Source organism: Pongo pygmaeus, chromosome 21 (genome assembly GCF_028885625.2).
Source record: "Pongo pygmaeus isolate AG05252 chromosome 21, NHGRI_mPonPyg2-v2.0_pri, whole genome shotgun sequence".
Lineage (NCBI taxonomy): Eukaryota > Metazoa > Chordata > Mammalia > Primates > Hominidae > Pongo > Pongo pygmaeus.
In genome coordinates, this window is record NC_072394.2 from 59,761,420 (window position 1) to 59,833,508 (window position 72,089).

Consider the following 72,089-nt stretch of genomic DNA (forward strand, 5'->3'; position numbering starts at 1 on the left):
TTGGAGAAAAAGGTTTCAGAATTTCAATGTTGGTTATGGTGTTAGCTGTGGGCTTTTTAGCCATAGCCTTTATTGTGTTGAAGTAGTTTTCTTCTATTCCTAATTTATTAAGTGTCTTTATCATGAAAGGATGTTGAATTTGTCAAACGCTTTTCTGCATCATTTGAGATGAGTAGGGTTTTTTTTCCCCTTCATTCTGTTAATATGGTGTATCACACTGATTTATTTTCATATGTTGAACCATCCTTTCATTCCAGGAACAAATTCCATTTGTTCATGATGTATAATCATTTTACTATACTGTTGAATTCAGTTTGCTGGTATTTTGTTGAGGATAATTACTTCAATATTCATCAGCGACATGAATCTCTAGTTTTCTTTCCTTGTAGTGTCTTTGTCCGGCTTGGTATCAGAGTAATGTTGACCTTATAGAATGAGTTTGGAAGTGTACTCTCCTATTCAATTTTTTGGAGGAGTTTAAAAAGGATTGGCAGTAATTCTTCAAGTGTTTGCCAGAATGCTCCAGTGAAGTCATCTGGACTTGGGCATTTTTGTTGCTGGGAGGTTTTTTATTACTGATCCAAAATCCTTACTAATATTAGTCTGTTCAGGTTTTCTATTCCTTCATGATTCAATCTATGTAGCTTGTGTGTTTCTAGGAATTTATTTATGAAAATCACAGGAAGTAGCAGATTATTCATTTCTGCTAAGTTATCCAACTCGTTGGCATAGAATGCATATTTTAAACAACTAGCAAACTTGTTGAAAATGCACATTCTTGAGTTCCCCCAAGAATATTGACTCATAGGTGTCCACTGGGGTCTGGTGGGGGGATGGTGCATTTTGAAGCTCTCCATCTAGGGGATTCTGACTTTCCCTGAGCAGCAGAGAATATCTCCCTGGCCCCCTAAGAATAGAAATCATGCTGTGCCTGCCTCCCCATTCCTTCCCTGCTTAGTCATACCTCTTCCACCTTAGATCTGAGTCCTCAGACCCCTGGAAGCCCACAGCCACAAAGTCATGTTTCTGTTACTTTGTCCCAATTTTCCCCTCTGGCTTAGACTTAAAATATCTGAATTATCCAGAACTCCAACTATCCTAGGGCTCGAATAACCTGGAATGTTCTTTCACACTCCTTTCCCATTGATCTGGAAAGTCTGAGGGTTTCCTCTGTACCTTGGGGATTCTCAAGAGGGAGGGATGCTTAGTGTCACCCCAGTATGGTGTGTGTGGATTTTTACCCTGCCAACTTTTAATCCTGTGGAATCAAGCATGGGTTCCTGGCACAGTGGCAATTTAGGAAATTTGTGTATCCATTTAATCAGAGCACTGTGTGCAGAGAAAGGCCAAATTCAGGGCCAAGTTGAGAATAAGAGGAATAAGTTTGCTTTCTGAGTTTTTCTCACTAGTCTCTCCAGAGAGACTCTCCTCTGTCCCCTCCTGCTTTACAATGCAATGTCCGCCCATTGGCACCCATCACTTCCTGAATTCTTAGTTCTTCATTTTCTCATTACCTGTTTCCCACACTGGAGTGTACACCTCCATGGAGGCAGGGAACACACCTGTCTTTTTCACCAGTGTATTCTCAGCACTATCCCGGGGCCTGGTGCATAGTATATGCTCAATAAATGTGTGTTGAATGAGAATACAGTGAGCAAATGCGCAGCTTTTGGTTTTTGTTCCCCTTCACTGAGCTTCCCATTGAAGCTGGCAGGGCACCTTTGGCAAAAGCCATCCTAGTGCTCTAGAGAGACAGCAGTGTCTTCATCTGGCTTAGCCTCCATTTTCTCAACTAAAAAATGGAGGCAATAAAATATACCTTGTAGGGCTCTTGTGAGGGTCAAAGGAGATCTCATCAGTAAAAAGTCCAAAAACTGACAGATACTGGAAGCTGTTGTCAAAGTGAATGAATGAATAAATAAATAAATCTGAAAGACAAAAGCCTCATTTTAAGCAGTCAGTCACTCTGGACAGTCTAATGCTCTCAGCCCCACCTTCTGGCTGCTCCAAGGAATAGAAGGATCATGGATGTTCCAGCATTCTGGCCTCTTGGAGGTCATCTGCCCCAAGTTGTTCCATGAAATGGGCCAGGTCAGATATGAGTCACCTGCCAAGGATGCCAAGTCCAGTGGATACCTCTCCAGCAACCAAACATCTACATGATCCAAGAGGCTAGCTCAGAGGCTGGGGGATGCTGCTTGAGACATTTTGCAGAGCATCTTCAGGAAAATGTCCAGCTGCTGTGCCCTCAGAGTGCTCTCTGCTCCCAGGTGAAATATTACAGCGTGGGCCAGTGTTGTCGTTAGCTCTCCAATCAAGCCATGAGTACACTCACCTCGGAGCCTTTGCATGTGACATTTTTCCTGCCTGGGACACACTTCCCATGACCTCAGCTTAAATGTAGCCTCCTCTAGGAAGCATTCATTGATCCCTCCAGCCCCAGGCTGAATCAGGGCCCCTGTGCATCCCATACCACAGATTTCTAACTGCCTGGGGACCTGAAGAACCGAGCCTCCCGTCAGTTATGAGAACTGCTGGTGCCATCATGAAGGTCACTGTGAGATCCAGGCTCTGGGGTCAGGCAGCCCTGAGAGTGAATCCCTGCCCATCACTTCCTACCTGGGAGATGCTGGGTACCACCGTGACCTCTCCAAGCCTCAGTCTCCTCTCAAATGGGGCAGGTGATTTCTACCTGGGATGTACACAGGATGCCACCAAGCATCGAAGCCTCAGCAGCACCTGGCACACGTGTGTCCTGTTTGTCCTGTAGGCAGGATCACAGACAGCAAGGTACCCGTCACCCACTCCTGCCCTGGAACTTCAGCTTCATGAAATCTAGATTCTTGGGGCTAACACTGGTGAATTTTTAAAAGATGCAACAAGCCTGGATTTACTAAATGTGAAGTTCCAGGGTGGGATCTGGAGTGTGTGCACATTTGAGGGGAGTTCCCACCAGGAGCCCAAGACTGGATGTCCTATGGCCAGGCTCCTGTCTGGTCTGCGTGGTCCTTAATCTCAGTTTTCTGTGCTGAGAACACCAGGATGTCCACCCGCCTGCCAAGGGCTCTCTGCCAGCAGTTGCCAGGAGGGCTCTGAAGTCATACCTGTGGACATGTCCAGGTGCCCTCTGCTGCTCACTTCAGTGAAGCCTAAATGTGGCTTCGTGAGCATCCACAGACGCTAGGCAGCCAAGAGCTTCCAGAAACAGACATGGGTGTGGGAGGGCAGGGCAGGGACCTGGTTCTGCACACAGACACACAGGTGGGGTCCTGTGCATGCAGAATTTTCCCCTTCCGTGACTCCCAGACTTGGGGGACCCTGAAGACTTGGGGGTTGAAGTGGCACTAGGGGACACTGACAGAAGGTAGTGGTTTTGCAAGAGACAGCTGTCCCTCCGAGACAGGTGGGCTGTCATGCGGCCAGCAGGATCCCATCCCCTTTTCTCCCAGGTCACCCCAGCACTCTGTATGGGCCCGTGAGATGCTGAGTGACGTTGATTTCTTGAGCACCCACCTAGCCCAGGCACTGGGGCTAGAGCAGTGAACACAGCTGACAAGATCCCTCCCTTTAGGGGGACAGATGAAAAGTCATCAAGAAAGCTATGTGAAGCGTGAGGAGCACCAGGTGGCAGTGAGGGCCACGGAGGCGGATGGAGCGAGGGGAGGAAACAGAAGTGCAGGTGCTGCTCCAAACAGAGCGGCTGGGGTGGGGAGGCCAGGAGGGGAGCTGGTGAGCATGTGGCGGATGCAGGGCAAGGGGCTCTGGCTGGCCCAAGGGGATGGCACGTGCAAGGCCCTTAGGCAGGCAGGGCCAGGGATCTGGGGGCAGGGAGGGGCCACTGTGGCTGGAACAGAGCAGGCGAGGGGATCACGGAGGAGGTGAAGTCAGGCTGGGGGAGGGGAAGGATTTGGCAGACAGAGCGGGGACCTTGGGGTTCACTCTGAAAGGAGGGCATCCCCTCTAAGGCCGAGGTTGCTGGGGATGCGTCTGTCCCTCACAGTCTCAAAAGTGTTCCCGATGTCCCTGAGGGTCTGAGTGGTCACGAGACTCTCAGGGAGACCTCCTGCTGAGTAGGTCTGAGTGTGAGATGCGTGCATGTGCACACAGCGTGTAACACGAGTGAGTGTGAATGTATGTGAGTGTGCGTGTGTATGGGTATACATGTTAGTGTGTGTACACACCTATATGTACATGTACACGTGTAAGCATACGTGAGGGCATGTGTGAGTGTGTGCATGTGAGTATTTGAGTGCACATGCATGTGTACATATGAGTATGTGAGGGTGTGTACCTGTATGTGAGTGTAAATGTGTGTGCATCCATGTGTGCATGTGTGTGTGCATGTGAGTGCGTGTGTGCAGATGTGAATGTGTGTAGGTGCGTGTGTGTGTGCATGTGTGCATGCGTGTGCTTGTGTGCATGTGTGTACACGTGCATGTGTATGCGTGTGTGTGCGTGTGTGTGCACACACGTGTGTGTACATGTGTGCGTGTACGTGTGTGCGTGTACGTGCGCACGTGTGTGCGTGTGTGCATGCGTGTGCATGTGTGTACACGTGTGTGTACACGTGTGTGTATGCGTGTGTGTGCACACGCGTGTGTGTACGTGTGTGCGTGTACGTGTGTGCGTGTACATGCGCACATGTGTGTGCGTGTGTGCGTGTGTGTGCAGAGAGGCACTGGGGAGTCTGGGTAAAGGGGCTGCAGGAGTTCTGCAATCACACCCGTCACCCTAATACCTCAGTGCAGATTTTCTAAGATCAAAGACATTCCCCTAAATAGAACTACCCAAATCAGAAAACCCTGCCTTGATATAACTCTGTAGCCTCCAGGCCCTGTCCAAGTTCCACCAGCTGCCCCATGAGTAACTTTTATAGCAGTTTCTTCCCATCCAGGATCAGATGCAGGCTCAGGCATCGCCTTACTTGCCACATCCCTTGGCCTCCTGTCATCTGAGCGACGCCCCGGCCTTCCTTTGTTGTTGGTGACACTGGCCCCTTTGCCAAGGGCAGGCAGGGCATCTGGCCCCGTCCTCACTGTGGCTGCTCTGCTGCATGTCCCACTGTATCCAGGCTGTCTGCCTGGATTCATTTGCAGTGTGTTAATTACATCCCCACAGTGGCTTGAATGGTGGCCTCCAAAAAGATGTGTCCATGCCCTAACCCAGAAGCCTGTGACTGTCACCTGATTGGGAAAAGGGTCTTTGCGGAAGTAATCAGGTTAAGGATCTTGAGATGAAACTATCCTGGGTATCTGGATGGGCCCCAAGTCCAGCACCAAGCGTCTTTGTAAGACACAGAGCAGAGACAGAGAGGAGGCGACAGCCGTGTGAGGACAGGCAGAGACCTGAGTGAGGCCACCACAGCCAAGGAACGCTGGCAGCCACCAGAGGCTGGGAGAGGCAAGAAAAGAGCCTCTCTCGGGCCTCCAGAGGGAGCGCGGCCCCACTCAACCTCGGGCTTCTGGCCTCCAGAACTGAGAGTCTCCCTTGCTGGAGCCCAGCATATGTTGTCAGCGGTAGGGGAGCTGACCTCTCCTACCCAAGGCCACCCAAATGCTAGTAGCTTCTCCCACCCACCCCCGGCCAAGGCCAGAAACATTGGATGCCTCAAGATGTCTTGACATATCCTAGGCTGTGGCGGCCACCCCAAAATGGGAAGTTGTTTTAAGCCCCTCTGTGGATGGTGACTTGTCGCACAGCCCTGGGATATCCGTACAACCTCTACTTTCTCTCAGGTCGGTTCTACGGCCACTCTTCCTATAATGCCATTCACAAAGGTGACAATTCAGTCCTTGACTGTCAGCAAACAGTCCCGCTCCCACAGTCTGAGGCCACGTGTCTTTGGATGAGGGGGTGTCTTCTCCATCCAGAGGAGTGACCGGGGGAGGAGACCATGATGGTAGAGCTGCTGGGTGACAGAATGGACAACTGGCCTGGGAAAGACTCCGTTTCCTATTTTGGGGTGGCCGTCACAGCCTGGGATATGTCAAGACACCTTGAGCCATTCAATGTTTCTGGCCTCCACCACGGGTGGGTGGGAGAAGCCACTAGCATTTGGGTGGCCCTTGGGTGAGGAGAGGCCAGCTCTCCTACCACTGACAACATGTGCTGAGTTTTAGGCCAGGCTGGGCCCCAGCAGGGCTCAGAACAGGAGGTGGGGGGTGGGGGCAGCTTCCCCAATTCACGCACATCCTGCCACCTGACAGTCACAAGGCGGGGTGGCGACTTCCTGCTGGCAGTGCCAAGGTGCGGACACTGGGGCCTCACAGCAGGCTTCTCCACTGTATCAGGAGGAAGCGGGTTCAGCTGGGAGCAAGGAGATTTGCAGACCCTCAGGGGCTGGATTTCCCAAGGCTCTGTACCCAGGTAGGGGGCACACAGGGACACCATCCTTGGCCTTGCAAAGCCTGGATTCATCTTGCACGTCACCCTTGGATCCCCAGGAAGATCCTGCCTGGGGGTGGGGTGTGGGGTTCAATCTGTTGTGGGGCTGACCTCAGCTGCACTGGGACAACCATGTGGCTTCAGGCAGGGGCTCTTTCTTCTCTGCCTTCTTTTACTCATTTTGTTTTTAATTTTAATTAAAAAAAACATAAAAAGCTTTAATGAACTATGGGAAGTGTTTCTTTTGTACCATAAAGAAGAGCTGGTAGAGTCCCTGGGGCGGGGGACGGGGTGGCCTCCACTTTGGGGCAGGGGATGGGGTGGCCTCCATTTTATGGGAAATTCCCAGATTTATTGTGAGCATCAAAGCCAGGGAGGTGCCTCTGTTCCAGGGCCCATCTCCATCCAGATGCCCGTGGCCCGTAGCATTGTCATCGGGTCATCATTTAACTTGTCCACTCACTTTGTCCCCACCCCAACCTCAAGATGAGACCCCACTGTGCAGGAGCCTGTGCTGAGTGATAGCAGTCAGTGGTCCTGACAGAAGCAGCTTGAGGGACAAGTGGGTCGTGTGATGCTTTCAAATACCATCTCAAAGAATGGTGTGTGTGCATTGAACATCTACTACATGCACCCTTGCACAGCCTTCCTGAGAAGTCTGATACCAGGATGCTTTCAGTGGCAAAAACCAGAAACTGCCATGCCCATCATCTTAAATCCTCAAGAAGTGTGTTACCTCCCTCCCCAGAGGCCTCAGGGCAGCCCCAAGCTGGTGAATGCAGCAGCCCAAGCAGCCTGGAGGAGCCAGGTGCTTTTCACTTTTCCACTCTGCCACCCCAGACTGGCTCCCTCATGGTTTCAGGACGGCTGTTTTGATTTCAGGGGGTGGAAAAAGAGGATCCTGGCCTTTTGGGGCCTTTTGATCAGCGAGGACACCTCTCCCAGGAGCTCCCATCAGATCTTTCCTCACCCTTCATTGGCCAGAACTGGGTCACATGCCCATCCCGAAACCAATCACCATCAATAGGACCCGGAGTACCACGATTGACTCACAGGAACCGGGACTGGCACCTGTGCTCCGAGGGGCTCATGGGCCTGACAGCTGGACCTGGAGCTACATCAGGGGCCGTTAGAACACAGGAAGGCAACCAAGGGTGCCTGCCGCCATGACCTTGTTCCATCCTTGAGTAGCAAGCACATCTGTGAGCATGTGTTAGGTCCACAGGCTCAATAGTAACATACAACGGGAGCAACCCCTCGGGTGGGCGGCAGCACTTCCGAATCCCCACTCCTCACCAGCTGTTCATCACCAGAAATATAGCTGAGTCTTCCAGCGCAGGACGCTCTGCCCACCCAGGCCATTCTCTAGTGGACAGACCTGCCTCCTTTTAGTCTAGCCCTGGGATCTTAACTGGGGATGATTTTGCCCCCCCGGGGACAGTAACTGATGTCTGGGGACATTTTTGGTTTTGCTGACTGGGAGGGAAGATTGCTAGTGACATCTCGTGGGTGGAGTCCAGGGATGCTGCAGATGCCCCACAATGCACTGGCCGCCCCCACCGTGAGTTACCCAGCCCCGAAGGCTGATGGTGCCGTGGCTGAGAAAACTGCTCTAGCCCAGGGTTTTGCCATTACAAAGTCATGCTCACGAATGCATGAATGCTGTTACTTATGGACATTTCAGGAGATTTTCAAAAATCGTGTTAACAGAATGCAAATTTTAGCATCAGAACGTAAGATCCAGCTTTACGGCAACTTTGCTGTCTCAGGGGCTCCCTGAAGAAATCCTGCACTGTCTCACTTCTCACATAGCCCGTGCAAAGCTGCCGTCTAGGTGGAAAGCTCTCCCCACCCCAACCCCGGCCCCTTTGCCATTCCCTTCTATCTGCCCACACCTTTCAGGGCTTGGCTGAGAGGCCTCTTCCTTCAGGAAGGCATCCCTGACCTCTAGACCTCAGTGGTCCTAGTGCCACCTGTGCGTGCTCCCTGGTCACGTGTCTGCTGTTGAACAGCCACGCCCGCCGTAGCCTCCCTGTGGCCTTGCTCCTGCCCTTCCTTCAAGGGAGTCTGTGCGCATGCTGGGCTGTCTTTGCAAGCTCCCACGCCACCTACCTGCCAACCAGGTGACTTGAGAGGGCTGATGAGAGCTCACCCTGCTGCACCTCTCTCTATGATCAGACACACACCTGCTCCACATTGAGACTCAAAAGCACAGGCTCTAGAATTGTTTTTTTTATAATGATTTATAAAAATAACATAAATCAAAAATTACTGCTGGGAAGCTGTCCATTTCCACACACATCTGTACCTGTGGCTTTGTGCATATAAGGCTGACTCACAGGCTGCCACTGAAATCCTCTGGAATAAAATCAGGTTGGCATTTCTTCTATTCAGCACTGTACAAAATAAACCCAGGCAAGACAGGAATCAGGAGGCTTTTAGCTACAAAGGAACACACTTCTACCAGAGATGCTTTTAATAAAACAACTCTTTATCATTTTCATCACGAATCCAGAGGAGGGTGGCAGTGCCAGGTTGCTCGCTGATGGACTCAGTGACATTATCAGAGACCCAGGATCCTTCTGCCCTCCACATATCAAGTTTGGTCCTAAGGCTCATCCTCCTCATGGTGCATGAGGGTTTCACCAGCTCCAGCCATCACCTCCTCACTAGCTATGTCCAGATGTAGAGAAGAAACATTTCCTTCTACAGTCTCCTTTAAGACTAAGGAAACCGCTTCCCAAATTCCTTCTGTGGACGTCCCCTCTGGACTTATGAACTTCAGCCTGTGTCTCTTCCTAACGACACTTAGCAAAAGGGATTGATTGCTCTGATTGGCTAAGACCAGGAGTGGCAAACAATGGCCCGGGGCCAACTCCATCCGCCATCTGCTCTTGTAATAGCCACATCCTTGTGCTCGCTTGTAGTCTATGGCTGCATTCACACTACAGTATCAGAGATTATATGCCTAAAGTATTTACTAGTTGGTCTTTTACAGAAAAAGTTTGCCAGCCCTGGTTTGGACTCAGATGGATGACCAGGACAGGACAGGGCCATCCGTGAGCACATAGAGAAAGGGGTTTGGGTCGGGGGTGGAAGCATTCGGGTGGGAACACAGAGGTATCTGGTTCAAATCTGGCTTTGCCTCTGACAAGCCATGTGTCCCTGGGGACCCCCTAATCTCTCTGAGGCTTAGTTCCTCTGTCTGTAAAAAGTCAAACCTTTCACCGTTTCTGTGTGGATTAAACAAGGTAATAGACACAAAGCACCTGGCACAGAATAGACCCTAAGCGTTATGTTCCTTTTAAGCCTTGCCTAATGGATTCTATGCTGTTAGACTCACCCCAAAAGAGAGACTGCCACAGGGATTTGCGGTTTGCTAATTGGAATCCAAACATTGCTTCTGCTGTTACAAAAGCCAAGTTACCCAAAGCAGAATTGGTTTTAGGAGCTTTTTTGAAATTAGAAAGAGCTGTCAATAAAAACTCCAAAGGAGACTTGTGCAACTGGTGATCGTGGGTGGGAAGGGGTGGACGGGATGTCTTTTCTCGAGGGTTTTAGGATCCAGGAGTGTTTTGCTCCCAGAGATCTTTGTTGTTCGCTGCATGTTAAGGCAGGGGGCTGAGCAGGAAGTATCGCTGAAGATGCCCTGGTGACACGCATTGAAGGCTGGGGTCCCCAACTCCATGCCCTGAGAACCTCCTGTAATATCCCGGCCACCCCCTATTTTGGAAGAAAATGGCTACCAAACAAAATGTTTTCATTAAGTCATTAATTTTATTTGTTTTTTTTTTTTAAACCGATCAAAAACATATGTATTAGCCAATCTGGACTTCTGTTGAGACCAGAAAGCAAGAGACACAGGGTAAAAAGAAGAGGCTGTGGGTCTAGACAGACCTGAGTTTGCATCCTGGTTTTCCACTTTGACTGTGTACACCTGGGGCAGGAGACCTCAGGTCTCCAGACTCACTTTCCCCTTCGGTAAAATGGGGATCAGAACAGCACCTCCTTGCTAAGGTTCTTGAAAAGATTTGATAAGCCCAGTTAAGAGGTAATATGATGATGCAGGAAGAGCGTCAGGACCTGGTGTAGATGCTCAACAAATGTCAGAGACTATGTTTTCTAGTATATATACGGCTCCAGCACTGCAAGGCAAATACTAATGCCATTTTTCAAAAGAGGATACCAAGACTCAGAGAGGTAAAGTAATCGGTTCTACATCACACAGCCAGGAAGTGACAGAGCACAAGTCTGGGTGGCTCCAGGACACCAGTGAGTAGATAGCAGGCTACTTGACCACTGGACAGTGACCAGGAGACCCACTGAGTGGCCATGATTCCTGCCTGAAGCAGAGCCAGGGGTTGAGTCAGGGCTGCCTCACTCTAGGAGGTGGCCTTCTATTAATAGCAGTGTTGACAACAGCCTCTAGGTGCACATGCCTGAGCCCACCCCAAAGTGGGGACCAGGAAGATCCCCAACCCCAGGGGAACCAGGAAGAGGCTGCCCCAAGCAGCCACAGGGCACCCTGGAGGACCCCCCCCGCCCCCGGCAGCCAGCAGAGGGCAGCAGCCACCTGTAAGGGAGGAGGCCCTTGGGTTGACAAGCAGGAGAGGGGCTGCCCGGCGCCAGGTGTCCCTGCCTGTGTCCTGACAAAGTAACAACAGTGGGGACCCTCACTGTTCTGACGAGGTGCCGGGACAGTCCCTTTGGAGCAGGCACTGCTGCTATGACCAGGCCTTTCACAGAAGGTGTCTAAGTGGTGCGGCACCGGTAGGGGGCAGGACCCACGCCCTGACAACCTCCCCACCCCCGGGGCTCCTTGCACTTCCAGCAGATCGAGGCAGGAACCGTGCAGGTGCGCACAGCCCGGGAGCGGGGATCCTCCGAGGCCAGCACAGCTCATACCTGTTTTAGAGACGCAGGAGCTGAGATTCAGAGTGGGAAGTTATCTACCCAGTGTTATTCACGGAATAATGTCCAGAGCCTGTGAATATGTCACTTTACATGGCAAAGGGGACTTTGTAGGTGTGATTCAATTAAGGATCTTGGGGTGGGGAGATATTCCCAGGTTAGCTGGGTGGGCACACTGTGATCCCTTATAAGAAGGAGGTAGGAGGGTCAGAGTCACACCGAGGCCATGTGACAGGGCAGCGGAGGTTGAAGTGATGCAGGGAGAGACTCCACCGGCCACCACTGGATTTGGGGAGGGCGGAAGGGGCCACAGGCCAAAGAGTGTGGTGGCTTCTAGAAACTAAAAAGGCCAGGAAATTGGTTCCCCCCAAAGCCTCAGGAAGGGATGCAGTCTGCCACTCCTTGATTTTAGCACAGTGAGGCCCACTTCAGACTTCTGATCGCCAGACTATGAGATGAAGTGTTGTTTTAAGCCACCAAGTTTGGGACAATTTGCCACAGCAGCAAGAGGAAACGAATGCACTCAGGTGCTCCTGCCGCACACACTCACAGTTTCACAAGCTCATGCAGCTCCAGACCCACACACCTCCACCACCACACACACCGCCATGCATACACACCTCCACAGACACCTCCACCCACACACACCTCCACCCACACACAGCTCCACCACCACACACACATCTACCCAAGCACAGCTCCACCCACACACAGCTCCACCTGCACACACCTCCACCCGCACACAGCTCCACTCGCACACACCTCCACCTGCACACACCTCCACCCATACACACACACCTCCACCCACACACACACACCTCCACCCGCACACACCTCCACCCGCACACACCCCTCCACCCACACACACCTCCACCCGCACACACCTCCACCCCCACACACACACCTCCACCCACACACACCTCCACCCGCACACACCTCCACCACCACACACACCTCCACCCACACACACACCTCCACACACACACCTCCACCACCACACACACCTCCACCCACACACACCTCCACCCACACACACCTCCACCACCACACACACCTCCACCCACACACACACCTCCACACACACACACCTCCACCCACAGACACACACCTCCACTCACACACCTCCACCCGCACACACACCTCCACCCACACCTCCACCCACACACACCTCCACCCGCACACACCTCCACCCACACACACCTCCACCCACACACACCTCCACCCACACACACCTCCACCACCACACACACCTCCACCCACACACACACCTCCACACACACACACCTCCACCCACAGACACACACCTCCACTCACACACCTCCACCCGCACACACACCTCCACCCACACCTCCACCCACACACACCTCCACCCGCACACACCTCCACCCACACACACCTCCACCCACACACACCACCCATGCACACACCTCCACTGGCACACACTACTCCACCTGCGTGCGCCTCCCACCTGCGTTCACCCTCCACCTGTGTTCGCTCCCCACCCACTCATGCCTCTCCACCCGCAAAAGTGTGAGTGCTGAGGCCGGGACTCAACCTGAGCCGCTGGCTCTGGATTACTGGGTCCTGCCAGGCTGGCCAGGCCTGGTCACAGGCTGGGTCCCAGTCAGCAGCTCTTTACCTCAACAAGGAGAAGGTTGGGAGGTCGCTGGGATTGTCATTACTTGTCCATATTAGTCAGGGTTCTTACCCTTCCCTCATCTCTTTTCCCATCCCCATGCCTCCCATTCATTCATTCATTCATTCATTCAGTCATTCCTTTTCTCAACAAATACATATTTACTAAGCACTTAACGACGTGCCAGGCAATACAGTACTGAACAAGGCAGTCTGATGAAGGAGGCCGACACAAGCCCCGAGAGGGGGTGATGTGGCATCATGGAGGGCTTCCTGGAGGAGAGAAAGTTGTAATGACGAGATGCCAGGCAGCCAAAGCAGAGAGGGGTTCATTGAACTACCACAAATGAGGCACTCGCCATGCTAGCGGGCTGGCAGCTGGATAAAGTGATGTCCTCCGGGACTCAGGTCCAGTAGAGAAGTCAGGCACAGTATGGGGGGTGCTGGGACGTGGACCCCCCAGGAGACTGGGGAAGGGGAGGAGACAGAGGTTACAGGAGGAGCCCGGGGAGGACAGCGTGGCGAGAGCATAGGCTCGGGGGCACAGCGGGGTCACATCCTCGCTAGCTATGGGGCCGGGGAAAGTAACGGATTTCAGCTCCGAGTCTGTTTCTCATCTGTGAAACAGGGGTGCAGTGAGTGTCCCTGCACTTGACTCGCAGTGCGCGCTCAGTGAACAGCTGCTGGGTGGCGAGTCACGGGTATGCAGGCCCGCTCGGCAACCACAGTTCTGGCTGCATTCTCAGGACCTGCGTGTAGCGAGCGACCCCGCACGAGCTTGCCCTCCACACGAGAGCTTGCCCTCCGCAAGGGCCTGCAGAGAGAGCCGCTCCCCTGCACGCTTCTTGCCACCGGCTGAGAATATGCTGAGCACCCACCAGAGGGCGTCCGCACTCACTGTGCCCCCCGCCTGCGCTCTCACAGTTGACAAGGGACACGCGGGCACGCGCGCAGCCTCATGCTCACACACTCACACGCATCCAGTCCCTCACACACTGAAACACATATTCACACACATGCTTGCTCACACACAGACCCCTCCACATTCACTTACACACTCATACAGATGCACGCTCCAACATGCAGGCTCGTGCACACACACTCAGAAACACTGTCACACACACCCCTTTCCACACAGCCAGCATGCCAGGACAGGCCTGTCATCCCCCTGAGAGTTGCCTGTGCCCTACCCAAGGTGCCCCGCAAGAGCCCTGCCCTGAGCGGTGACCCCAGATCCTCAGACTTGCTGGGAGGGGTAGGGATCTGCCAGGTGGCAGTAACATCCCTAGAGGCCTGCGAGTTCTGCCAGGGCCAGAGGGCAGTGAGGGTCCCCAGGACAGGACACGCCCCGGCAGGGATCAGTCAGTCCAGCTGGGAGGACCCCCCTCTGACCCCTCCTCCACGAAGGCCCAGCTGGAGAATAAGCACAGGCACACACACTTCCAACCCACCGCCTGCATCCATTACAACCACCCTTCCACCCGCACAGACTTGCTGGGAGCCGGGAAGATGCCAGCCTGCTTTTCTGCTCTCCCTCCTTCAATCCGCACTGGGGCCTAGGGAGCAGCTGCTGTTGTGATGATGCCCGCTTTACGGAGAGGAAACTGGACTCCAGGGTATGGGGGCTGCCAAGAGTGGCACAGGAACCGAGCCGGTGGGAATCCGCACCAGCCTCCTGACCCTCCCCTCTTGGGTTCCCTGAGTTGGTGGGAGAGCACCCAGCCCCTGGGCAGGAGGCCAGGTGCCCGGCTGCCCAGGCCTGGGAGGGGCAGAGCCCTGCCCACCTGGAGTGGACACGGCACTCCAGGAGGGTGACAAACTCACTGGACCTTGGACAGGCATGAGGGTGGGGGTGAGTGATTGTGTAGGAATATTTGTGGGGAGGTGCTCGTCTCTCCACACTGTGAAACAGATGCTCAGAGAACTCCCCACGAGGCTGGTGGGAGGGTGGGTGCGGGAGGGGAATGCCTGCGTGACGTAGAAATAATGACTCGGGCAGTGCGATGGCTCATGTCTGCGGGCACCTACGTGCAGGCTGTACTCCTCGTGTACACATCTATTAATTTGTTTAGCCCTGATGGCCACCCTATGAGGCAGGCACTATTGCCATCCCCCTTTAAAGAGGGGAAACTGAGGCACAGGGCAGTTAAGTCAGGGTCCTGCCTGAGCTAGTGAGCAGCAGAGCCAGGGTGCAGACCTGAGGAGCTTCCCTCTAGAGCCAGAGCTTCCTCTGTCACAGATGGCCATGAGCCTGGCGGCGTAAAACAACACCCACATGTCACCCTACAGCTGAGGTTGGATGCCAGCAGTGCCCTTCTCTTTTCTGGCTGCTCCGAGGCCTCATCCCCATTTTCATCTCTCAGAGTGCATTTCCCTTGCATCCCCAGTCCCTTCTCCCTCCGTGGCTGCTGCTGTGTCCCCATCTGCGTGCTCCTTCCCTGTGTCTGTCTGTGGGCGTCTCTGTGCATCTCCATACATGTTTCTGTCCCCACCCCACCTCTGCCCTGCGCTGTCCAGTAGAGGAGTGGAGCAGGATGGCCAGGCCCTCCCATGTGGACAGATCTTGCCGTTCCTCATGGAAATTCAATGTCCCTGGGCCTCAGATCTCCCTTCAATGTGGACCAAGCCTGGGTCTTGCTGTGTCTCCAGGTATACCAGCTGCAGCCGCCTAACCTGAGACCCTGCTGAGGGGCTCAGCCCTGATCTCTGGGGCACCCTCTGCCCAGCTGTTCTATCCCCCCCTTGGTTCCTGCCTGGTCACCCTCACCTCAGCCAGTGACACCCCCCACCCGCCACTCAGTAGAAGCCTCAGGCCTTCCCTGCAGATGAAGGGGAGGGGGGCAAAGGGAGGCCTGGAATCAGGGGGTTGTAAAATCGTGTCCTGGAATTTGCTGGAAGCAGAAAACCCCCCATAAAAGTCTTTGGATCCCTCATATTCAGTTTCACGAGCCAGTCATCCGGGAAATGGCTAAGAGCAGATCAGCATCAAAGCAGCAGCCTCTGCTCCCCCAGTCCCAGCCTGGCGGGGCGGTCAGGCATGGGAGAGGCCGGGGCCTGGCCACCGAGCCTGTCCTTTGCTTGTGGCTGCGAGATGCTGGGTGGCCATGTGCAGCTCAGGATGACTGTCTTGGGTGGGTGGCCCTCCCAGCCAGGCCCATGAGTAGTCTAGAAGACAGGACAGAGACCCGGGACCTCCGCCTCTGTGGGCACACAGAACCCGGTGGCCCGCCTCAGGCTTGGCCAGAACCCTGACCTGGGTTGCACCCCTCATTTCCCTCCACAGCAAGTTCGTCCCACACTGGGTTTCCTCACCAGAATAAAAGTCCCCACTGCTCAGATCACCCGGGCAGCTCCTGATGGGTGAGGACACGATGGGGCAGGTGAGAAGTAAGCAGGTGCTAGAGCAGGCTGAGAATCTTGGCTAAACAAATTCATTCATTCATTTAAGAAAGTATCTCTTGAATGCCGGCTAGGAACAATGTTCAGTAAGCCTGGGCAGGTGGGGCTAACAACACCTGCCTCGTGGGGTTGCTGCATGGATTAATTAATTGCTCAGGCTCAGTTCAAACCTCAGCTCTACCACTTACTAGATGGGGTATTGAGATGCTCAATTTGACGCATGAACCCGGTGAGGTGGCAGTCCCCTGTTATTCAACCAAACACTCATCTAGGTGTTGCTGCAATGGCGTTTAGTAGATGTGATTAAAGCCTGTCATCAGCCGACTTTAAGTAAAGGTTGGCCTGGATGACCCGGCAAGCCTGATCCAGTCGGTGGAAAGGCCTTAGAGCTGGTGGAGGCTCCCTGCAACGGAAGAAATTCCTCCTGTGACAGCAGCCTGAGCAGTGCCCCAGAGACCCAGCCTGTCCTCCACGATTCCCAACTTGCCTGGCCAGGCCCCACCATCGCCTAAGCCAACTCCCTGCAATAAATCCCTGAATATCTGCCTCCTACTCGTTCTATTTCTCTGGTTGAACCCTGACTGATACAGGGGCACTGGGCAAGTTATTCAGCCATAGTTTCCCCAGCTGCAAAATGGGAGTAACAATCTCTTATCAAATTGTAGTAAAGAGAGTGGGATCTACATAAAGACCATCTGATCACTTTCTAGAACATACTAAGCTACTTCCTGCCTCTGAACCTTTGTGGTTGCTGTTCCTTTTACCTGAAATGCCTCTGGCTTTCTGTGTGATGGGCTTCCATCTTTCAGAACTTGCTTAAAGGTCACCTCCTCCAGGGAGCTCTCCCTGACCACCCTGGCCAAAGTAGCTCTCTTTCCATTACTCTTGGTCGGATCACTCTGTTTAATTCTTCTGTTGCCCTTAGCATAGTTGAATTATTTCATTGATTATTATACCGATGGATTCAGATGCATTTATATAACTTGGTCAACTTGTTTATTGCTCATCTCTTCCTCTGACCTGATGTTTCTCAATCTTTTTTTTTTTTTTTTAATTAATGTCTCCCCTTCCCCTGGGAAGCTTTTTATTTTACTTTAATTTTTTTTGTTTTTTTTTGAGATGGAGTTTTGCTTTTGTCACCCAGGCTAGAGTGCAATGGCATGGTCTCGACTCACGGCAATCTCTGCCTCCCGGATTCAAGGGATTCTCCTGCCTCAGCCTCCTGAGTAGCTGGGATTACAGGTGCCCCCCACCACGCCCGGCTAATTTTTGTATTTTTAGTTGAGACTGGGTTTCACCATGTTGGCCAGGGTGGCCTCAAACTCCTGACCTCAGGTGATCCTCCTGCCTCAACCTCCCAAAGTGTTGGGATTACAGGCGTGAGCCACTGCGCCCAGCCAGGGAAGCTTCTTAGACATTTTTTTCGTATTCATCTCCCCATAAAGTGCTAATGCCACACACACACTGTCTACCTGTTTACCCACCATACGTATGTCTATGCTTCCACATAAAAACACAAAGATTCCTTTTGCCCCTCAAGAGCCCACTGTCACTCCCCATCAGCCCCTGCATGTTCCAGCCCCTCAGTACTCATAACATGGTCCAGGACAGTCGCGTTGGAGTCCCAGGAGCGGGTTAGAATGATGGACTGCCCTGTTGCGTGGCATTAGCCTCCATTTTAACAGGGTCGCGTGACCCATGCCCATGTCACACTTTGGGAGGAAATGCTCCAGACTTTACAGTTTTCCTTGTTCATCCTGGGACCCCAGAGCCTCACTCAGAGCCTGGCACACAGACACTCTATATACGTGTGTTCCAAATTCTCGTCCCCTTCCTCTCTGTTACCTCTTTCACCCCCCGCTTCTCCAACAGAAATAGGGCTGCCTTAAGGCCCAAAGCCACAGATATGAAAGACCAGAGACTCGGAGGTCTGAATCACCCAAGTCTACACCACCTGCCTCCAGGCTGTGAGCAGAAACCTCTGCACAGGAGGAAGGGCAGGCACCCGGTCCTTTCCACGTGCAAGATACGGGCACGTGTTTTCACCTCAGCACCATTTTACAGAAGAGACAAAGCTTGGTCTCTTTTTCCTCCCTTAACTTGGAACCTACCAGCTACTCTACCAAGTCTCTACAACAAGACAGGAAACATCCATTCCTGACACATGGAGGTAATGAGCATAAGGCTGCCAGATAAAATACAGGATGCCCAGTTAAACTTAAATTTCAGAAAAATGACAAATAATGAGTTACTATAAGTATGTCTCATATATTGCATGAGATATACTAAAAAAATTATTCATTGTTTATCTGAAAATCAAAATTAGTTAGAAGTCTTGTATTTTCACCTGCATGGGATATAGTTATGCTACAAGAGTATTTGTTGTTTATCTAAAAATCGTATTTAATTGGGGGGTGCCATATTTTTATTCGCTAAACCTGGTAACCGAAAATGGGCAGGAGTGGCTACATAATTATTAAGAATTATTAAAGATTTCTAGATGGTGCCAGGTGAGTTTTAAACCAAGCCTGGAGAACTTGTGAGCATGGCCCTGTGCAACTGCCAGAGTTGCACACCCTGGAAGCCAGCCGCCCTGAGCCCTGCCCATTCTCCCTCTGGTCACACGGAAGGAATGTCCCAGGCACTCCCACTCTCTGTCAAGCGGGACAGGGGATATGGCACCTTGATAGGTGACAGAATTCAGGTGATATCTCAAGAACCCAAGGAAGAAAGGTGAGCTCAAGAGTTTCCCACCAGCTCCCGTCCCATTAATGTGAGATAGATGGCAATTTCGAGTCTTGTGCTTGCTGTTGTAAGCCGCTTCAAATCCCTCAGGAAAGCAGCTTTAGATAATGATAATTCCTAAACGGGCCATGGGCGTGGGATTAGGGAGGGAGGATGGGGGCCTCAGCTGTTTCTGTAAGGATTTAATCCTTTTAAAAACAAGTCTGAGACAAAGAGGGCAGCATGCTAAACGAGCAAGCTGGGTGCTGGAAACACAGGGATTCACATTAGTAACTAAAGGTTTATTAAAAAAAAAAAAAAAAAAAAAGAGGCACGGGCCACACACTCGATCTAACAAGGTCATCCCACTCGGCAGGGCATGGCCAAGCCAACTGGCCCAGGTTATGCCTCTAAAACTGGAAACTTTGTTTTCACATCTCGCCTGGATGACCACCTAATTGTAAGAGCAAGGATTCAAGTTTGCTGATCAGTTCTAAATGTTCGCCTGGATGACCACCCAACTGTAAGAGCAAGGATTCAAGTTTGCTGATCAGTTCTAAATGTTCGCCTGGATGACCACCCAACTGTAAGAGCAAGGATTCAAGTTTGCTGATCAGTTCTAAATGTTTTTTTGTTTGTTTGTTTGTTTTTTTGAGATGGAGTCTCACTCTGTCGTCCAGGCTGGAGTGCAGTGGCGTGATCTTGGCTCACTGCAAGCTCCGCCTCCTGGGTTCACACCATTCTCCTGCCTCATCCTCCCTAGTAGCTGGGACTACAGGTGCCTGCCACCATGCCTGGCTAATTTTTTGTATTTTTAGTAGAGATGGCGTTTCACCATATTAGCCAGGATGGTCTCGATCTCCTGACCTTGTGATCCGCCCACCTAGGCCTCCCAAAGTGCTGGGATTACAGGCGTGAGCCACCACACCCGGCCAATCAGTTCTAAATGTTAACATTGGTTTGCCAACATTAGAAGCTAACTGTTGCATAAGGATCTAGTATCCAGAATATATATGTATATATATAACTATCACAGTTCAACAACAAAAAGACAAACAAGACAATTAGAAAATGGACAAAGGACTTCAATGGGCATTTCTCCAAAGAAGATAAACAAATGGCCAACAAACACATGAAAAGATGCCAAATACTGTTAGTCATTAGGGAAATACCAATCGGAATCACAAAGGGATGTCTCTTCACACCCACCAAAGATGGCCATAATCAAAGGAATGGAAAATACCAAGTGCTGGTGAAGCTGTGGAGAGATTTGAACCCTCGGATACTGTTGGTGGGAATTAAAATGGTGCAACCACTATGGCAAACAGCCTAGCAGTTCCTCAAAAAGTTAAATGAACCTATGACCCAGCAATTCCACTCTAAGATATATACTCAAAAGAACTGCAAATTGATTCTCAGACAAGTCCACGTATGCACCTGCTCAGAGCAGCATTGGTTACCGTAGCTAAAACGTGGAAACAGCACAATGTCCATCAGCTGATGAATGGGTACACAAAATGTGGTCCAAGCACACCAGAACAGGCCACAGAATATTATTCAGCCACAGAAAGAAACAAAATTCAGCCACAGAAAGGAAGAAAATACTAATACAACTACAACACGCATGAACCTTGAAAACATGCTGGCCGGACTCGGCGGCTCAAGCCTGCAATCCTAGCACTTTGGGAGGCCAAGGCGGGCAGATCACCTGAGGTCAGGAGTTCAAGACCAGCCTGGTCAACATGGTGAAACCTAGTCTCTACAAAAATACAAAAATTAGCTGGGCATGATGGTAGGTGCCTGTAATCCCAGCTACTTGGGAGGCTGAGATGGGAGAATTGCTTGAACCTGGGAGGTGGAGGTTGTAGTAAGCCGAGATTGTGCCATTGCACTCTAGCCTGGGTGACAGAGTGAGACTCCATCTCAAAAAAAAAAAGAGAAAAAGAAAGCATTATGCTAAGTTGAACAAGCCAGTCACAAAAGACCACATATATTGTGATTCCATTTATACACATATCCAAAACAGGTAAACCCACAGAGACAAACACAATTGGTGGTTGCCAGAGGCTTGAGCCAGGATTTAGACATGAACCCCAGATAGCACAGCCAAGCAATATTCTTCCCACATCACCACCTCACCTGTAAACTGCTGGTGTGATGTGGAGCAGGTCACTTGGCCTCTCTGAGCCTCAGTTTTCTCATCAATAAAACAAGCATTTAACTACCAAACCCCTTTTAGTGCTGTTTTTCTTTCTTCCTGGATCTCATGTCTTGAAGATAGGCTTATCAATCTATATTTTACAATCCATTTCCCCTTTTGGGTAATTAAAAATTTTTCAGCCTGTCAGACAGTTCCAAATGAGATAACCAGAATAAACACATAGAGTTGAGAATCTTCACTTCCTCGCCTACAGTCAACCCAAACCCCATTCTTCTTTTCCTACACTCTAAAGGCTGGAAGAGCAAACTTCACTTTCTCAGACTCCTCTGCGGCCACATGTCACAGTACATATCCGGTGAGATGTAAGGGGAGTCTGCTGGAGACCTAGGAAAGCTTTTGATCTTATGCTAAAAGGGACAGACATCATTGACACCGCATCTTCTTCCTTTCTCCCTGCCCGCTGACATGATGCCTGGTGCTCCAGTAGCCATTTTGTGGCCTTGAGAAAAGGCCCAAGAGAATCAAAGAGGCATCAGCAAACTGCTAAACCAATGGCAGCACGTGCCTCCCTCCAGCCTTCTTGTTACGTGAGCAGTAAAGCTCCTTTAAATGGAGGCTTCCACTCCTTGAAGCAGCATACTAGCCTACCTGTTATATCTTGTTCCTCAACACTTCTACAGATGCAGTGGCCATTGTGTCGGCTGGAATCATTCTGATTGGTGCGTTAGTCCATCTGCATTTCTATAAAGGAATACCTGAGAATGGGTCATTTATAAAGAAAAAGTTTACAGGCTGTACAGGAAGCATGGTGCCGGCATCTGCTTCTGGTGAGGCCTCAGGAAGCTTCCAATCATGGCGGAAGGAGAGGGGGAGCCAGCCTGTCACATGGCAAGACAGAAAGCAAGAGAGAGAAACAGAGGTGTCAGGCTCTTGTAAACAACCAGCTCTCAGAGGAACTCCCAGAGTGAGCACTCACTCATCACCACGAGAGGGCACCCAGCCATTCATGAGGAATCTGCCCCCACGACCGAAACTCCTGCCACCAGACCCACCTGCAACACTGGAGTTCACCTTTCACATGAGATTTGTAGGGGACACAGCCTAAACCATATCACAAGGGCTAGAAACCTGACTCACAGCAGCTTAAGCAGGAGAAGAACTTCACTGGCTCCTGTGGTTGGGAAGTTGGGGAGGAGCATTTGGCTCCAGACATGGCTGAAAACAAAGGCTCAGATCAGAGTCTGTTAACCTTAGTTAGCACTGCTGACATTCAGGACGGGACCAGCCTCTGATGATGTGGAGTGCGTCTTCAGGCTCTGTCCATCTCTCTATTTCCACTCTGCGTCAGCCTCACCATCTTCCCCACGGATGTGCTCCCTTATGGAGTCCAGGAAGTATCCAGGCTTACACCACTCCCATCCTAGCAGTTCCAGGGCAGGATTCTGATTGATTGGTCCCCCTAGGATCTCGTCGCCTCTCCATCTGATTGTATGAAGAGAAAGAAGAATCAGGGCCAGCGTGGGGCCACCGCCCATGCCTGACCTGAGCAGGCAGGTGTGCTGGGGCGGAGCAGGTGTGGGAAGCTCACCAGGGCCAAAGAAAGTGGTGGAAAAGCAGTTTCTCAGAGGAAAACTAGGTGCTGTCACAAGAAAAACAGCGAAACAGACCCTGGGCATATAAGGAACAACAGATTTCTGGTTTCATCAACTCCCAAATAGACGTAAGAGAACTTCACAAAGCAAGCTGACTTGCTAAAATTGAGATACAGCCAGGCACGGTGGCTCAAGCCTGTAATCCTAGCACTATGGGAGGCAGAGGCAGGTGGATCACCTGAGTTTAGGAGTTCGAGACCAGCCTGGTCAACATGGTGAAACCTTGTCTCTACTAAAAATACAAAAATTAGTTGGGTGTGGTGGCAGGCACCTGTAATCCCAGCTACTCGGGAGGTTGAGGCAGGAGAGTTGCTTGAACCTGGGAGGCAGAGGTTGCAGTGAGCCGAGATCACACCATTGCACTCCAACCTGGGCGACAAGAGTGAAACTCCGTCTCAAAAAAAAAGAAAAAGAGAGATAATTCACATACCACACCATTCACCATTTTAAAAGGTATAATTCAGCAGTTCTTAGCATGTTCACAAGGTTGTGTGGGGGGCGCTGCTGTAGGAGTAGATGAGCTCACAAGACCTTGTACATTGCAAGAACCCAGCTCACATTTATCCAACACACGGCATCCCAGCTCTGGCCAGATCACACTCTCGTGTCTGTTTACAGATGAGGAAACTGAGGCTCAGACTAGAAAAAAAAGTCACTGAAGATCACCTACCCACTTCACAGAGTATTCATGGAAGAGTCAAAAACACTCTGGCTCTCTCTGCTTGAGGGCGCCTCCCTGCCTTCTTAGAGTCAGGGGTGGCCGTGAGATTTGCTGAGGCCACATTCTCTTTTCCCTCTGGCCTGCCTACTGGCCACATTTAAGAGAGTGGCTGCTCTGCCTGGATCTCTGGGTGACCATGGTAGCATGTCTCTCTGCCAACCTGCAAGAGGCATGTGATGTGTGACACATACACCTCAGTTTTTAAACCACAGAGATGTCAGGCTTGATTGTCACCTCGGCATAATCTAACCCATCCTGGCTGATACGGTCACATGACTAAGAGCCCAGAGCTAAGATTTATACTCTAGTCTGGGGCCCAGGCCTCAGGCCCTAACCACCCGGCTTTGATGGAGAGTGTGGGGCTTTCGGGGCCATCGCTGGGGCTTCTGAGGCCTGGCATTGGTGAGCAGCTCTGAGTGTCTGCTCATGGCCATGAAGGCAGGCATGGCAGGTGGAATGCCAGGGTGACCCTTGTCAGCAGTGCACCCCTTGCCTCATAATCCCCCCATCTCCAGTGTGGAAGGGCCTGTGGATGCCATGGGCTAGTGCTCCATGAGCAAGCTCTGCTGTGGCACCATTGACTGTATGAGTTGAAGGGACCCTGACCTAACAACCAGGTGAGCCCGGAAATGGGACGAGGCCCCTTCTGGAAAAGGAGATTCAAAGCCTAAAAGAGATTTGGTGTGAGGGAGATTCTCGGTTACTGGCTTCAAAAATGGAAGGGGCCACGGAGCCAGGAATGAGGTGGCCATCAGGAGCTGAGAGTGACCTTGACAGCCAGTAAGACCCAAGTCCTACCCCACAGGGATGGCATCCTGCCCCATCGCATGAGCTTGGAAGACCACCCAGAGCCCCAAAGGAGCACGCAGGCTGCCGACACCTTGACTTCAGCCTGGCGAGACCTGGGGCAGGGAACCTAGTTGCACTGTGTGAAACTCCTGACCTCCAGAGCTGATGGGTAGCAAAAGGATGTTTTAAACCACAAAGTTTATGGCGATTTGTTACACAGCATTGAAAATGAATACAAAAGTGTGTCTGTTGAGAGCGAGGAGAACCTCTCGGAAGACCCAGCTCCTCCTCTGTCCTTGGGTCCCATTTTCCCAGAAACCCCCTCACTCAGCACACCTGGAGATCCCCCCCACCCCCAGCCCCCTGCCTCTATTCCTGGCAGCTGCTCTAATTCCTTTATTATTCCCTTGAATACTTGCTCCACTAATGCGCCTTGTGACACAGAGGTCTACTTGCAAGGGGTGAAAAAAAATGAACTTAAGCTCTCAAATGCAGGCTCCTAGTCAGAGCTGAAAACACTGGGCCGAGTGGGCACAAAGAATGCCAGCTCTTGCCAATGTTGTTGAATGAGGTTTTTTAGTCTCGAACAAAGCTCTCCCTTTGAGGATTAACTGCCAACAGGGAGCTCTTTGTTTTGAGTAGAATTTAAGATTATTGCTGGGATAGAAACGGGGAGAAAGGTGACACCATCAAGACCACACTGTGCAAATCCAGGATTATAGAAAACATCATTTTTTAAAAACTTGTTGGCAAATATGGACGCAGATTGTGCTGACACTCCAAAACGTCCACTTGATTTGTGACCAAGTCCTCGGTCTCATGTGTCCCAGGCAGGCGATGCCTTCAAAGATATACATGGATAGCCGAGCACAGTGGCTCACACCTGTAATCCCAGCAATTTGGGAGGCCAAAACGGGTGGATCACCTGAGGTCAGGAGTTCAAGACCAGCCTGACCAATATGGTGAAACCCCATCTCTACTAAAAATACACACACACACACACACACACACACACAAACTAGCCAGGTGTGGTGGAGTGCCCCTGTAATCCTAGCTACTCAGGATGCTGAGACGGGAGAATCGCTTGAACCTGGGAGGAACAGGTTGCAGTGAACCGAGATTGCGCCACTGCCCTCCAGCCTGGGTGACAGAGCGAGGCACCATCTCAAAAAAAAAAAAAAAATGCAACCAGTATGTAGATCCTGGCACACAGAAAGCCCTATTCTCACTTGTTAGCTTTTTGTGTTGTTAGAAAAAAGGAAAACAAATCCTCAAGATATAGCCCATGTGTTATTCCTGAGGTAGAAAACTCTGGCGGTGGGTGGAAGTGTGGGTGACTACAAGGCAGGGCTAAATGCTTCCTTCCAGAAGTAAGCCCTGGCCTGGTGACCATGATAGCTGACAACATGCCCCCCGCACCTTCCGTCCCTGAGCAGAGCTTGCTGGGGGGAAGACCCTGCCTTGTTGCTCCCATTCCAACAGGTCTGCTACTCTGTCTCTCTCTCTGAGTAAACTCCAGGTCCCACTCTTGGGCCACGGTCCTCACCACCTGGCTTTCCTGCTGTGTCTCCATCTCGTCTACCCGCTCCCTCCACCCCAGCCATGCCTGGAACACGCTGGGCACCTTCTTGCCTCAGTACCTTGGCACAGTCATTCCTTTCACCCAGGATTCTGCTCCTCCAAATATCCACCTGGCTGACTCCATTTCTTCCAACTCGTGCTCAAGAATCAAGAATGTCATCTCCTCAGAGGGCTCCCTGCAGCCCTCATCTCTTCTCTGTGTACAGCTTCATCTCACAGGCTTAATTCTCGATTCTCTACTCCTCTTGGGAGTGGAGGCTCCACACTTTGATTCACATTAGTCCTGGCCTCCTCGGAGCATTCAGGCCAGTGGAGAGATGATGACAACACAGGGTGCACCTGGCCACGGTCCCTGCCCTCCTGGGACTCCCACTTGGGGACAAGTCCTGGACACTAGGCTGGGAGAGAGGGTGGGAGGGTCAGCAGGGGGGACGTGGGGCTGTCCTGTTCCCACTCCTCCAGCCTGCACTTGCCAAGAGGCCCCAGGCTGGGTTCTGAGCAGCCCCGTGGCTGAGCTCCTTCCTGGTAATGATTTTAGGGCCACTCAACTTGTCAGCTCTGCCTCTCGAAGCTCCTAGGCGTGGGCTCTGAGCCGCGGTCACTCCTCGGTGATCTCAGCTCAGGGAAGGGAGTCACGATACACTTAATCCAAAACAGCTGAAAACCAACAGTGGGAAGAGGACTCTGGTGACAATGGCTGGTGCTAAGGACTTGACTCAGTCTGCAGCCAGGCCAAGCGCTTGACACCTGCTCTCTCTTCTTCTCTAAAAGGATTTTTCATCTTAATGAGTTTTCACTGTATGTGAAGCTTTCTCCTTTGACTTGCAACATAAGCCTAACCACTAATGGAAAGAGAAGACGCTCTTTAATTTTTTTTTATGAAACTGAGCATCATTGACTGAGATAGAATGTATGTATAGTCAAGGTGCAGTTCTGTGAGTTTTGACAAACATCCGCAGTCACAAAATCATCTCCCACAATCAAGACGCAAACAGTTCCACCCCATCAAATTCCCTCAAGTTCATGCTGTCTTATTTAATCCTCACAGGAACCCTAAGGAGCTACTGAACTGTTAAGGACAGAAAGGGCAGGATTTCGTCCTCATGGACACCCCGACTTCCCACTGCCCGGCACAGTGTCTGGCATATAGTAGGTACTCACTACATGTTTGTCAAATGACTGAATGAATGATATTGATATTATTGTTATGAGCAGTTTACAGACAAGGAAACTGAGGTTAGAGAGCATAAATACTGTGACTAATAAGATATGGGTCAAGGATGCAACTGCAAGTCTGTTGTTTGTATCTGCGGCCCCCTGCCACAATCAGGGGCTCTCAGATCCAGAATTCCTTAGGTAGGATGCCAAAGGCCTGGCTCGGGATCTCTGTGCAGCCTCGTGGGAAGCCAGCCGAAAACCTGGAAACCTTAACCTCCATCTCCTGTTGCTTCTCAGCATCAAGAGGATGCTTGGGGATGGGGGTGGGAAATGGGGCAGATTGACCTTGCTGACCACGGGGTGGGAGAAGGAGTCCTAAACTGGAACTCTGCACCCTCAGATCCAGTCCCGACTGTGGAGTGACTCGCTGTGTGACTTCAGACACGTACCATGGCCTTTCTGGGTTCTAGTTTCTCCGACTACAAAATGAAAGAGGGGCTTCCACCTAAAGGGGTGAAAGCGTCCTAATGGCTCTGCTCTTATGGTTCCGTATCGGTCGGGACTTTCTTGGTTGCGAGTGATGGAAAATCCCACTCATGCTGGCTTAGGGAAGGACAAGGGAGGATTTTTCTGGCTAACCAAGGAGTTTTTGGGGAGTGTGCTGATTCAGGCATGGCTTGGTCCAGGCGCTCTGACAAAGAGTCAGTCTCTCTCTCTGTCTCTGCCTCTATCTGTCTATCGGTCAGTCTGTCCCTCTCTCTCTCTCTCTCTCTCTGTTGTTTTTCCTCCACTCTGGGCTCTGCTTTCCTGTGTATTGGCTCCATTCTCACACAAGCTATCCCTGTGGGATGGCGGATTGTTTCCAGCAGGCCAGGCTTTCATCGTGTCTTCCCTGAGCCCCCGGCAACAACAGCAACTCCCTTCGCCCCAGAGTTCAGGCAAAGGGTCCACATCGGCTCTGATTGGACAAACATGGGTCACATGCTCATCCCTGACCAAACACTGTGGCCAAAGCAGCAGCGTTCACTGGTTAGCTAAGCCGCTGTCACAGACCCACATCTGGCTATGAGGGTGTGGGTGACATGAGCCACATCATGAAACTGGAAGAAGAGCAGTTTTCCAGAAAAAAAAACCCGGAATCATTTCCAGAATAAGGGAATAGATGCTGGGCAGGGAAACATTTTTAAAAATTCATTACAGAGTCTGAATTACGCCTTGTCCAACTGAGACCAAGGAGATTTACCTCCATTCATTGTTTCTCTGGTGGGTCCAGAGAATCCCTCTTGGGTGCTAGGGGTCCCCCAGCTCCAAAGCCAGCCAGGCATTGCCTGCACTGTCACTGGACACCCGGGATCAGTTCACTTCCTCCCTCTTCCTCAATGTTCTGATCTGAAAAACGATCTTCCCGTATTTCCCCCACAGCTCAGGGAGGAAGTCCATGTTTACTTCCTCAAAGGTGGCTGAGGGATGAGGCTCTTCTTGCTGGCCCCTGAGGTCACACCAGCCCTCAGAAGAAACTGAGAAACTCCTGGTAATTTTCGCTAAAGAAGATGGTTCAAGGTTGTGTGTGTTTCCTCTGCCTGCTGTAATAAATTACTACAAACTAAGTAGCCTAAAGCAACACAAGTCTATTCTTTGACAGTCCAAACCCCAAAATGGGTCTCACTGGGTGACTAGCATGGTGCCAGCATGGCTGTGTGCCTTCTGGAGGAGCTGAGGGGAATCCGTTTCCCCGTCTTTTCCAGCTTCTAGAGGCCCCTGCACTCCTCAGCCCACGGCCCCTTCCTCCACCTTCAAAGTTAGTACCACAGCATCTTGCAGTCTTTCTCACACCTCTGTGCCCTGCTTATAAGGACTCTTGTGATTACACTGGGCCCTGCAAGGTCATCTGGGATAACCTCATCACGTCAAGAGTGATCTAACTCGATCCCATCGGCAAAGCCCCTTCTGCTGTGTAAGAGGACACATGCACAGGTCCTGCGATGTGGACGTCTTTGGAGCCATTATTATGTTGACCACAAAAGTCATTCCACTCATTCCCCTGCTGCCTGGTCCTCCACCCAGACTAGACCAGTGAAAATTTACTTTGTCTTGTAGAATGGCCTTACAGTGGATTAGGACAGAGTAGAAATTCTCCACATTCACACAAGCACACACAAACAAACACGGAGGCTTCTCACCTCCTCTACATTGCCAGCAGTGCATGGCACACACACAAATTCATTCATTCATTCAGCAACTATTTATGAAGCACCTACTATGTGCTTGACACTGCACTGGGGCTGCCATGGAGATGAAGACAGGGTCACGCTCAGGGAGCTTACAGCCCAGTGCAGGACAGAAACATCAAACCAAATAAATACGTCCAGATCTGTGAAAGAAATGAGAAGAAACAAACAAAAAACCTCACAAATGAGCACTAATTTATTCATCAATCTACTCAGCCAATACTTATTAAACGCCTACTATGTCACAGCCATGTGGAGGTACTAGTGAATGGGGCAAAGCCAGCCCGTGTCCTCATCCTCATGGAGTGTACACTCTAATGTGCAAAACAGCAATTAAACATGTGACAGCAATGGAGATCGGCTAGGAAGAGGAAGCACCCAGAATGGCGGTGTTGACAAAGGGGAGCAGTGAGCTGTGTATCTGTTATTCCTAGCTGAGTAACAAGCCACCCCCCAGCCACCACGGCATTTCTCACGAGCGTATAGGTCAACCGGAAGGTTCTGCTGATCAAGGCTGGTCTGCACTGATCAAGGCGGGGCTTGAACTTGTGTCTGCAGTCAGCTGGAGAGATCAGTTGGGGTTGGCAAGTCTAAAATGGCCTGGCTTATATGCATAGTGGTGGCTGGCTGTCAGCCCTTTGGCTGGGCCCTGTACCTCTCATCTTCCAGCAGGCTAGCTGGGTTATGCTTACCCAGCAGAGGTGGGGCCCAAGAGATAACAGCAGAAATGTGTACGGCATCTCCTGGCCCAGGGTTGCAACTGCGACAGCCTCTCTTCCACCACATGACATTGTCCAAAGCAAGTCACAAGGCCAGCCCAGGTCCCAGGAGGGCAGGATGGACCCCACCTGTCGATGAGTGCAACAGCATAGTCACACTACCAACAGTAAGGTCAGAGGGAGTGGTGGGGCACGTGACTGTTTAAAAACTCTACCACTAGGAAGATGACGGCAGAAAGCTGCCCAGGTATTTTTTTTTCTCTCTCTCTGCACCTGCACCACTCACATTCCACATCTGACCATTGGGAAATTCTTCCTCTGACACCTCTCTGCCTCTGCCTCCTTCTTCATCCTGCTCTGATTCCAGCCTAGGACACCTTTGCTGGGCAAATCTGCCACCATGGAGCTGAGAAAAGACCCACGAGGCCCCCGGCAGGCTCCCACATCCCCAGCACTGGAGGTTCCTGGAGCCTGATGCCAGCAGGCTGGACCTCAAGGGGGCCACAGGACTTCTCAGCTCAGCTCTTGATTTTTCAACCCCCAAGTCATAAAAGCTTCCACGGAAATGGCCAGGAAAGCCCCTGTAGCCCTTTTGTAGTGCTGGTTTCTGGGTTGGCCTGACCAGCAAGGATCTTTCCAGATCTGCAGTAAAATCTGACCTTCGATTCAACCCGGCTTAATGAGTACGTGCGGCTCACAAAGGCCCGGCACAGTCCCCAGAGCTGCTTTGGGGTGAGGCCTCCAGCCACGGGGCCAGCCCTTCCCTGTGATCTCAGTGCCCCCTCCCAGTCCCCACAGAGCCAGCGGTGGCAGCTGTGGGGCTGCAGTTTGGGAAACGAACTGAGGCAAGAGGAGGAAACGCTGAAAGCTGGAGCAAACCTGGCTGCTGGGAAGTCCCCTCAGGGCCAGCCAGACCTCCGGAAGGCCTGGAGGGTCCCAGCCTCTTTGCACAATGTAATGAGGCTGTTAACAGGGTGGGCCCTAGCATCAGACTGCCTGAATTCAAAGTCCCGCCCTGCCGCTCACCAGCTTGTGATCTGAACACGTGGCTCACCCTCTCTGAATGCATATTGGCCATCCTCAAGATGGGGTTAAGAGCATCCACCGCCCAGGCTCACTGTACGGACGAAAGAAGAGCCACGAGGAAAGCTCAATAAATATTAGCTCTAATTGTTATTGCAGGCTTGGGGCACACCTCACTAATTTGGAAGGCGCAGCGCAGAGGAACCACGCCCAGCCCAGCAATGAGAAAGCTTGTGTTCTAGTTCCAGTTCTGGTACTGAGACACTCTGTAGACACACCCTGGAAAAAAGGATTCATCCCCCCGTATCAAGAAGGAGAGAGGTCTGGGGGGTGGCGCTTAGTCTCATCATGCAAACAGCACCCCCAATCGCCCACAAAGAGCTAGGCCCTGGGCTGGACCCATCGTCTGCATCATCACCGCAACCCTCCCCCATTTCACAGGAGATTAGGAGATGGGGACCAGCCAGGAGTCACCCCCGGCCTTGACCCCAGCCCCAAGCTCTCCATGTTTGTAGTTGTGTCGCCAGGCTCTGAGCGCTTAGGCTACAAACGGAGCACAGACTCTGAGGGCTGGGGTCGCTGCTGCTCCTGCAAACAGCCCATGCTCCCAGTCTAGAAAAATCCTTCAGAAGATGACAGCTCCAGCTGATGGGACTGAAGCAAGCCCCCCACAGGAAGGCAGTCTCCAGCTGACCACTGTTCCGTGAGGCTGTCTGAGCAGGCTTCTGTATGCACGCATAATAGCGACAGCGCAAACAGCAGCAGCAGCAGCCTCAGCTGGCTCGGAGGGGGGCTTGGCTCAGCGTGTGCGGGGCGCTGTGCTTTCTTCCAGCTTGGCGTGTGCGGGGCGCTGTGCTGTCTTCCGGCTCGGCGTGTGCGGGGCGCTGTGCTGTCTTCCGGCTCGGCGTGTGCGGGGCGCTGTACTGTCTTCCGGCTCCGCGTGTGCGGGGCGCTGTGCTAAGTCTTCCGGCTGGGTGTGTGCGGGGCTCTGTGCTAAGTCTTCCGGCTCGGTGTGTGCGGGGCTCTGTGCTAAGTCTTCCGGCTCGGTGTGTGCGGGGCTCTGTGCTAAGTCTTCCGGCTGCATTCGCACTCTTCCCCTCCGACTCAACCATGGCAGTGAGGCACTGTTTTGTTTTGTTTTGCTTCTCAATTTTGACTGTGGTAAAATACACCTAAAATTCACCATCTTAATCGTTTTTAAGTGTACAGTTCAGTGGCATTAAGTACCTTCATAATGTTATACAACCATCACCACCTCCAGAGCCCTTTCATCTTCCTAAAATGAAACTCTGTTCCTGTTAAACACTAACTCCCCACTTCCCTGCTCCCCGACCCCTAGTGACCACCCTTCTGCTTTGTCTCTATGAAATTGACTGCTCTAGAGACCTCCTGTACATGGAATCATACAGTATTTCTACTTTTGTGACTGGCCTATGTCACTCAGAGTAATGTCCTCAAGGTTCATCCATGCTGGAGCCTGTGTCAGAATTCCTTTCCTTTTTAAGGCTGTATAATATTCCATTGTGTGAATGCACTGCATTTTGCATATCCATTCATCTATTGATGGGCACCTGCATTGCTCCCACATTTCTGCTGTTGTGAATAATGCTGCTATGAACATAGGTGTCTCTTCTCGACCCTGCTTTCAATTCCTTTGGGTTTGCATCAAGAATTGCTGGAATTGCTGGATCAAGTGATAACTCTATTTTCAGTTCTTTGAGGAGGTGCCATACTGTTTTGCACAGCAGCTGTGCCATGCCCACCATCAGTGCAAAAGGATTCCAGTTTCTCCACATCCAGCAAGGTATGGTTTTTAAAGCCCATCTTACTGAAGGGGAAACGGAGGCCAAGAGAGGCTAGGTCACTTGCTCCAGGTCCTCCAGTTAGGAACCAACAGTCAGGACTGAAACCCAGACCCAACCAAGCTCTGAGCCCTCATACTGCTCCCATGACCTTGCAAGGACGCAATTCACTCGGCCCCTCATTTGGAGCTGGAGCTGCAGGTTTAGAGTCATGGATGTGCTCTAAGGCAGGGGTGGTGCAGTGTCAGAAGCACAGATCAGAAGCTGCCTGGGCACCCATCCAGCTCCCCCCGACAGGAGCCACTCTGATCCTCAATTTCCTCAAATATACCACAGGAATGGGAGACATTTGGGATTTTCATGATGATAATAAATGTAAAATTTTTTAAATCACACTTGGTACATAGTAAATGCTCAATCGATTATTATTTAACCTGGTCCATGCTCCTTACAGAGGGATAGTGTGTGGATATTCCTGGAAGCAAAACAGCATGACATCTTCAGGAGTGTTCAAGCAGCAGGGAGCAGGGTATGATGGGAGGGGCAGGCCCAGGCTGCAGGGGCAGACGAATGGCCAGACCGCCAGCAACCTCAGGCCATGCGATGCACATTATCTCAGGGCCACCAGAGGGTTTGTGCAGGGGAATGATGGGGGCACATTTCCATTTTAGAAAGCCCATCTGGAAAATCCAGAAAGAAAGAGGCCAGAGAGGAGACTGCGGAGTAATCAGGAGAGAGACGATTGGGACCAGAACCAGGCTGGCCGGGCTGGCTTGGAGGTGGATGGCTAGAGCCTGGGCATATCTGAGATGGAAGGGAGTTAGGGAAATACAGCATCGCATTTCATTCTGGGTCTGATACGTGTGCCTGACTCAGGGTGGGGCTTCTCTGGGACTGTTAAGAAGTGTGTATGAGTTCTCTATGAGAATTTAAATGTGAATATTTAAATATATATATATATATATAGGGTCCCTCTCCATATGAAGAGAGTGGGGAAGTAAGGAGTGAATCTGGCACTGCTGGAGGTGGGTGGGTGTGAGGCTCATGATCAGCTGTGGGTGCAGGGGTTGGGAGGGGAGGACAGGGAACTTGAGGAGCAAGGTTACGGGTTGTGATGTAGATACACGTTGATACTGTCTTCGAGATGCCAGTGCACGCTGCAATAGTCGCTGGACGGTGCTTCTTTATACGAGACCCTGTTCAGACACTGGGACCTGTGGGGCCCCAGCTTTTCCCAGGGCACACTGCTGGTTCCCTCTGGGGTGCAGGGAGCAGAGGTGCATGCAGGTTCTCTCAGATGATGAGAGTTTGTTTCAGGAAAACCCTGGGAAGCAAGGAAGACAGAAAACAGCTTAAAAAGCAGGCATCCTAGAAGGGGGCTCCTTGGGGATCCTGGGACTCCACGGAACTGGTGGCACTTTCCTGCTGGAGCCGGGCATGTCCTCTCCCCACTCCCTGGACACTCACCATTGTGAGTCAGTCCCAGACCCCCTCTCAAGTGCTCCTTTGTGGGCTCCCTAAGGGAGTCGGCCTAACTGCTTGGCCATCACCACCAGCACTGCACGTCCCTGGTGGCATTGCTGTCCTGGCCAAGCCATAGATGGCTTCTTTGGAGGTAAGCGTCTAACCCTGCAGTGGGTGCCATGATGTGCCACCCAGATCCTCCCTCAGATCTGAGGCACATTCCCCAGGCTGCTGGGGGTGTTGATGGCTGATCATTCTAGCAGAGTCCTTCTCCAGGAATTGTCTTCAGGTTCTGACAGTCACCTGCCTCAAAGTCAGGCCCCTTCCTGGGGTGGCCCATGTGCAATGAATGGTCAAAGAAAAAGCAGAAAAGTCCAGGCCCCGTTTTCCCCTATTCATGACCTTCCTGAAGGGCCATCCTGACTCCACACTCCTGTGAGTTAGCTGAGGTCTTTGCTGTGACATCTCTAAAGCCCAGCTTCTCCCTCCCTGCACATGTTCATCCTGGAAACACTCCCCAGTGACCTTCCTTCACACCAATTTCACCTCCTAATCTGCTTCCTTAGAAACCCATCTATAACAATCCCTAGGCCAGGTAGCTGTGAGAGAGGCATAGGCCTAGAATTGCCAGATTTCATTAATAAAAATATAGGATGGCCAACAAATGTTAATTGCAGACCAACAACAAATAATGTCTTAGTATAAGTATGCCCCAAGCCACATTTGGGAATATTAATACTCAAATATTATTTGTTGTTGACGTGAAGTTCAAATCTAACTGGGCATTCTGTATTTTATCAGGGAACTCTAGAAGGATCATGGAGTAGAGAATATAGGATCTAGGTCCAAATGGGCCTATGGCCACAGCAGACATTCAGAGCATCACAGGCTCCTGTTACACACGCAACTCAGCTTGGATTTCTCCTGTAAGAAATAAAACAACTCAAATGTGATGCTATTTTTTTGCTTAAAAGAATAATAAAAATAAAAACTACCATGTATTGAGGACTAACTCAATTCCGGACCATGTGCTAAGTATTTCAAAGCTGTCAATCCATTGTTAACCCATTCAATTGTCACAACTTTTTGAGGTAAGCATATATCAGTTAGCATCAAGTCCAATAAGAGTCACAGAAAACCCAAACTATCTGTGGTTTAAAGAAAATTTAGAAGTTCAGAGGTAAGCAATGCAAGGCCGGGATTGGGAAACTCCAACCCTTTCCTCTTGTTTAACCCTGTGTGGTCTATATTCTCAAGGTCACCCACATGGTCCAAGATGGCTGCTGGAGATCCAGCCATTACACAAAACTCCAGTCAGCAAGAAGGAAGAAGCAACAAAGAAGGACATCACCCCCTTCCCCTTTAAGGACACTTTCTAGAAATTACAAGAGCACATGTTTATGCCCCTTTTGACAGAACTCAGTCACATACATGATCTGGGTGCGGGTGCAAGAAAAAAATGCAAAATGTGATTTTTTTTTTTTTTTGAGACAAGAGTCTTGCTCTGTTGCCCAGGCTGGAATGCAGTGGCACAATCTCGGCTCACTGCAACATCCACCTCCGGGGTTCAAGCGATTCACCTTTCTCAGCCTCTCAAGTAGTTGGGATTATAGGCGCTTGCCACCATGCCTGGCTAATTTTTGTATTTTTAGTAGAGACGGGGTTTCGCCATGTTGGCCAGGCTGGCCTCGAACTCCTGATCTCAGGTGATCCACCCACCTCGGCCTCCCAAAGTGCTGGGATTACAAGTGTGAGCCACCATGCCCAGCCTGCAAAATGTGATTTTTTATTCCAGTTTGTCACAGGTCCAAGTAAGAATCAGAGTTTTTCTTGCTAAGGAAGAAGGGGAGATGCATAGTGAGGGACAATGATCAGATTTTGCCACAAGTAGGTGCTATTGTTGTCATCCTTGCTTTTAGATAAAATTGAGGCTCAGGAAGATTAAATACCTCACCTAGGGTCATGCAACTCCCAGCCTGCCCCTACAGCCTGTGCCTGCAATAACCACTATCATACAATTCCATTTAATTAGATTTCAGAGATGCCAATTACATAAGGAGGGTCCGATGACAGGCACATTCTATTTTTTAAAAAATCTAACATTCTAACAAATTGAGTATTCAGACATCACAACTTTGTCAAAAACCCTAATGATCACAGCAAATGTAGAAAAACATAGGAGAAAAAATGTTTAAACTATACACACAGAAGTATGAAAGAGAAGCAAGACCAGCTTTTGCACAGATCAACAGTCCTTCCAGAGAAGAGAAAGCTCATCACATGTTCCGGAAGCCAGTTTAACTAGGATGATCACAAAGAAGAAACAAGGGAGTGTACCAAGTGGCAACGCAGCCACAGGGTGGGGAAGTCATGCTTGAAATCAGTAAGAATAAAAGTTTGAGCACTGGGGCCTGAGTGAATATTAAATGGGCTCTGTGGGTTTAAGTAATACAACTCAACAACACCCTGCAATAACTTTGAACTCTTGGATCTTGGGGAAATGGCCTGGGGAATGAGAAAATTCTCCAAGAGAAATATTATTTGTATTCCACGGTTGTAAAAGTTAATAGCCCTCCCCCATTCCAAACCATGGCATCCCAAACCAGAGGAAGGGAAATTTGAAACATGTAATTTAGAAGCTGGGCTACAAGGAGAGCCTGACCCCCAAGCTAAAGCCGCCTGGGGCTTTATTTACACAGGTCTAGAAGCTGAGTGGCTCTAACTGTTGGGAAAATCTTCTGAAATTCCGCAATTTGGTTTACCTTCCCCCTGCTAGGATGAGGTTGCTCACAAAATCCTGGTTTCATAGAATGCAAAAATTAAAAGAGAGCTTAGTGATCATCTAAGGCTCAGATTCAGCTGGGTCTCATCTTGAAGGAACTCCCTTAACTGGGAATAGCTGCCTGGGTCACAGCACTATGCAAATGTGTGGAGCTCAGACTAGATTGAGTGGGACGGAATGCTTCATTGTGATTGATTAGTCATGTCTGCTTCGGGCACAGAATGATAGGGGAAGCATGTGCATCGAATGTTTTTTGACTGTAAACTTGGTGAAACCCTTCATTTTATAGAGAAAGTAAGTGAGGCTCTCTGAGCGAAAGCAAATTGCTCTAAGTCTTTTGGTAGCTGAGTGAGAATGATAAGTCAGTTCTCTTCAATTCTCATCCTGTCTTCCTTTTACCATTAGCTTCTGTGGCTGGCAACTAGAATTTTTGCAAGAGTAATTCCTAACGGCCATTCACACTCCACTCAAACAGAAAGATCTGCCCTTCTAAGGGAATTCATTTCCACTTTCCTTGATTTCCATTCAGGTCTGAGTGTGGCACAATTGGAGGTAGTAGTTTAATCTTGGTAGTCGACATCCTCGGTTGGACAACAGTAAGGGTAACCCTGTGTGCTGCTATAACAAATAATCCCTAAACCACAGTGGCTTAACACTGAATGCTGGGTAAAGAATGGCCTCTCGCAGGTGACCAGGTCCTAATTTCCAGAACCTGTATAATACTTTACATGGTAAAAGGGACTTTGCAGATGTGATTGAAGATATTGGGACAGACAGATTAACTGGACCTCTTACAATGGTTTTTCTAAGAAGGAGGCAGAAGAAGAAAGAGATGAGATGACAGAGCACAGACAGGGGCAGAGAGAGATCTGAAGATGCTGCACTCCTGGCTTTGAAGATGGAGGAAGGAGCCAGGAAAGGCAGGTGGCCTCTAGAAGATGGAAAAGGCAAGGAAACGGATTCTTCCTCCAGCCTCTAGAAGGGAATACAGTCCTGTTCAGACCTTGACTTTAGGCCTTCTGACCTCCAGAACTATAAGATAATACATTTTTGCTGTTTAAAACCACTGAGTTTGTGGTAATTTGTACAGCAGAAATTGGAAATTAACATACACAGTAAAAGTTTACTCAGGGCCTCCAGCCAACCAAAGCTCAGACAGAAGAGGTGAGGGCAGAGATCCTGCAGGAGGCTCCAAGTGCCAGGCTTCGAAGTGACTTCCACCCACCCTTCATCTGGCAAACCTGTCCCACCGCACCACTGAGCCGCAAGTGTCTCCTGGGAGCCCAAGAGGAGTATCAGACGGTTTGAGAAACACACGGCATCTGTCTCTCCACTCATCCGCTTTCCTCTCCTTGCCATCACTTCCTCCCCCAATTCTTTAGTCCTCAACAGTCAAGCAAACCTGGCTCTGATCCCAGCTTGCTACTCAATAGCCACAAGCAACTAACTGGACCTCTCTGACCCACTGCATTGTTATCTATAAAATGAGGAAGGGGGTAAACAATTATCATAACTGTAAATAGATTATACCATTATTATAGGCATATTATTATATAGGTCTAAGAGTTAGGTGATAGAGCATAAAATGAAAACACTTTTCCAGAGGTTCTTAGCCTGGGGACATCCTCAGAATTGCACGTAGACTTTTAACAACCACACATAAGGGGCCTCCACAGGTGGCGGCTGCCACATGGGATGATTCTGCAGCTGGATCATGACTGCTCAGTTCAAAGGCAACATACCAGGAACCTAATACTGGCTCTCAAGACAGGACGCAGCATCAGTCACTTAAGCTGCATCGCCCTCCCCAGGAATATTTACATTGTAAATTTGAGCTCCAACCGCAAAAACATCCTGCTAAGTGAAAGAAGCCAGACACAAAAGGCCACAGAGTGTATAATTCCATTTATAGGAGATACTCAGAGTGGGTCACCTCGTACAGACAGAAAGCAGATTCGTGGTTACCAGGGGCTGGGGCAGAGGGAAGTGGGAAAGACTTTTTAACAGGTACGGGGTTCCCCTTCGAGGGATGAAAATGTTTGCAGCTACAGGTGATGGCTGCACAACAGTGAACACACGAAGTGCCGCTGATGTTCACGCCTCCAAATGGTTGATTTTACATTACGTGAATTTCACCTCAATTTTGTTTTTAAAAAGCAACATCTTGCTTCAGGGACATATTTAAAGGCCAGCATAGTCCCAGTTAGCCTGAAATCAAATCCCAATCTTTTGCCTATATATAAAATTGTTCCTGTGCCAACCTAAGGCCCCTGTACAGTAACTGAGACACAAGGACAGTCTTCCCCAGCTGCTGGGGATGTCACTGACCAAGGCCTTTGGCTGACAAAAGCTGTATCCCCAACATCACACCCTGTCCCAGGAGGCGACCTTGTGCCCATTGACAGGTTATGGGGTAGGGAGGCCTGGTCTCTTGCTCGAGGCAGGACACCTCTGCAGGAGCACAGGACCCAGTTGAGGCCCTTGTGGCCACCACATCCCCATCCATCCCCATCCACATCCTCTGTCCACCTTGCTGACATCCCCACCCCATTGATCCCAAAGCTCTTCCCCCAGCAACCTCTGCAGCAAATCTCCCTTTGAGATTTGCCGGGACACCCAACCTAAGATGCCTGCCCAAGATGAGTTCTGCTGTCAAGTTCTACAGCAGTGGTTTCAACCAGGCAACAATGTCTCCCACAAGGGATGGAGCTCCATGAGGCATTTTTGTTTATCAGGACTTGGGGGGTGCAGGTGCTACCGGCGTCTAGCAGGTAGAGGCTGGGACACAGCTAAATATCCTACAATGCCCAGGACAGCCTCACCACCACAAAGAATGATCCAGCCCAAAATAGCAGTGGGGAGGTGGAAAAACCCTGTTCTAGAACAGAAGCTCCTTGAAGACAGGGTTTTGTTTTTGTTTTTGTTTTTGTTTTTTTTCTGTCATGTGTCCAGCACATAGTAGCTGTTCAATCCGTACTTGCAGAATAAATAAGTGAGGGACTGAATGTGAAAACCCACCAGGGCACCTCCACCTCTCCTCAGGTGACGTCTCCTCAGAACAGACTTCATTGAGGCTTCCATACTCTGCCTCCTCTTCCCCCGATGACTTAAGGCTTTCTGTGGTCTGGCTCCTGCCTGCCATTTGGACTCATTTCTTAGCATCCTCCTCCTTGCTCACAGTCGTACAGTTTCCTTGGCCTTCTTGGGTCCTCAAATACACAAGCTCACTCAGCAACTTAAGGACATCAATCATGGGGTCCCTGCATCTCAGTTTCTTGCAGGGCAGGCTCCTTACCTGATGGTCTTTCTAAAATAAATCCTGTGCCCCTTCTGGTTGCTCTTACCACATTCTGTTTGTTTCCTGCACAGCCCTTGCTATCACGCAAAACGACCTTATTTGCTTGGTTGTGCATTGTTTGTCTTGTCTCCTGGGAAGATGCCACGATGCAGTTTTTCTCCGCTTTGCTCTGTACTGTGGAATTATCTGTTGACTGGATGAATACAGGAATTGGCAGAACAACTGGTACCCTGGACTTATGATAACGGGGTCCCAGTGAACTGGGCCTCATGGAGCTTCAGTACCCGTTGAAAGAAAGAAGGAAGGGTGGGTCTGCTGGGGAGAGGGGCCGCCACATGCCCACTGGCCTCTGCTAACAAGGGCAAGTGTGGACGAACTCCTGGGGGCTGAGTCATCTCTTTCTCTGTAGCTGTGCGGGAGGCAGATGCCTTCAGGCTGGGCAGGAGAGAGGAGGCCCAGGATTTTGTGCTGGGAAGTTCAAGGCAGAGCACGGGCAGAACTTGTTTTCACAGGGAGATGTCAGCCCCACGCCCCCATGTCAAAGGACTCTTAATTACGCTGCCAAAAGCAAGGCTCAGTGCTAACCTGTGACCCCAAAGGTGTTTATATTTCCCTCCAACATTCTCTTTTGATCATCCCCGTAGATTCAAAAGTATCCCAAGGCTTGAAGATAAACTGTTAGTTTTATGGGGTCGCTTTTACTCCTACCAGAAAATAAAACAAATGCACCGCACGGTGTTTGTGGGAAGCCATTTGCATTTCCGTGCCTCTCTCCTGCTTTGTCCGCTACCTTCTGCACTGGTGGAGGCTCCTCTCGCCATCTGCACAAGGCTGTCCTGCTCTTTGCTGCCTGCTTCTTATCCAGATTTTACCCAAATTGAAACAAAAGGAAGCAAGATGAGATCTGCATGCAGTCACCCTCACCCGCTGGCAGGGGAGAGAAGCGAACAGTGCTTTTCGAGTTAACAATGAACTTTCAGAAATCTGTAAGATGTGGCTCTCAAAAAACGTACTGGTGAAAAATCTCCTCTTAATTAACAAAGATGAAAACCTGATATAATTGAATGTGGAATGGCAGGGGATGGATGGTACCAACCCCCGGGATCATCCATTATGAGGCCACGCTCTGCAGCTGTAACAATGGATATTAGGAAAGTGTACTCATTGATCTGGAAAGAGGTTGGTTTTCCGTCCAAAAGGAGGTGGCAGATGAATTAGTGAACAGGACTCTAGCAGATGCTGTGGGGGCCCTGTCCTTACCCCCCTTGGCCTTCACTTTTCCTGGGTTTTGGAACCCAACAGCTCCCAGTGCCAGGACATGCTAGTGCTCCCCAGAAGTACTCAGGGCAGAGGGGTTAACACTCTCCTGGGAGCAGCCCTCAGGCAATGATTAATGGGAGGAGTGAATGCACTGTTCATCTCCTCAAGGGCTAACTTCCAGGTACCTCCTGCACTGCCTATGGGAAGCCCCCAGTGAAACTGACCCCCAGGTGGCCACAGCAGAAACCTGCTCCCTTCTGTCTGCCCAGCTAATCCTTCCTGGAATCAGTTCCCAATTCTCACTTGCCACCCTGGGGGTTAGAGGCTATAGAAAGGGGCAGGAGTGTGCCATTCTTGATACAGGAATGATAAGCACAGAGAGGACATGGGGTGTTACATGTGGGCTGCCAGCCACACAGTGGAGGCAGTGCCTGTGCCTAGGAATCTGAATGTTAAATACGCACTTCTGCCTGGAGAGATTCCCGTGCTCAACCAGCAATGGAGCCTCTGACAAGCCTGCGCCACCGAGACTATGGAGCTCAGACATCAGCCTGCTGCGAAGTCATCCGGGGAGCATGTTAGGAGGCTTGGATCTGGACCTTACCCAGAAAGTGGGACCCAGCAGGCATGCAGCGGGCCCAGGAATAGGCATATTACACAAGGACCCCGAGCAGTTCTGAGTTACAGGGTGAGAAACACTGGGCTGGCAGAGTGGCAGTGTCTAGTGTCCACTAGACAGAGGCTGCTCTCTAAAGAGAGCATGTGCTTGTATTCCTGACGGTGGCCAAGGATTACCCGTGTGATCGCCCCTCGGCTGCCCAGAGCAGGGGAAGGAGAAATGCTGCCTGTGTTTGTTTCCCAGTGCTGCTGTAAGAAATTATTACCAATGTAATGGGCTTAAACCCACAGCCATTTATTGCCGATAAGCTGATGCCCCTTCTGTAGGTGAGAAGTCCCAGTGGACTCAGTGAGGTCTCGGCCTTGGGTCTCACAAGGCTGAGATCTAGGTGTCGGCAGGGCTGAGCTCCTTCCTGGATGCTCTGGGGAGCAATGCAGAGCTGGAATTCCAGGCTGATGCAGTGGCTGGCTGGATTCAGTTCCTTGTGCGTGAAGGACTGAGGTCCCCGCTCCTCACTGGCTGTGAGCCCGGACAGGCTCCGAGAGGCTGCTGCGGTCCTGCCTGCACTTTACATGTGCCTTCCCCAGCAAAGGTGAGTTGAGTTCCTCTCATGCCATGAATGTGACGTCTCCTGCCACATCTAACTTTGGCCAGAGAAAGTTCCTGCTTTTAAGGGCTCACGGGATTACATTGGGTTTACCTGGAAAATCCAAGATAATCCCCTACTGTAACATCCCCAACCTTAGTCACATCTGCAGAGTCCCTTTTGTTATGTAAAATTACACACTCTCAGGTTCCAAGGATTAGGGTGCGGACAGTTTTGAGGGGACATTCTGCATACAACAATGCTGTATCACAAACAAAGCCACCAGATTTCTGGTCTTCTTGCAAATGATTCTTTGCTTCAGGGATTGTGTATCTGTAGGCCTGAGATGGAGAAGGCAGGAGGCAGAAGAGTTGGGCCTGCACGGAATTGAGAGCAAAGATCTTCCTCCATAAGAGCAAGGTGTGGGAGGAGAAGGGCCTTCCTTGTTTTTCTGCTCAGAATGCTGTCATTTAAGGATGCTCGACTCAGAGCCTTGGCAGTCATCTGGCCACCATGAGACAGGGCCAAGCACAAAGGATGGCAGGCCAGGAGTCCAGGGGGAGGTCATTGCTGACTTAGTTAAGGGAGCCGGGCGTGGTGGCTCACACCTGTAATCCCAGGACTTTGGGAGGCCGAGGCAAGCGGATCACGAGAGCTCAGCAGTTCGAGACCAGCCTGGCCAACAAGGTGAAACCCCGTCTCTACTAAACACACACACACACACACACACACACACACAATTAGCCAGGCGTGGTGGCGCATGCCTGTAATCTCAGCTACTCAGGAGGCTGAGGCAGGAGAATCTCTGGAACCTGGGACACGGAGATCGCAGTGAGCCAAGATCTCGCCACTGCACTCCAGCCTGGATGACAGAGCGAGACTGAGTCTCCAAAAAGAAAAAAAGTCCTGGAACCATCTATCTCCACTATCTCCAGACTTCTTGTTGGTGAGATTATCAAATCTCTATTATTTAAGCTAAGTTTAGATGAATGTTCTGTTCCTCACTGATGGAAGCATTCCTAACAGATTTGTGTGATGTTTGCAATAGTTTGGAATATTGTTCAACACACAGTCACTCCCCTCTCCTTTGCATAATAGGCAGAATACGGCTCTTATCCTGTTTATGGTGGGCTTGGCAAAGTGACTTGCTTTGGCCAATGAACAGCAATGGATGTGACACATACAGAGGCCTTCAAAGTCCTTGCAGGTTTGGGCTCGACTCTGGTGCCCCAGTGATCCGCCACGAGGAGAATACGCCCAGGATAAGCTGCTGCCCCTTCAGCCTGGGCCCCAGAACAAACACATGTGCGGCTGCATGAGCCCAACCTGCGTCCTATAACCAAGGCCAGCGGACCCTGAGCCTGAAGCAGAGACCTCCAGCAGGGCCCAGCTTAGATCACCTGCATCACGATCAACTGCTCTCACTGCTCCAAGCAACTGAGCTTCGTAATGGTGTGTTATGCAACATTAGTGTGTCAATAGCTGACTTGCACAATAGTGAACATGTAAGAGGTCCACACACTCCTGTTCCCCAAAGTCATGTGGGGGAGAGTGATAGAACTCTACTCTGGGGATCTGAGAGCACAGAAAATCTGGGTCAAGCATTCATAGAATACAGGATCAGCAAACTCCCCACATCTTCCTGAGACACAGAGGAGCAGGCACAGAGGAAATGTCTGCCTGGGTGCCTGGAAGCCTCACAGGGTTTCAATGGCTCAGAACGCCCCAGTATCCAATGAAGTCTTCCCATGGGCCGGGCTCTCAGGCTGCTCTGGCAGTTGCGGCCAAGCACTCCCGGAGATGCTCTGCTCTCAAGCTGCAGAGGGCACAGGTGTGACTGGTGAGAACGGAGGACCACTCCAGAGGGAAGGAGGCAGTTTCCACGGATGTCTGGGTCACCTGGAGAGAATCCAGGCTGACACCACTCTCGTGCCTGGGCTATTTGGGTCTCCCCCACCCCCCACCGCCTGAACTGGAGCAATACTTAGGGAAAGGGAGAACCCAAATCCGTACAATTAGGTTTCTGCCACTTGGAACAGGGGCTTGAAAGATAAATTAACTTCTGTTAGACTTATATGTCTTGCACACCATAGAATGCAGACTGAAATTCATGCCCACTGTGGACACAGAGAATGTATTTAGTCCCTGGGTATAGTGGTCAGCTTGCTTCAATTCTGGGAGTCTCCATTTTCATTGGACTAAACCAGGGTCAGCAAACCAGAGCTGATGGGTCAAATCTGGCCCACTGCCTGTTTTTGTAAATAAAGTTTCACTGGAATAGCCACTCCCTCTTCGTTCACTGCTACAATGACGGGACTGAGTGGATGCAACAGAGACGGTCTGGCCCACAAAGCTAAAAATATTTATTATCTGGCCCTTTGCAAAAAAAGCTTGTCAACCTCTGCACTTTCCCACCTGCTCCAAATCTCAATCTCCCTGCGCTGAGCTCTGCTTTCATTATACCAACTCAACCAGTGTTGGAGAACGAGGCACACAGCATTCAAGAAACCCAGCCCTCGAGTGGCCCAGGGAGCTCTTCCCCACACACTACAAAATTCTCCAGACTTCCCTCCAACAAGCCAAAGAGATGTGACCACACAGCACTATACCCTCTGCTGCCCGAGATCAATGACTTTTCCTCTTACTGCTCGCATGGCCTCTTCCCTCCTTCCCTGAGACTTCTTCCCAACTTCCCTCACCCTGGTGCTCCCCAGGAGAGGCCCAAATGAGAAGAGAGGTCTCCGAGTTTGAGTTCCACACAAAACTCTGTTCTGGCCAGACTCCGCCCAGCACTGTGGATGCCAGCAGAAACCCCATGTTTGTCCCCATTAATCACAGGCGGAACCTGCAACTTGAGCCCCATCCACCCGAAATGAGTGGAAAAAGTGCAACCTGACCACAAAAGTATTATTTTATAAATAAGGCCCTTCAGTAGTGGTTAATTGGATACACATTTTGTAAGATTCAGGGAACATGAAAGCTATCATACTCACATTGACTGGCTGCGTTCCTGGTAGACCGCAGTGGCCATTTTCTGTGCAATGTCAGGCCCCAGGCTGAAAGTCCTAGCTTGGAGACTTTTATTTTTCCCTTAGGGATATTGCTTCTCCACCCCCACCTTTACAAAAAAAAAGAGCAAGATTGATTTAGTGTATGTTTAATGGCTCCATAAATCACTCAACATGCCCCAATGTCATCAAAATTCTGCCAGAAATGATTTCCACTGAAGCAGATGGCCTGTATGGGAAACTAATCTGGCATGCTTTTATTTCCACTGAATTTCCATGAGCTCCTACTGTGTGTCAGCGCACACCTGGCCCTGGAAGAAGCTGAGGGGAGTGCTCCAATCCACGGCCCTACATCCCAGAAGAGGGAACATTGCAGGAGCTGGAAGGAGATGTTCAAGAATACAGGGAATCAGCCTGGAAAACCATGGGCGGGAAGGCCTGCCCCTGTTTGTCTGAGATGGTTTAAAATTCACGCCCTTCTTACGAAGACAGAATAAGAAATCCAAGGCTAATTTTGAATGCTCTCTCCTGCTATGCTTATGCTCTGTGGGTAGTCTGGGGACAGTGATGGGACCTAGCTGTGCCTGCTACAGAGAGACGACTGGACAGAGGGGTGGCAGGTTGGGGAGGTGGCCTCCCCTCCCCAGCTGGTGCGGGCAAGCTGACAACAGCCAGCTCTGTTGAAGGCTCACCAGGGAAGGCTGAGGGCCTGATCTCCAAATTGAATGGTCAACCTGGACAGCCACACGAGGCCAAGTGTCTGCATTTGTGTGTGGCGTAAACCAGCACATATACCAGGGAGAGAGAGCAGCGGGGACTGAGAAATCAGGAGAGCTTCAGAGAGGAGCGGGATGGAGTTCAGCCAAAGAGAATGAATAGATGGGAGAAAGTGAGAAATACATTGTGCTTTCATGACCAAAACAGCTCTTGGGAGCAACATGTCGTTGTTTCTAAGGTGTAACAATAGTAATAATCACAGCTGAAGTGTACTTAAAGAGTCAGTCCATGCCAGGAAGTCCGTATGCACTATTATCTCTCTGATCACTCAAAACCATCCTAAGAGGTAGTTACAGTTATCACACCTAATTCACAGACAAAAAAACAAGTCTCTTAAGTTTCTCAACTTTTCCATCAAAATGCTCCAGGAAGCCGAAGAAAAGGAGCCTGTGAGCTGAAGACAGAGGAGTTCCCCAAGTCTACCGCCGCAAATGCAAAATTTATTTGAAGTTCTGTTTTTTATATTCCTTTGTTTTTTTATCCTCTGCTTTATATGTTTTAATATCAAAATGATGTGCTTAATTGTCTTTGAGTGAAATTTCACAAACTTTCTCCCCTAAAATGCTTCTAATCAAATTACCCTTCCCAGAGGATGAACCTTATTTCTTCTGAGGCTTTTCCAACTCCTTCACCCACTGACTTGGATCCTGAGGCTAAACATGCTCCAGTTTAAGCAGCTCAGCTGGGGAGCAGGGCTTGGACACAGCTGGCCTCTGGCCCTCTGTTTTTGTTTGGCATGCATAGTGTCTTTCAGTTTTCACACACACACACACACACACACACACACATCCAGATTTCCAGATTCTCCTAAAATTGTTTCCACTGTGGCCACAATTGTATGGCTCTGAGTAGTGACATAGGCTAGGTACAAGACACTAGGGAGTGGTGGGGACTGTGGCAAAACTGCCGCCACTCCCTAGTGTCTTGTACCTAGCCTATGTCACTCTATATTTCTCCAGACCCTGGAGGTGTTTGAGTATATGCTCTTGTCTTAGAACTCTTGGTGTTTCAGGTACAAAATGCAGAAAAGCCATGGGGTCTTGGTAAGACAGAGAGAGCGCCAATGAAAAGAGATCAAGAAAAGTCCATTCACAAAATGACCCTGCAGAGCCGTGTCAGCACGGAGAGGGGGGGAAAAAAAACCCAGTGATGCTCAGTGAAGCCTTTTTATTTTCCACTCTACCTCTGATGCTGCTCAAAGTGATGAATTAGAGAAGCTCATTTCCTTTGGTTGGAAAAAAAAAAAAAACAAAAACCCAGAAAGCAAAAGAAAAAGCCAGTGTTCAATAAAACGTGGAGGAATGACGCAATGGTGTGCAGAACCCTCAGAGCAGAGCTGTTAATTGCTTCCTTCCCGGGATGCTGGCCGGCCCCTTTCTCAGGGACTCGGGTGCATTTGTCAAGGAAAGTATCAGCCCCCCATAACTCTCCAAAATGATACAATACATCACTTGAAAGTAAGCTAGGATCAACACGTTGTTAACTGTTTGATCTCACAAGTCAGAATTAATGATAGGTATTTTGCACAAAGAGAAAAAAATGAATGTTAAAAGCCTATTTACGTTAACTAAAGACATCCCTGCACCATCAGGGTTGAGTTGGAGGCGATTTCCTGCGGCACAGCTGTTCTACGTTTGTTAGTCTGCGGGTGGGTGGCAGCCCAGTAATCAGAGCCAGACTGAGGGTGTGGGGAGCTGAAGAGATGGGGGGGCGGGGGTCAGGAATCTTTACACAGAAAATCCCAGTGACCACCTAGAGAAAGAGGATCCGGGTTAGAGCTCAGAGTGCACTCCTTCAGAGCTTTGGAAAGAGCTGCAGACCAGTTTCTTCATCTGAAAACTAGACTTCATTCATTAATTCTGAAAATGCTTACAGAGTGTGGGCTGAGCACAGGGGGTCCATTGGGGAGCATTAAGGACCAGGTCCTTGCCCTCATGGATCTTACAGTCTAGACAAAAAACTTTAACTCATAAGGAAACAAACAGATTAACAGACAAAACTTCAGGTCATGAGAATACTATAAAGAGAACAAACAGGATGGGATGTACCCAAAAGGGACCAGGGATGGGGCCACTTTAGATTGATGGCCAGGGAAGGCCTCTCTAAGGAAGCAACACCGGCCTTGAACCCTGGATGGAGTGAGCCAGGCAAACACTCAGGGGCAGAGTGTTCCAGCAGAGGCTGTGGCCGGCGCAAAGGCCCTGGAGCAGGGACAGGCGTGGAGCGCTCCTGCTACAGCAAGGCAGTCCATGTGCTGGAACCAAGGGAGGGAGGAGAGTGGTGGCAAAATAGGGACCACAATGTGTACAGCTCTGGGGCCAAAGAGTCTAGCTGTTACTCTGAGTGTGAAGGCGTCCATTTGAAGATTCTGAGTAGGAGAGTAATGAGATGTAACTTGCGTTTTAAAAATCTCTCTGGCTCTGGATGGAAAATAGATTGTGGGACAGCAGGGGGAGAGGAGTCAAGAGACCAAGTATAGGCTATGGGAGGTGTCCAGGCGGAAAGGAGGATTAAAGTAGATGAGGCTGGCAGCCCAGGGCCAGCACACAGTCAGGGCTGGCAAGAGGACAGAGCAAGTGAAGCGTTCACCTAGAGTGCAAAATGTAAGATGGGGAGAAGGAACTGCCAAAAAACTCAGTAATCAAAATAAATAAAGACACAATTCGTATTACTGATTTTTCCTTTTGCCTCAGGCTCCAATATGGCTTGACATGGCGCTGCGAATGACCCTGTCTTTCTTTAAAATGTTGATATTTTGTTCATCATGGAATTTTGGGCATTAATTTTGATTTTTAAATGCATTGCATTAAAATATTATTTATCTGGATGACTTTTTTGGCACCCCCCTTAAATTCTGTGGCTGAGGCAAGTACCTCCCTCGTCATACCCTAATCCTGACTCTGCACTAAGTACTCAGCACCCTACAGTGATTGAGGCCATTGCTGTTGTTTTTTGGCCTCCAAATCCCTAAGTAAATGCGTAGGTGGACACCAGGGGAGGCAGGTGCAAGGTGGGTTCTGGAACCTTCCCGTGTTCCCAGCTGACCTGATTTATGATGGAGGTGGGAATGAACAAAGCCATCTTAGGAGTTTGTCGGTTGCGGATTCTACTCCTGCTGAGCTCAAGCTGATGCAAAATTTGCGGGAAGGAGCCTGAGTCAGCATCTCAGAAAAATCTCCATCCCCAGGCTCTGTGTCTGTCAGGGCAAATTCCCCAGGAAGTGCCTCTGATTGGCCCAGTGTGGGTCACATGCTGTCCCGGAGCCAAATCCGCTGTGGCCGCCCAGGCAGCGTGGTGATTGCACAAACATGGCAGCCAAGAGTCACGCCGTCTTGGGTGGGACAGTTCTCCCCAAAGAGAGGTGTGGGCTGAGGTAGGGAAGGGGTTGTACTCATAATGTTGTTTGTTCGTACAACGGTATTTCCTGCTGCCAGGGAGCTGGAGTTAGGGTTTAGAAAAGGCTGGGGAAGTTTAGAGGAAGCCATAGCTGAGTAGCGAAAGGGGGAGTTGAAGAAGCCCTGAACAACATCTTCCGGTCGTTGCCTTCTTGAAAAAGCAAGCCTGTTTCTCCTGTGCGCCTTGCCCGCTCTGACCGTGAGGGAGGCTCCCTCGAGCACCCTTTAATTTCTCGGATTATTCAAATTTGCCATGCCCACCCAAACAAATGGGAGGTTTTCTGGAGAGAACTAGGGACCATCAGAGGGGGGTCTCAAAACCAGCTCAGCTCTCCAGTGTGGGAAATGAGTTTCTAGGCCACCAGACAGCTTCCTACCAAGCCCAGAAGGCCCGTCACCTCTCCACATTCAAGTGACAGAAGTGGAGGAGGAATGAACCACGGCAAAGCAGAGCAAGAAGCAACTGGTCTCCTTGCGATGTTCAATGAGAGTTGAACATCAATTCTGTTACCAAGTATTGGTTCAAGTGAATCAAAGTCATGTCTAGCATCTATAATTTTTTTTATATTGCAAAGGATTTTCCCCTATAAGAGTTTATTTTGATGTTTCACAAAGGGTGTTCTGAACATTCCTGGTAGCACATGAGATGATTTTAGGCAAGACACCAACAAACATTTTTAATTTATTTATGTTTAAACGTATTTTAAAAACATAGCAAGCATATCACATGTGACAAAGACAATTGCTTAAGTCGGGGCTAAAGTAAGTATTTAAATGAGAAAAAAGGGGTACGGTTGATTTAAATAAAATGTTAAAGAATAATACAGTCATTTGGTGGATGAAGGTAAAAATTGTGAAGGTGAGTGAAGTTTGGGGAACACTTGCTCAGCTGACGGCCACAAGTTCTGGAGAAGCCATTTGATCTGCTGCGATTGTCTCCAGGCGACAGATGACAGAGTGGAAACGGAGAGTGGCACCAGGTATGTGCCTCAAGTTACACATGCACCCATGCGGGGCCAGGGCAGAAACACTGGATTTTATTTTATGTTATTTTGTTTTATTTTTATTTTATTTTATTTTTTGAGACAGAGTCTCACTCTGTTGCCCAGGCTGGAGTGCAGTGGTGCGCTCTCAGCTCACTGCAACCTCTGCCTCCCAGGTTCAAGCAATTCTCCTGCGTCAGCCTCCCAGGTAGCTGGGATTACAGGTGCACGCCCCCACACTTGGCTAATTTTTGTATTTTTAGTAGAGAAGGGGTTTCACCATATTGGCCAGGCTGGTCTCGAACTCCTGACCTCAGTGATCCACCAGCCTTGGCCTCCCAAAGTGCTGGGATTACAGGAGTGAGCCACTACGCCCAGCCTGGATTTTAAGCTTAGTTCAAAAGTCTTTCCACTCCCTCAAACTGAGACATCATCTGTCACTCTAAAATGTGATCTTTGAAAACTCACGCCAATGTAGTATTTCTCAAAACTTCTCTAGAAACAGAGAAGATATAATAAAATGTAATAACTGTCTCCTTTTTTCCATTTGTCTTTTTATAGCAGTGGTTCTCAACCAACGCATATTTTGTTTCCAGGGGACGTTTGGCAATATCTGGAGACATTTTTGATGTCACAGTTGAGGGGTGGGGAGGCAGATGGTGGGTAAGAGACCAGGGATGCTGCTAAAAGCTTCCCGCAATACCCAGGACGATACCCTCTCCCCCGCCCAACAAAGAAGTATTCAGCCCCAAATGTCAACAGTGCCCAAATTGAGAAAACCTGGTCCATAATCACCATGACCCATTTCATTCACAAAATCAAATCTCAGACTGAAGGATCAGAAATCTGTCTCCTGGCTGGACACAGTGGATTACACCTATAATCCCACCACTTTGGGAAGCCAAGGCAGGAGGATCCTTGAGGCCAGGAGTTTGAGACCAGTCTGGGCAACATAGTGCGACTCTGTCTCTAAAACAACAACAACGACATCAACAACAAAGGAAAGTTGTCTCCCTGTTGTGCTCGTGACATTTGCCCAGAAATTAACATTTTGGTGGCTGAAAAAAATAGGAAATGTTTTCTCAGGAATAGCTGTTGTATAATAATATCTCTAATACACGCAAGCATTTACGGAGCCCTCTTGCTGTGCCAGATACCAGCCCAACAACTTTGCATGAAATTCTCACAACCACCCCATGGGGTAGGTACAGATGAGGAAACTGAGGCACAGAGAGGTTAAGCCATTTGCCTGAAGCGCCACAGCCTCTGCTTCAGAGACAGGATTTGACCCCAGGCAGTCTGGCTTCGGAGCCTGCACTGTTATTCAAAACAGTATGTAGTCTATGTTGTAAGATTATATATTTTCTATGGGACACACTTTAACGACTTTCATTATTAAATGGGAAAAAGAATGCCACACATAAGATTTTTATTTTTCCTGAGTCGGTCTTCATGAAGAAAGAGGACTCACCACTGTTTCATATCATTCTCCTTTACTGCAGTTACTTCCCCTGCAATTTCCCTGTTTGGCCTTAATTTCCTTTGAGTCCTCGAGTGCCACGTAAACTAGGATTGGAAGAGTTCATGGAGAGGGCTTCTGTTCAGCTTCCCAGGCCCAGGATGGACTGCTGGCTTCTCGGAGCAAGGCTTTCGGGCTTGGAGTAAATGGCACGCTTTAGAACTGTACACATCTTCACTTTTATTTCCCGGGAGCTAAGTTCAGCTGGCACTTATTCCATGCCAGGGGCTGTGCAAATGCTTCACAGGTGCGACTTCGTTTCAGGCCCAACTCTTTTCTTTTTTTTTTTTTGAGACAAAGTTTTTGCTCCTGTTGCCCGGGCTGAAGCGCAATGGCGCGATCTCGGCTCACTGCAACCTCCGCCTTCCGGGTTCAAGCAATTCTCCTGCCTCAGCCTCTCGAGTAGCGGGGATTACAGGCGACTGCCACCACGCCTGGCTAAGTTTTGTATATTTAGTAGAGACGGGGTTTCACCATGTGGACCAGGCTGGTCTTGAACTTCTGACCTCAGGTGATCCACCCACCTCGGCCTCCCAAAGTGCTGGGATTACAGGCGTGAGCCACTGCGCCCGGCCTCAGGCCCAACTCTTTACTTTTTGTTTATCTTTTGTTTTCTAGTGAGGTAAAATTCATATGACAAAATTCACTGTTTTAACCATATTAAAATGTACAATTCAGTGGCTTTCCATGCATTTACAAAATTGTGCGACCATCACCATTATTTAATTCCAGAACATTTCATCACCCCAGAGAGAAATCTCATATCCATTGAGAAGTCACTGCCCGTTCCCCGCTTCCCCTAGCCCCTAACAGCCACTAATCCTCTATGGATTTGCCTGTTCTAGACATTTCCTATAAATGGAATTGCACAATATGCGGCCTTTTGCATCTGGCTTTTTTCATTTAGCAGAATTATTTCCAGGGTTCATTCATGCTGTAGCAGGTAGCAGGACTTCTCTCTTTTTTATGGCTGAAAAATATTCCATCGTATGGACAGACAGACCACAGTTTGTTTATCCACTCATTAGTTATGGATGTTTGGGTTGCTTTTACCTTTTGGCTATTGGGAATAGTTTTGCTATGAACATTCATGTACAAATTTTTGTTTGTACACCTTTGAAGCATAATTAACACTTTTAATTATCTTGGACACATATTTAGGAGTGGAACTGCTGCGTCATACAGTAACTCTATGTGAGACACAGTTGCGGGCCCACTTTACAGATGAGAAATTTGAGTTTCAGTGAAAACTTGCCCAAGATCCTTGAGTAGTAAACATTAGGGCGGGAATTTGAACCCAGCCACAAGGCCATAACCACTGGTCTCCCCATCTGTCATCAGTGAGCCTTGGGAGAAATTGTAGATGGAGTTATGGCAAGAAAAAAACTCCTCATTTATCTAATTTAACTTTTATAATTTCTTGATTTAATTTTATTTCACTATGAAAGTAACGTGTGAGCAGGTGCAGTGGCTCATGCCTGTAATCCCAACACACTGGGGGCCAAGCGGGGAGGATTGCTTGAGGCCAGGAATTTGAGAGTAGCCTGGACAACATGGTGACAACCCATTTCTATTTAAAAACCAACAGACAAAAACTTATAAAAGTAATGTGTGCTCCTTGCAACATGCCAAATGATTTTTTAAAGTGAGTATATTTAAAAAAAAAAAAAAAAACCACACACACACACACCTGGTTCGAGGTCCACATGCACTAAGCAGCTCTTACTTTTGAAGCTGTTCTGTATCCTCAGAAAAGTCAGTGATAGAGCAGCACACGGACAGAGTGACACCTGAGGTTTCATCAAACTAACCCAGGGAAGGGGCAACTGCCCCACAGTGGCCTAGGGCTATGCTGTTCCCACAGACAGGAGTGATGGGGGTGTCAAGGGCTGGAGCTGAACCATCCTGGGAAGCTGTTGTTCTCTCTGCAGCCACAGAGGCTTGGCCAATAGTAAGGGTGACCCTGAGCCAATAGCATCAGCTCCCAGGTGAGGGCAACACTGGCCTACATTTGATTATTAGGGAAACCGCTATTTTTTTCCTCTTTTGCTTTAGATGAGGAAACTGAGGTTCCGGGAGGGGAGCTGACTTGCTGAAATAACAAGGAAGTGGCTGATCTGGGTTCCAGTCCAGCTCCTTCTCGCCTTCAATCTAGGGAAGCTTATTGGCTACACACTCTTTGCTTTCACACTCATGGCCACATTTGATTCACAACGTCCTGGGCAGGTTCTTGTATCAGCCCCATTTTGTAGATGGGGCAACTGAGGCTCAGAGACAGGGAGTGATTTAACTGAGGTCATTTAGCTAAAGGTAGAGCGAGGCTTGAACTGAGATATCAGGTCTGAGCCTGTCTTTATTGCAAGAAAGCATTCTCTGGCAATTGAGGTATTTACTAAATGCATTTGGTTTGTTTTTTTGTTGTTGTTTTGTTTTGTTTTTGTTTTTGTTTTGGCTTTTCATCCCAATGTTAAAAGCTTCTAGGTTTTCACCTTGATTAGCTCAATGGGCTTTGGTACCATACAGACAGACCTTGGTCTGAACCCCAGCTCTAACTTAGGTTTTTTTTTTTTGGTCCTTCAAGATGCTTGCTCCTCCTCCTTTTCTTTTTACCGCCCTACCTTTGTTGTTAGTGCTCACAAAATGACCGTGTATTATGTACTTTGCTATAAATAAAAACTGAACAAAAAATAAAAAGAATATAATTAAAATTTTTAAAATTTGCTTGATAAGTCAAACTAAATCATATCTCTTCCACAGATAAATAATAAAGGAATAATCAATTAGAAGAAATTAGAAGGAATCAATTAGAAGGAATAATCAAAGAGAAGGCATATCTATTCCATGCATAAATAATAAAGGAATAATCAATCTGTGTAAACATCTTACATCCTGCCAGAAACAGGGCAAAGCATTTTCTACGTATTAACTAATTTAATTCTCACAACAATACTTTGACCTAGGTATGGTTTTTGTTCTCCTTTCATAGATGTAGACACTGACACACAGAGAGGTTAACTGACTTGCCTAAGATCACACAGCTTTCAATTGCCAAAGCTGGCATTTGCAATCCAAGCAGCTTGGCCCCAGAGTCTGTGCTCTCAGCTACCTAGGCTCAAAACTGCTCTGTAGAACTACATCCACCAGGATGGCAAATTCTATGAGTTCATGTTTAAAAGTAGGTCACAAATCAGCATGGCTGTCCCTCTTTGTTTTAAATTTATACATAACACTACTTTTTTGTAATGTTGACTGTGTGTTGGGTGCTAAGGCAAACACTTTGAGTATATTGTTTAACTGAATCTTCAAACAGCCTTGCAAGTAGGGCATAGCCATGGACACATTCAAATGCAGAATGAAGGCTCAGAGGGGCTCAGTCACTCAGCCTGGAGACACTTGGCCTGCAGAATGCCCACGTGCAGATGCACTGACTGGCCGCTATCACACAACTGCTTGTGGGAGCTTCACCACGGGCTCCATGAAACAGCTAGAGGCCCTAGCTGGAGACTGCAACCCGTGGGTGGGTGGTGTGTGGCCTGTTCTAGCCTAGAGACTCACCCCACCCACCCTTGCCCACTGCTTTGCAAGGATGTTTTGCAAAATATTTAGCAAGGCACGGATGGAGCAGGTGTTTGGAAGTCCCCACTGTGTGGGTGCTGCTTTTTTAGATGCTGGATTGGGGGAGCATCTGGGGCAATGTGGGGAGGCACCCAGCGGGCTTAGGGCCAACGTTGCCAACTTGCAGCTTTTCATTGCAGCCACAGTGAACACCAGCCCTGTTCTTTTGCCTGGAGAAGAGGCTGGGTGCCAGGGTTTCCTGTCTCCCCTGGGAAGCTGCCTTCAAGCTCTGACTCTCACTCCCACCCCCAAATACAGAGCTCCCAATGGGAAGACTGAGTCTGGAGGATACTGGGATCATGAGCAGCTGTGGAGAAGTGGCAGAAGGGACATTGTGGGGACAGGCTCAGATGCCTGCCCTGCCATGTGCATGCCAGCTGCAGGACAGGGAACAGAAACTACATCAAAGTGGCTGGAGCGGGAGGGGACCGAGGAAGTATATGGCACGGTGACAAAAACCAAAGCCCTGCAGAACTGGGGACAGCAGGGATGGTGGTCTGAGCGGGTCCAGGTCCAGGACGGTCTAAGAACTTGGGGGAATTTGCGCTTCCTGTATCTCCCGGCCTGAGGGGTTGGGCCAGGCTCATGGGTCAGTGGGGCCAGAGCAGGGTGGCAGCGCCAGCGTTGCAGCGGGGAGTGTGTGTGGCCAGGCCATGCAGAGAGCGGCAGCACAGGCTCTGGACCAGAAGGCCTGGGCTGGAAGCCCAGCCTCACAAATCACTGGGAGGTGTAGCCTCTCCAGCTCTCTGGGTCTCAGTTTCCCTGTCTACAAAGTAGGAACAGTAGTGCCTACCATACAGTGTTGCTGGGAAGCGAGGGTGTGTTTAGCACAACATGTGGCGCATAGCAGCACTCTTTAAATGTTATTCAAGTACTGGGAGTCGCCCTTGACTATAATGGACAGAGTTCTGGATAAATACCTCAGCCACCATGCTGCTTGGAAGGGCCACAGTCTTCCCCAGAGTTCCCCAGCAGGAGGGAAGCTCCGCTCCCCACAACCATGGCCTGCCCCTGAGCGCACCCTTGATGGATTCCTCCCTTTCTTGCCTCACTTCCCTCCTCCCCTGCCTGCCACACACACTCCTCATCACAGACTCAGGATCAGCTGAGCCTCATAGATGGCTCAGACCACGCTAACAGCAACAGCCCTCGATGCTGTTGGTCAGATCTCAGTGGGATCCCCACTCTGCCACTTGTACCTGCAACCTTGGGCAAGCAAGGCAATGCCTCTGAGCCTCGTTTCTCATCTGCACGATGCAGACTAGAGTGGCAGCCACCCTGTATGCCAGGTGTAGAGACTCACTACGTGCTACAGGTCAAGTGTCTAGCACAGATCCTGGCACACAGTAACTACTCCACAAAGATTATCTATTAATATTTCTATGACAGGAGATTAGACCCAGGGGCCACTCTATGGGAAGAGCGCTCTGCAGCCACTCAGGGCTCCATGCTTGGTTTAATGCTCTCCTTTCGCTGTCTTGAAATGCTTAACGATTTTTTAATTAAAAGCTCTGCATTTCCACTTTGCACTGGGCCCTGCAAATGATGCAGCTGGTCCTGGTGAGTGCTCTCTGGGCCTCAGTTTCTTTAACTGTAAGATGAGAGTGATAACACAGTCAACCTACCCTGCAGGAGCATCATGGGGCAGAAGAGTGTGTGCCTATAAAAGTGCTTCACTAATAAAAAGACAAACAACCCAATTAAAACATTGGCAAAGGGTCTGAATACACATTGCTCCAAAGAAGATGTACGAATGGCCAATAGGCACATGAAAAGACACTCGACATGTTTAGTCATTATGGAAATGCAAATCAAAACCACACCAACTACAATGGCTATGGTCAAAATAGCCAGTGTTGGCCAGGATGTGGAGAAACCGGAACTCTTATACAATGCTGATGGGAATGGAAAATGATGCCAGTCCCTTTGGAAAAGTCTAGCAAGTCCCCAAGAATAGTTACCATCTGATCCAGCAAGTCCATTTCTAGGTACACACCCAAGAGAAATGAAAACATATCCACACACAAAAACTCATACACAAATATGTACAACAGCATTATTCATAATAGCCAAAAAGTGGCAACAGCTCAAATGTCCATCAACTGATGAGAGGATAAACAAAATGTAGTCTTTCCATACGATGGAATATTATTCATCCATAAAAACAAAGGCAGTACTGATGCCTGCTACAACATGGATGAGCCCTGAAAACACGATGCTAAGTGAAAGCAGCCAGACACAAGACTGTCAAGTTTCCACTTATATGAAATGTCTAGAATTAGAAAATCTATAGACACAGAAAGTAGATTAGTGGTTTCCAGGAGCTGAGGGTAAAGTGGGTAGAAATGGGGAATGTCTTCATCAGTTTGGGCTGCTCTAACAAAATACCATGGACTGGGTGGCTTGAAAACAACAGAAATTTATTTCTTGCAGTTCTGCAGGCTGGGAAGCCCAAGATCAAGGGCCAGCTGAGTCGAGTTGTGGTGGGGGCCATCTTCTCGCTACATCCTCACGCAAAAGGCCAGGGGTCTCTCCCCAGCCTCTTTGATAAGGGCACACTAATCCCATTGAATCACCTCCCAAAGTCCCCACCTCCTAACACCATCACACTGGGAGTTAGGATTTCAACAGATACATTTTAGAGGGACACAGACATTCAATCATAACACTGAGTGACTGCTAATAGATACAAGGTTTCTTTTGGAGTTGATAAAAATATTCTAAAAGTGAATGTGGTCGTGGCTGCCAACTCCAGATATACTAAAAATATTCAATTGTTCACTTTCAGTGTGTGAGTTGTGTGGTATGTGAATTGTATCTCAACAAAGTGAGAGAGAGCAGCTTTATATATGTAAATAGAGACATGTGTAAGTTTAAAAGTGCTTTGCAAACTCTTAAGGTGCAGACACCTATAATAATGCATGATCACAGCACAGTCCTGCGCCCACACCATGCAGACACACGTGTGCACACACATACGCACACGCACACACACAACACACACACACAGACACACATACATACATCCACATACACACAGACACACACTCATGTGCCCTGGCCACTTGAGTGCCCAACCTGACTGCTCCCCCGCTGGGTTCACTGTGTCTAGTCCTCATTCTTGGGAAAACATGTTCACTGCCAACTCCTGCGGGGAGAGACCCCAAATAAATACACCAGCAAGGAGGAATCAGGGGCCCTGCTGGGGCATCTTCCCTGCTGCTTACTGCACCCTGCGTGAAACAGAGGTCAGAAAGAGCACCCAGTGGGACAACATGTGATATGGCCCTTCCCCAGGGCAGGATCAGCTTTCTGACTGTGCCAGAGGCAAAGAGTCGTCATGTCTTGGTTCAGAATGTGGATGATAGAGGGCTCAGGACAGCGGTGGCCAGATGGAGGGCTTCCCAGGACAGTCAGCATTCAAATAAATTTGTGGTGACTCCTGTGGGGTGGTCTTCACCTCCCTTTTCACCCCCCACCCCAGTGTTAAGGTGTGTCCCTCTCTGATCTTCTGATTCTCACCTCATAGCTGCAAGATGGCAGCTGTGCCTCCAGACATTACATCCACGTTCCAAACAGGAAAGAAAGGTTGAAGGAACATTAATCCATGCCTCAAAATATCTTTCCAGATATTTGTGACAGAGACAAAAATCTGACAAATGTTTGAACGCTCCTTCTTTTACTTATGCACTCCATAACTACCACATCCAGAGAGGATTTTCTATTTCACCTGCCCAATTTTCTGCTTTCTTCTGTGCTCCGTAAACAGCCCAGCCTGTTTCTGGGCCTCCGAGAAATATGAGAGAAAATTGATGGATAGGGACAGAGAGACTGGTGAGGTGAGAGTCACACGAAATGAGGAACTAACTCAGCTTGCAGAATCTTTGAAGTTGTGTTAGTTCTGGTCCTCTGGGCTTCCACCAAACCTGTATTTACTTCTACCATATCAAGTATTTGATTTCTTCTGTTCATTCATTCATTCAAACATTCCCTCCTTCATTCCCCTTGGTTCGTACATTAATTCATACATTCATTCATACATTTATTCATTTATACATTCATACATTCATTCATACATTCATTTATTCATACATTTATACATTCATTCATGCATTCATACACACCTTCATTCACGCATTCATTCATACATTCATTAATGCACAAACATGCTCATTTATTTATTCCCTTTCTGATGTTAACAAAAAACAAGGGGCTTTACCTCATCAGCTGCAGTGTGGTTGTCTTATACTTGTCAGTGTCCTCCATGAGACTTGAGCTCCTTGAGTCTCTCAAGGACCAGGCATCTGGTGTGCTGCATGTTTGTTAGACAAAGGAACGGATGCAGGGACCAGGTCATGATGCTTCTCCGGGAAGTACCCTGGCTGGGCAAAGCTCAAATAACCAGAAATCTCTGGATCAGAGGAAATGGGAATAGTGAACATTCCAGTCACCTTTCTCCGTGATCCCTTGATGGTGATATCTTGCTGAGATACCTTGACCTGTCTCTCTGCCATGGTCAAGATCCATGAACTTGATGAACTTGATTGACTTGATTGGATCTCTCTTTAGCACCTGTGGCTATTACAAAGCTTAGCACATCACCTTGAGAGTGGAGGCAGATGGAGAGGCTTCTAGGAGATTGGCTGGACTCTGCCCTCTCCCAGAACCTGCTGGCCCTCAGCTTGTTCTCCACATGTTGTGAAGAGTAGATGTGTCAGTGCAGGGCAGGGGCAGAGCAGAATCAATGGGTAGGCTGATGAATTGAATGCCAATTAATTGTGGTCTCTGCTATGATTTGAACATGGTTTGTCCCTGCCAAAACTCAGGTTGAAATTTGGCCATGTTGGGAGGTGGGGTCTAGTGGGAGATGTTTAGGGTATGGGGGTGGATCCCTTGTGAACAGAATAATGCCCTCCCTCAGAGGTGAGTGAGTTCTCAGTCTCCAGGAATGGAATCACTCCCATGAGAGCAGGTGGTTAAAAAGAGCCTGGCTTTCTCAGTCTCACTCTCTTGCTTCCTCTCTCGTCATGTGGTCTCTTTGCACACACCTGCTGTCTTCCTCTTTCTGCCATGAACAGAAGCAGCATGAGGCCCTCACCAGATGCAGCTGCCCAGTCTTGAACCCTCCAGCCACTAGAATCTTGAGCCAAATAAACCTCTTTTCTTTAGAAATGACCCAGCCTCTTGTATTCTTTTACAGCAACACATACGGACTAAGACAGTCTTGCTTAGCTGAAGGTTGACTCGCAGCCTGCCCTTTCCTGCACCTCCCAAATCAGACAGTGGTCACCTACAGCAGAGCAGGGATAAGTTCCACTGACACAGAGTCGACTGTGTTTCTTGAAGAATAACAAAATAAACATGGTAATAATAGTAAGAGCCATAATAATACCAGTCACCGTGTACTTTAATTATGTGCATATTATCACAATATGCTAAGCACATGATATTTATTTTTCTTTTAAATCTTCACAACAGCCCTATGAAGTAGGTGCTATAATTACATCCATTTTGTAGATGAGGAAACTGAGGTTCAGGGAAGCCAAATAACAGGCAATGAGTGGGTGGATGTGGGCGCTAATCATCAAGGCACACACCAGATGGTCCTCTTTCCCCACCAGCCCCTCCTCTGCCACGTCGCCCTCCTGCCTGCCCTCCAGCAACTGCCTTGCACTGGGCTTTCCTTCATCTCTGTGTAAATTAATTTATTCTAACATGTGAATGACTGCTAAGCTCAAGTCATCCTAAAGATATTTGCCTTTTTAAGTCCTAATCCAAATGTGTACTTTATTAGCAGAATGTGGAGAAGCACCAACCGAATAAAAGGGCATCTCCTGATGCCATCCTCATGGCATGGAGTGGACAGGGGTGCTGAGAAAGGTCAGCTGCCTCCCACTTCCAGCTACAAACCCCACTGCAGCAGAGATGGTGAGAACACCACCGCCAGCCCTGCCCTTGGCCGTGAGTAAGTCCTCCCAGACTTTTCCATGGTGGTTGTCAACCTTCAGCCCTAACGACCAGCCTGCTCTCTGCACTTCCAGGTCTTGTTTGGACTGGAACCATTTGAAATGCTGCCTTATAATTACAGAGGTTGCACGGGCGGGGGCTGTGCTGCCAGGCGGCCGTTGGACTTGCACGTCTCTGCTGCAGCCAGCAATTTCAGTAATGATAGTCATGTACACCGTTTATCTTTGGGGTTTCCAGAAATACAGGGACTTTTCCAGACACTCACGGGTGTCTGACATGAGTGATTCCATCTGCATCCTTCTCTGAGGCCGCAAGGGCGCGCTTCCTGAATGAGCTGGGATGCTGGCAGGGGCTGTTTGGGGAACACTGAACGCGAACAGGTTCAGAAATCCATGGAGCAAAGGAGCCTCAGACATCATGGCTGATGAAAGGGTCTCCCCTGGACTGAGGGGTTTCCTGGGAGGTAAAACTTCCGGTTTTAAAACCAGCGAGTCCTGGGCAAACCTGGACAATGGATCACCCCGTTCGCATTAAACACAGGGACTGGAACACACGCATTTTTCTTTGCTCCATCCAGAGAGCTTTCTATAAAGGGAACAAACTGTTAAGCAAAGGTATAAACCTGACGAGCAATAAACAGGAAAAGAGGAGGCGACAGCAGCAGCTGAAGGGCCTCGCCAAACGTGGGAAGGTGGAATGCAGGTGGGAGGGGACCCCCCATAGCCCACGGAAAAGCTGACCGTTAAGAAGCATGGGCTGGGGGACAACAGCAGGAGGTCCAGATAATCAGGCCCCCAGTACTATTGCCTTCCCAGAAGGAGCTGGGAGGACTGCCCCACAGAGGCATTGAACCTGAGACTCCAAAGCCTGAGATGCCGGCACAGTGAAGGGTGGAGGCGACCCTGCGGTGAAAACAGGACCTGGGGTGTGCGGAGGACTCCAGCCTCCCATCACACGGAACCAGAAGCTGAAACCCATAAGCAGAAAATGATGGAAGGCACAGGAAGCAATGATGGTGCAGGGAAAGGAAAAGCTAGAAACATTTGCCAATGAAAAGAGTCAAACTCTGTACAATATTTGAAGAGATTTATTCTGAGCCAAACATGAGTGACCAATAGCCCAAGGCACAGTCTCAAGAGGTGCCAAGAACATGTGTCTCAGGTGGTGGGGCTACAGCTTGGATTTATCCAATTTAGGGAGACATTAGACATCAATCAATACATGTAAGCTGTACATTGGTTCCGTCCGGAAACGCAGGACAACTCCAAATGGGGGAGAGGGCCTTCCAGGTCATTGGTAGATTCAATAATTTTTTAGTTGGCAACTGGTTGAAAGAGTTAAGTTATTGCCTAAAGACCTAGAATCAATAGAAGGAAGGCTCTGGGTTAAAATGAGGGGTTGTGGAGACCAAGGTTCCCATTATGCAGATGGAGCCTCCGGGTAGCAAGATTCAGAATCGATTGTAAATGTTTGTTATCAGACTTAAAAAGAAAATGTGCCAGACTCTTAGCTAATTCTCTCCTGGATCAGGAATAAGGCCTGGAAAGGGAAGGGGATTCTCTACAGAAGGCGATTTTCCCCACAAGAGACAGTCTTGCAGGGCTATTTCAAGATATGGCAAATATTTGGGGTTATAATATTTAGATTTCCTTCTTTATCTGTCATGTGAGGTTATGCCAGCGTCAGGTTGGAAAGTGAGCCATATTACACAGGGTTAAACAAGACAGCTCTGATGGTTTGCTGAGGGAGACTCCCCAGGCCTCTTAGATAGGAATCTGGGCAAGAGAAGAAAAAGGTCAGAGTTTAGGCCACACATTGTTAATACCCTCACAGAGACAAAAGACTGAATTCATGAAGCAAGAAGGAAACGCTATTTTTAAAAAAGAAGATCCTTCAGAGAAGCAAGTGTTTACTCTCAGAATTATTAGTCAATGGGACAGTCAGAAGGTAAAGGTGAAGGAATATTCCAAAATTTTGCAAAAGAACCTGGAAATAGAAAACAAGAAGTAAGAGGTAAGAAAATTAGAGGATCCATCCTGGAACCCAACTTCCAACTTGTAGGAGTTTCAGAAAAAGAAAACAGATTGAATGGAGGGAGACACTATCCTAATATTAAAATTCTTCAGAAAACTGAAAAGAAAGAATATACTACAGGTTTTTAAAGGGAAATAAGGGAGAAAGTTTACATGCAAATGAACAGAAATCAGAATAGCCCTAAATTTCTTAACAGCAATGCTAGAAACATTGCAACTGTGAACAGTGTAGAGCCAAACCTTGTTAGCCTTCTAAAGGAAAATTACTCTCAAACTAGAATTGGGTTGACTAGTATGAGATAAAATAATGACGTTTTCAGATTTTAAATGCTTCACAAGTTTGCTTCCCTTGTATCTCTTTGCAGACATCTCCTGGAGAACTTGCTGCAGGCATACAGCAGTGTGAGCCATGGATCCGGGAAAGGGGACTTGTCATAGGAGGGAAGCGACAGCAAGTTCGATGAGAATGTGAAGAGAAGTCCTGTTACAGGATGGGGTCCTGATCCAGACCCCAAGAGAGGGTTCTTGGATCTCACACAAGAAAGAATTCAGGGTGATTCCACAGAGCAAAGTGAGAGCAAGTTTATTAAGAAAGTAAAGGAATAAAAGAATGGCTACTCTATAAACAGAGCAGCCCCAAGGGCTGCCGGTTGCCCATTTCTGTGGTTATTTCTTTATGATATGCTAAACAAGGGGTGGATTATTCATGCCTCTCCTTTTTAGACCATATGGGGTAACTTCCTGACATTGCCAGGCTATTTGTAAACTGTCATGGCGCTGGTGAGAGTGTAGTAGTGAAGACAACCAGAGGTCACTCTCGTGGCCATCTTGGTTTTGGTGGGTTTTGGCCGGCTCCTTTACTGCAACCTGTTTTATCAGCAAGGTCTTTATGACCTGTGTTTTGTGCTGAGCTCCTATCTCATCCTGTGACTTAGAATGCCTTAGCTGTCTGGGAATGCAGCCCAGTAGGCTTCAGCCTCATTTTACCCAGCTCCCGTTTAAGATGGAGTTGCTCTGGTTCACACGCCTCTGACGGTCCCAGTGGTACAGCCAGCCCGGCAGCCACGGAGAGAGAACCACAAGAAATAACTTAAAAAACTAAAACAAAAAGAAAATTACTCAACAAGTTACCTGGTGTGTTTGTGCAGAGAAAAGTTTTAGGATACTTTTCCATAGTTGGGGGAAGACATAATGATGGATACAAAGAAAACTAAGCAGATTGTTTTCTAAAGGCAATTATAAACTCCAGGAAAAACAAAAGCTTGTGCAAGAAAGGAAACGATGCCATAAAATACTATATGGTACAGAGATAAACAATATTTATGTGACCATAATTGTGTAAATACTAAAAAATCACTTTACCAAAAATTATGATCAGTATATCAAGAGCATGTGGGAGAAGTCTATGTATGGAGGTGGTGTAAGGTTTTCAGTCATCATTTTTCATATGAGTGGTCAATAAATATTTCAGTCTCTTCAGGCTGCTATAACAGAATACCACATTCTTGGTGATTTATAAAAATCACCAAGAAATTTATTGCTCACAGTTCAGGAGGCTGGGAATTCCAAGATCGAAGCTCCAGCAGATTTGATGTGTGGTGAAAGTCTACTTTCTTGTTCATAGATAGGGCCTCTTTGATGTGTCCTCACATGGTAGATTGGATGAGGGGTCTCACTCAAGAAGAGCACTAATCTTATTCATGCCCTCATTCCTTAATCAGTCTCCAAAGTCCCCCCACCTTTTAATCTTTTTTTTGAGATGGAGTCTCACTCTGTTGTCCAGGCTAGAGTCCAGTGGTGCAATCTTGGCTCACTGCAACCTCCGCCTCCCAGGTTCAAGCGATTCTCCTGCCCCAGCCTCCCAATTAGCTGGGACTACAGGCCCGTGCCACCATGCCTGGTTAATTTTTGTATTTTTAGTAGGAGACCAGTACCCCAAGGTGATGGTATTAAAAGGTAGGGGGACTGGCCGGGCTCAGTGGCTCATGCCTGTAATCCCAGCACTTTGGGGTGCTGAGGCAGATGCATCATTTGAGGTCAGGAGTTCAAGATCAGCCTGGCCAACATGGTGAAACCCTGTCTCTACTAAAAATACAAAAATTAGCCAGGCGTGATGGCGCTCGCCTGTAATCCCAGCTACTCAGGAGGCTGAGGCAGTAGAATCGCTTCAGCCTGGGAGGCGGAGGTTGTGGTGAGCCAAGGTCGCGCCATTGCACTCCACTCTGCATGACAGAGTGAGACCCTGTCTAAAAAAAAAGAAGAAGAAAAGAAAGAAAAAGAAAAGAAAAAAGAAAGAGATAAAAGAGTAAAAATAAAAAGGAGTTTCCTCTGGAGGATATGAGTCCAGATTAAAAGAGTCCATCAAGTGCCCATTACAATAAATTGCAAAATGATAGATACCAGTTTGTATCCCCACTGGGAGGAGGAGCCAGTGGTGCAGAGCAGGGTAGGACACAGCTGCTTTTTATTATCAATCTTGTATTAAAGTTTAACTTTTTATTTACTGTTGTATACATATAAATTCAATTTAAAAAGTATCAAAAGGACAGTTTTCTACAGGGAAAAAAAGCATCAAAAGGCATTCACTGCTATACACACCCCAAAACCCTGGATTGGCCTGCTTTCAGGTACAACTGGATTCAGCAGCTCAAATGATGTCACCAAGACCTAAGGTGGCCAACTCAACCTCATTTGCCTGGGACTTTCTCAGTTTTAACACTTAAATTTCTGCAGCTTGTGAAAACCCATAGCATATCTTGTCTGAATATTCATGTCCCCTCACCCCCTGCGAATTCATAGGTGGAAATGTTAACTGCCAAGGTGATGGTATTAGAAAGTGGGGGGACTCTGGGGAGTGATTAGGGCATGAGGACAGAGCCCCCATGAATGAGGTTAGTGCTCTTATTTTTAAAAGGCTCAAGCGAGTCCCCTCACCCCATCTACCATGTGAAGACACACCAAAAAGGCGCTGTCTATGAACCAGTCCCAGGCAAACCACAGTGTCAGTCTCCTCGTCAGGGCCCCGTTTTCCTCTTTCTCTGATTTACTTTCTTAGCGTCAGCAGCATCGTGCTCAGATCCCCCGCATGGTGGCCTTTCAGCAACATGGTGTGACTCTCCTATCCCAGACACTGACCACCACCGACTTCTCTGCTCCCTTTAAAAAGCATCTTACTCCAATTTTATTTTCAACCTCCTGCTTTTCACGTTTAAGTTTTGTAGTAAGTCTTCCTCAAAACCATTTTTTGGAAACAGGCCATCTATTAATCCTAAATAAATAAATGCCTCCCTCTCCTTCCCACAGCTGCCATGGTGTGGGAAGAGCACAGAGCAAGCTGGCAGGCTCCCTGATCGGTGGGGACCACCAGAGCACAGTGAATTTTTTAGCCTAAATGATCAGGTTTGCTCATCTAGAGTGGCCAGAGAGCAGGAAAACAGCCAGATCTCCTCCTCATGCTGCGCTCAGTGGATTACCAGTAAAGTCACTTGTTTTTATTTTAATTCATCCACATCCAGACTTGGGCACGAGGCTCTTTCCTGGGTTCCAGTTCAAATTCTCTGCTCAAGAGGCCCCACGTTTGTGATGTTCAAGGCCTGGAGCAGAAGCCAAGAGGAGAAAAACAAATTGCTGGTCTGTGGGAGCAGAATCTAGGTTCTCTCTTACCTGGGCAGGGGAACCATTCCAACAAGCACAATAGTGCAGGAGTTATAGCAGCAGGAGTTGGGCTGGGACAAATCCGGCCTTAGACCCTGCACTGAGCTGTGAGCCCCTGGCAAGTTACTGTCTCTGGGCCAATCCGCTTTTCTCCTGGGCCATTGATAAGTCCATCCCGTGCCTTTGTGTGGGAGGAGGAAGGATCCTACCTTTCTGGGTAGATGTGACCCCACACACAGCTTGGGTGTGGAGCTGGGCTGGGTTTCAGCACCCACTGTCAGTTGGAGCCAATAACGGCATCTTCTCTTGCAGGCTGGACTGTGATAAAGGATGAAAGTGCTCAGGCCACACCTGGCTCACGGAAGGTTTGCAATGAACGGCAGCAAACGACTAGCAGAGAGCTTGCCCCTTTTCTGTCTCTAGTCTTGACTGTGTCCTCATATACTTATGTGTGATTGTGAAGCCCCCCAAACAAATTCAAATCAGTAAATTCAAAATTCAATAAAATAGCTCACCAGAAAATGTAAAATGAAAAAGACAGTATCACACAGTGGCAAGGATGTTGAGCAAATGTGTCTTGCACATGCTGCTAGCAAGGGTGTAAAATGTTCAACCACCTTGGAAAACAGTTAATGGGCAGATTCAACTAAAGTGGATCATTTACATATCCTATGGTCCAGCTATGCTATTCCATTTCTAGGATTAGACCCGACAGAATCACAGACATATGTTCACCAAAAGACGTGTTCAAGAATGTTCATGGTAGCATTTTCTCATTAGCAAGAAGCTAGAAACTACTAAATGCCCATCAACAGTAGAACGGAGAAACTAATTTGCTCCATTCACATAATGGAATATTATACAGGAATGAAAATGAATGAACTACAGGAAACACAACTGCACTGGTAAACCTCACACAAACACATCACTGAGAAAAATTTCAGCCACACAAGAGCATATATTATGTCATTTTGTTAACATAACTTCCTAAAACAGGCAAAACTCATCTCCAGGGTGAGAATTCAGGGTAGTGGTTTCCCTTGCAGAGGAGGGGACAAAAGCTGTGGGGGGCACAAGAGCACCTCTGGGAACTGCCATGCTGTTTGCTCATCTCTCTCAGGTGCGGAGGCCTCACTTTGGGAGTATTCATTCTTATAATATTATGCCTTTTTATATGGGTATCACATTTCAATAAAAAAGTAAAAATAAAATACAATTACATAAACAGGATCATGGTTCCCCTGTGAACAGGGGTTGTGGGGACTGGGTTAACGGTGACTTCCCTTGTTGCTCTGGTCTCAGCTGAAATGTCACCTTCTCAGAGGAGCCACCCCTGAAAACTGTCCCCAAGCATTGTCGCAATCGCCAGTCCTCTGTAAATATCCGCGAAGGCTTGTTTCTCCTGAGCGGTACTTCTTTTGGGGTGGGCTGTCTTGGGCTTGTTTGGTTGTGTTGGTGGATGGTGTCTCCTCTGTCTCACCTCCCAGACGGCGAGCCCTGAGAGCGGGGCCTTGTCTGTCTTGCGTCCTGCTGCATGCTCGTTTCTAGAACAGTCCCTGGCACAGAGTAAGGAGCTAAGTGAGTCCTTGTGAGTGTGGATGTTGAAAGGGCTAATCACACATTGATCAACAGAACAGAGGCGTGGAAAGGCACGCGCCCAAGCCAGGTTCTGGGGCCAAGCAAGCCCTGAGCAGACAGGAGCCTCAGAGGCCTGGGAGATGAGGCCGTGGGGGGCGGGGATGAGGCTAGACCATGGTGTGAGAGGTCCCGGGGTCTCAGGGCCATTTGAGACCCCACCACGAAGGCAATAGGAGGCCACCAAAGTGTCTTCCTGCTGAAAATATATTTTTAATTTTTACATATTTTTTACTTTACATATTTATATTTCATGTATATGTATTTTTCTGATTCTATAAGTATGCACTCATTGGAGAGCCTTAAAACCACAGAAAATCATAAAGAAGGAAATAAACATCACTGATAATCCCACCAACCTAATATAATCAATATTAACATTTCATGTTTTTTTCTTCCAGTTTTATTTATTTATTTATTTATTTATTTCTATACAAAACCCAGCTGTGATCAAGGTCCTGAATCCCAGGCATTGAGGCAGAAGGAGATGCTGTGCCAGGTGGATCTGGAAGATGCAGCTGCACGTAGGACTGGAGAGTAGCTGGGGGACCGCCAAGGAAGAGGCTGGGATGGAGTCCAAGGAGTGGGCTGGGGGCAGTGAGGCCGGAGAAGAGGGTCCACTTGGACTTCTCAATGGGGAGCTGATTGGATGGGATTGAGGTTGGGGTAAAGGGAGAAGCCAGGGGCCAGTCTCAAGAGACTAGGAGATGGTGGTGCCCGAAACTTGGGGAGGGGAGAGGATGGCTGCAGCTTCATGCCTGTTGATGTCAAGGAGACAGCAGGACCCTGCATGAAGACGTCCACGTGGCCAGAAGGGCAGGCTCTGCCGGCCAAAGCGAGGAGAGAGTGCTCACGATTCATTATAGAAGTGAGGAAGTGTCCTCTGAGCACGCCTCCGAGGCGGTTCTGCACAGCTCCTGCTGGGGCAGCTGGGAGTGAATGATGTGCTGAGTGAAATCCTGAGGTTCAGCAAACCTGCGCAAAGGTTCCAGGGACCCATCTCCTGAGGGGCTTCTCCTGCAGGTGGTCCAGGCAGCCATCAAAGACGGGGCTGCAGGGGGTCTGGGGCCCAGGACAACATTTGTGATTCAGTAAGTGAAGAGAGAAGCCTACAAAAATTGAGTATAATCCCTTTTGTATTAAAACAACAGCAAAACAATGTAAGTATGGATAGAAAAAAACTCTAAAAATAAGTATAGCTAATATCCAGTGGAAGGAGAAGGTCAGATTTAAGGACAATTTTTTTTTTTTTTACCTTTTTCTGTGTGCTGTTGTTTATTTCCAAATCTAGGACCAAGAATAATAAAAGTGGACAAAAGAAGCATTCTGATGATGAACTGTGGGCAGCCAGAGAAACGCTTAAGGCACGATATTGAAGGTGAGCACCCTTCAATATCCCTGTCCCCGAAGCAGGGACAAGGAGGTCACAGCTGGGCAAGGCTGGGAGGAGGAGTTCACAGGGCCCACTCTGGCTGAGGACATGGCGGCAGAGGCAGCAGCAGGTGTCTGTGCACCGTGGCTTTGGTTGGGTGTCACATATCAGGTGTGCCAGGCTCTGCCGCTGCCGCCATGCCTGCACAATCAGACATGGAGCCCGTCAGACTATTTATACCCCTTGGAACATCAGCAGGCCAGCCAGGAGGCAAAGACCTTCGCAACACGTCCAAGGCCCGCAGCTGCTACCCCTCCTCACCCAGGGCTTCCGTGAGGACCTGCTCAGTGTTATCAGCGCACCCACTCCACAGATAAGAAGCTGTGCCTGGCCCCACTAATGGTATTATTTTAGGGACCACTCAAAGGACAGGCCAGGATTGGGGCCTGGGTCATCTGTCATTCCTTCCCTTCATCAACACGCTAAATAAGGGTCAAACAGAGACCAGCACTTGTTTGCAGGGCTGGAGGGGCTCTGCCAAGCTGGAATATCATCCTCCCCAGAGACTGCTGGGAAAGGCATTTGCTCAGAGCAGCTATTTCTGTCCCACTCACAGCACCTCTGGGTGACCCACCCACAGGTCGGGGTGACCTTGCAAGGTGGAAGGACAAAGACATTGCTGCCTAACTCTTGGTGACAGGGAATGTGTAAGATGGCTTACGCTAAAACCTCCCAAAATAGAGAGACCACAGATTTGGATTCTGTTACGAAGGGTCAGAGCTCAAATATATAATTTCTCTCCTGGCTTTAGCATTCGAAACCGTTTTTATTCAGCATTTCTTTTTTCTTTCTTTCTTTTTTTTTTTTCGAGACGGAGTTTCGCTCTTGTTGCCCAGGCTGGAGCGCAACAGTGCAATCTTGGCTCACTGCAACCCTTCTGTCTCCTGGGTTCAAGCGATTCTGCTGCCCTTGCCTCCTGAGTAGCTGGCATTACAGGCATGTGCCACCACGCCCTGCTAATTTTGTAGTTTTAGTAGAGATGGGGGTTCTCCATGTTGGTCAGGCTGGTCTCCAACTCCCGACCTCAGGTGATCAGCCCACCTCGGCCTCCCAAAGTGCTGGGATTACAGGCATGAGCCACCACACCGGGCCCAGCATTTCTATAATTTAATTGTGTTAGATACGCACCACCGAGGATCAAGCACAGGGATGTGGACCTTGGAGCAAATTGTGGC

General features: G+C 49.1%; 1 long non-coding RNA gene across 1 annotated transcript; it reads right to left on the reverse strand.

The window, feature by feature from the left end:
• Nucleotides 1–30,320: 30,320 nt before the first annotated feature.
• LOC129021779 (uncharacterized) lies at nt 30,321–50,010 on the reverse strand. Its single transcript, XR_008496140.1, has 3 exons — nt 49,727–50,010; nt 45,890–46,014; nt 30,321–34,211 (listed from the first exon to the last, which is right to left on the reverse strand). It is a non-coding gene; the product is annotated as an uncharacterized LOC129021779 (long non-coding RNA).
• Between the last annotated feature and the right edge of the window lie 22,079 nt (nt 50,011–72,089).